The 66,934-nt window shown below is 55.6% G+C and overlaps 5 protein-coding genes across 6 annotated transcripts in view; all 5 read left to right on the forward strand.

Annotated features, from left to right (window-relative positions):
• The first annotated feature begins 2,221 nt into the window (after positions 1–2,221).
• JUND (JunD proto-oncogene, AP-1 transcription factor subunit) lies at positions 2,222–4,093 on the forward strand. Its single transcript, XM_057541743.1, has one exon. It carries the CDS (start codon positions 2,375–2,377, stop codon positions 3,416–3,418), a length of 1,044 nt encoding a protein of 347 aa, XP_057397726.1. The 5' UTR covers positions 2,222–2,374; the 3' UTR covers positions 3,419–4,093.
• A 12,110-nt stretch (positions 4,094–16,203) lies between these two features.
• Positions 16,204–26,234, forward strand: IQCN (IQ motif containing N). Its single transcript, XM_057540454.1, has 3 exons — positions 16,204–16,272; positions 16,363–19,773; positions 25,283–26,234. The coding sequence occupies exons 1-3, from the start codon at positions 16,204–16,206 to the stop codon at positions 26,198–26,200; spliced, it is 4,398 nt and encodes a 1,465-aa protein (XP_057396437.1). The 3' UTR covers positions 26,201–26,234.
• A 945-nt stretch (positions 26,235–27,179) lies between these two features.
• CIST1 (colon, intestine and stomach enriched 1) lies at positions 27,180–31,177 on the forward strand. The gene is made up of 4 exons (XM_007195618.1): positions 27,180–27,294; positions 29,381–29,782; positions 30,844–30,989; positions 31,107–31,177. Exons 1-4 carry the CDS (start codon positions 27,180–27,182, stop codon positions 31,152–31,154), a joined length of 711 nt encoding a protein of 236 aa, XP_007195680.1. The 3' UTR covers positions 31,155–31,177.
• Positions 31,178–46,714: 15,537 nt separating this feature from the next.
• PDE4C (phosphodiesterase 4C) lies at positions 46,715–58,524 on the forward strand. 2 transcript variants are annotated; one of them, XM_057541482.1, is made up of 15 exons: positions 46,715–46,883; positions 49,887–50,078; positions 50,777–50,813; positions 50,899–50,972; positions 51,204–51,256; positions 51,552–51,664; positions 51,745–51,838; positions 52,376–52,539; positions 52,739–52,837; positions 53,269–53,433; positions 53,520–53,619; positions 54,255–54,409; positions 56,412–56,534; positions 56,791–56,973; positions 57,500–58,524. In XM_057541482.1, exons 1-15 carry the CDS (start codon positions 46,738–46,740, stop codon positions 57,887–57,889), a joined length of 2,088 nt encoding a protein of 695 aa, XP_057397465.1. In that variant the 5' UTR covers positions 46,715–46,737; the 3' UTR covers positions 57,890–58,524. The 2 variants fall into 2 exon arrangements, with proteins under 2 accessions (XP_057397465.1, XP_057397464.1); XM_057541481.1 differs by having other exon boundaries at positions 46,735–46,883; positions 56,896–56,973.
• A 4,697-nt stretch (positions 58,525–63,221) lies between these two features.
• Positions 63,222–66,934, forward strand: part of RAB3A (RAB3A, member RAS oncogene family) — a 5,692-nt gene continuing 1,979 nt past the window's right edge. The window contains exons 1-4 of the mRNA XM_007195467.3: positions 63,222–63,381; positions 64,527–64,754; positions 65,901–66,019; positions 66,658–66,782. Coding sequence (XP_007195529.1) covers positions 64,527–64,754; positions 65,901–66,019; positions 66,658–66,782 — 472 coding nt within the window. The 5' untranslated portion in view covers positions 63,222–63,381. The remainder of the gene's footprint in view (positions 63,382–64,526; positions 64,755–65,900; positions 66,020–66,657; positions 66,783–66,934) is intronic.

Genomic DNA, 66,934 nt, shown 5'->3' on the forward strand with positions numbered 1-66,934 from the left:
ACTCAGAGAGGTAACATGCCTTGGCCTTCCTGTGCCTCCATTTCCCAAAGCCTGTCTGTTGGGTGACCTCTCAGCTCAAGCTGGCCCTGCCCACAGCTTACCAGACCATCCCTACCTATCAAAGTCAAGGCCCAAGGTCAGGGTGGAGCCTCCCTAGGCCACCCACTCACCCTCCTGCCTTGGGGAGAAGCATGATCCCATCTCCTTCAGTTTAGCCCCACTGCACAGGCCCAGAGAAGGGTCCTAGGGCAGGGCTGGTTACAGGCTGGGGGCTGCATTCGCTCCATTTAGGGGTCCCTTTGCCCAGGCTGGTACCCAAGAGGACAGGTCTGGAGGGCACAGAGACCCACATTCCTGGAAACACAGACACATACATCTACACACACACACACACAGGTACATAGATCCATATGCACGGATCCACACGGGCACAGACACCCACTCCCATGTGTGAACACATTTGGGTACACTGACCCACGCATGAACACACACAGGCACATGTGGGCACAAACAGACATTTGTGTGTATGTAGACACAAACCCATACCCCCAACCATCTGCCAGCCAGGCCAGGCTTCTTGCTCGTGATGACAACCTCCCTCATGGCCTTCTTGCTCCACAGCCCAGTTAGGGGCAAGGCCAGGTGAGGAAGGGACATAGAAGAACAGGTGCTCATGTCCATAGGCCAATCAGACAAACTGAGGCCAGAAACTGCCACAGCAACCCCACCAGCCAGTGTTCTTTAACGCTGGCTATTGGATGCTAGGCCCCATGCAGGAAGCTGGGGACCCATCAGGCTCAAGATAGACAAGGTCCCTGCCCTCCTGGGACTTATGGTCCATCCCATCATTCTGGATGGTTCTGAGAATATAACGGAAACAAGGTGAGTGGGAGGGGCCTCTCTGAGGACAAGTGTAAGCATGGGGGGGGGGGGTAGGGATCACCAGGCTGAGGGCATAGCACCTATCGATGAGGCAGCAATGAGTTGGGAAGACAAAGCTCAGAGAGGTTGAGGGTGATAGGTTAGAGGGGGTCACCCGAAGGAGCAAAGGAGCGTATGGGGCCTCCACCAACTGCTTATGGACTGGGCGCCATCCTGAGTGTGGTGAGAGCCATGGAGGGGTTCTGTGCAGGGGCTGTAGGTCAAGATCCAGATGTCCCGAGGATCTCTTGGGAGTGTGGGGAAGGATCCCTCCCACCTCCCTCATATCCCATCGCCAGCCAGCCTTTATGGAGGCCCATTAAGCCTGATCTGACAGTCATGATAATAGTAATAAACAGGTAATAATTACCAGCTGGAATTCCTGCCTTAACAACCCAGTCCGGGAGTCACTGGGGTACCCACAGGAGGCCCTGGCAGACGCAGAGATAAAACGTAGGCGGCTGCCCAGGGGCACGGACGCCTGGGTTCTACCAGATGGATAAGAGCTCAGACCTGGTCACAGCTCTGGCCCCGAGGGCAGGTCACTCCACCTCGCAGAGCCTTAATTTCCCGTCTGTAAAGTCAGGAAGTCGGACTCCCGCGCTTTAGACCCCACCCAGTGAAGAGTAGCAGGATCAAAGCATTTCCAGCAACTTCTGGCTGAAACCTCCTCTCCCCTCCCCCATCTTCCTGGGGCAAACACACCACCGGGGACTGGGGCGGGGGCGGGGGTGACGTGGAGACAGATCTGGCCCACACCTCCGGCGAGCCACCCGGCACAGCTCCCTCAGGCCCGCACAAAGCCTAGGCAGAGGTGCGCTAAGGAAGGCACAGTCGGCACAGTGCGAGCGGGCGGCGACAGGGAGTTATTTATCCATCCGGAGCCCCATCCCCCTCCGGTCTCCGGAGGTCGGCACCGCCCCGCCCGGCCGGGGCCCCACGCGCGGACGCGGGGCGGGGCCGGGCCGCGGGGCGGGCGGGCGCCGGGTGGCCGGGCCCATCACGCCACCCGGAACGTGCCTTGGCGGGAGGCGGCGCTGGGGGCATTGGTCGTACACAGCACTCCTGGGGCGGAGTGACCGGGCCGGGCGCGCTGCTCGCCCCCATGACGTCAACCCATAAGGCAACGCGCTGTTGTGCCGTTTACCGCGCGTCACCCGGACAACGGCAGTCGGTGGGGGTTGAGGGGGGCGTCAGTGACTTGGCCCCGCCCCACCATGCAAATGAGCGACGTCACTCGTGCCCAATGGCGAGCAGGGACAGTGAGCTCATCGCGCCCGGCCGAGGCTATAAGGGGGCGCGCGGGACGCGCGGCTCAGGAGCCGCCGCCAGCGGAGGGCCGGGCGCAGCGGCCGCGGCGGGAGTAGGGCCGAGCGGACGGGGGGGCGCGGGCCCCCCGGGCGGCCGCGGCCACTCCTCCCCCCCCGGACCAGCGCGGCGGGGGAGGCGGAGGATGGAAACACCCTTCTACGGCGATGAGGCGCTGAGCGGCCTGGGCGGCGGCGGCAGTGGTAGTGACGGCAGCTTCGCGTCCCCGGGTCGTCTGTTTCCCGGGGCGCCCCCGACGGCGGCGGCCGGCAGCATGATGAAGAAGGACGCGCTGACGCTGAGCTTGAGCGAGCAGGTGGCGGCAGCGCTCAAGCCCGCGGCCGCGCCGCCCCCAGCCCCCCTGCGCACCGACGGCGCCCCTGGCGCGGCGCCCCAAGACGGTCTGCTTGCCTCGCCCGACCTGGGGCTGCTCAAGCTCGCTTCGCCTGAGCTCGAGCGCCTTATCATCCAGTCCAATGGGCTGGTCACCACCACGCCGACAAGCACGCAGTTCCTCTACCCCAAGGTGGCGGCCAGCGAGGAGCAGGAGTTCGCCGAGGGCTTCGTCAAGGCCCTAGAGGACTTACACAAGCAAAACCAGCTGGGCGCGGGCGCGGCCTCCGCTGCCGCCGCCGCCGCCGCCGGGGGACCCTCTGGCATGGCTGCGGGCGCCGCGCCTCCCAGCGAGCTGGCCCCGGCAGCGGCCACGCCCGAGGCGCCCGTCTACGCGAACCTAAGCAGCTACGCGGGCGGTACCGGGGGTGCGGGGGGTGCTGCGACGGTCGCCTTCGCCGCGGAACCCGTGCCCTTCCCGCCGCCGCCACCCCCAGGCGCGCTGGGGCCTCCGCGCCTGGCCGCGCTCAAGGATGAGCCGCAGACGGTGCCCGACGTGCCGAGCTTCGGCGAGAGCCCGCCGCTGTCGCCCATCGACATGGACACGCAGGAGCGCATTAAGGCGGAGCGCAAGCGGCTGCGCAACCGCATCGCTGCCTCCAAGTGCCGCAAGCGCAAGCTGGAGCGCATCTCGCGCCTCGAGGAGAAAGTGAAGACGCTCAAGAGTCAAAACACGGAGCTGGCGTCCACGGCGAGCCTGCTGCGCGAGCAGGTGGCGCAGCTCAAGCAGAAGGTCCTCAGCCACGTCAACAGCGGCTGCCAGCTGCTGCCCCAGCACCAGGTGCCCGCGTACTGAGCTCGCGTGCGGTGCGCATGCGCGGCCTCCTCCCAGAGAGGCGGGCTCGCGTGGTTGGGGGGGGGCGTGGGCGCCCCGGACTCGCAGAGGGCGCGGCCCCGGGATCCCCCCCTTGAGGGTGCCAGGAGTCGGAGAGGGCGCCTCAGACTTGACAAGCTGGACCCCCTGCTGCCGGGGGGCGAGCGCATGACCCCCACCTCCCCCGCCCTCGCGCTGCCTCTGTCCCGGGCGCGCGGCCACCCAGTGTTGCACAAACCCGCGCGTCCTGGCCGCCCCTTTGTACACACCGCCGCCGAAGGAGGCTCCGAGGGGGCGCAGCCTCAAGCCCTGCGTTTTCTCTTATTTTACTTTTTTTTTTTTTTGACTTTGGAAGAGAGAAGAACAGAGTGTTCGATTCTGCCCTATTTATGTTTCTACTCGGGAACAAACGTTGGTTGTGTGTGTGTGTGTTTTCTTGTGTGGGTTTTTTAAAGAAATGGGAAGAAGAAAAAAAAAACTCCCTCCTTCCCTTTCCTCGCTCTCGCTTCCCTTCCCCTTCCATCCCTCCGACGCCCCCCTCCTCCCGCCCTTTTTCTTCTGTTTGTTTTTTTGTTTCGTTTTGCTACGAGTCCACATTCCTGTTTGTAATCCTTGGTTCGCCCGGTGTTCTGTTTTCAGTAAAGTCTCGTTACGCCAGCTCGGCTCTTCGCCTCCTTCTTCTCCGGCCGGGGCCTGACGAGGTGGGCGGGGCCTGGCCCGGTCCCCGTCCCCTCCTGCCTCCTTCGCCTCCTCCCTCGGCCCCTGCTCAGAGGAGGGAGTCGGCGTCCGGGAAGAACCTGCACATCTGGCGCTCAGCGAGCGCCATCTAGGAGCGCCTGGGCGCGGGGCCGACTCATCTCCGGGTTGGGCGGGGGACATTGGGGTTTCCAACCTGAGTTTGGAACTAGCCAGCCCGCGGGTGTCCCCTTTGTCTCCCCTTTGCGGAGGAGGGACTGCGGGAGGGAAGGGGGACAACTTCAGCCCGAGGCAGGGAGGAAAAGGCAGAAACTAACTTTCCAGGCTTCTGTTTGCCTGTCTGTAAAATAGGCAGAGCAATGGTAAACTTGTCCTATAAAGTTGTGAGGATTGACAGTTCGTTTACAGAGCAGTTCTTGGCTTACAGGTGGTGCTCAATGTAAGCTTGTATTATCGTTTGTCGGATGATACGTGAGTCTCAGGAACAGAAGGAAGGTTGGCACAGGTAGGATCTGACCCAGGCAGTCTGCCTCCGGGACTGGAGGTGTGGTTAGGTTCTGTGGGACCACTGACTTGGAATCCAGGATTTTTCAAGTACTGTCTGAAACACCCATCCCCCAACATCGTATTCTCCCATTTTGAAGAAACTAAGGTTCAGAGAGGTTGAGTGACAGGCTTCAGGTCACACAGCCTTTTTTAGGAGACCGTGCAGGGACATTTGCACCTTGGGTTTCTCACTTCCACAGCCTTGACTGCCAGGTTACCCTCTTCCCCTGCCTGCTTTGGCCTTTGCTACTGTGGGGGCAAAAGACCCTGGACCTTGGGCTTCTGCCTCACTTCGGGCCCGAGGGACCATGAGCATTGGTGGACAAGGACACAGGGAAAGAGGGCAAGTGAGCTTTGAACTCCAATTGTGTACCCAACCCTGATAGGGAAGGTGGGCAAATCATGCCTGTTTTACAGATGAGGAAACTGAGGTGCAGAGAGGTGCAGAGAAGAAACGCCTTGTGCCCACAGTCCCTCAGCCATCGAAAGAGTGGGGCTTCACCACATACAAGTTCCCTCTTCCTCCGGATCACCCTGGCTGCCCACCTTTCAAGGCTTCAAGGGCTGCTTTGGGGTTTGTTTTTTTTAACTATGTGACCTCTCTTTGGTACCACCTTCAGGCAGATGTTTCAGGAGAGGGGTTTGAAGTGAAAAGAGGGCTGATGCTGAGTTTGGGGTGTCCACACAGAGGAGACCAAGAACCATGCTTGGGGATCAGAGCTTCACTCTTCAGGAGACTTGAGTCCCAACTTGGGTGCCAATTTGCCCAATTTGCCTCTGTAACCTCAGCCAAGTTCCCTCCCCGTTCTGGCCTTTACCTACTGTGCTGTGAAAAGGATATGTTTCCCGTGTCCAGGTAACATATCTCAGGTCAGAAGTTGGAAGTGCTTGGGAGATGAAAAGCAGTGAAATAGAATTCAGGCGAGGCGTACACTGTGCAGCCCCCAACCTATAGAGAAGGGGAGGCCCAGGGAGGTTACGAGATCTACCGGATACCCCCTGAAATGTTTTTACTCACAGCACTTCCGACACCAAATGAGTGGGTTTTTTTTTTCCCCACACTAACCAGTTCTCCAACTGCAGACACCTGCTGGGTATCCTACAATTCAATTCTGACACTCTCTGCTTGGAGTTAGCACGGACCACACAGGTGAAGAGTTCAAGACTGCCCCACTTCAGACGCCAATCACAGGTCCCAGGTTGCCACCTGTGCTTCTTTTTATTAAAAAAATTATTTATTTTTGGCCCTGGGCGGCATGGGCATGCAGGGATTAGTTCCCCCAGCAGGGATCGAACCCGTGACTCCTGCAGTGAAAGTGCTGAGTCTTAACCACTCCGCGGGAATTCCCCCCCGCCACCTGTACTTCTTAAAGACCGGCTATAAACCCGAGGGTTCCCATCAACCCCTCCTTAGGTTCAATAATTTGCTAGAACCGCTCACAGAGACCAGGAAAGCACTTGACTCACTCTTTCCAGTTTATTTTAAAGAATACAACTTAGGGACAACCAGATGGAAGAGATGCTTAGGGCAAGGTATGGGGGAAGGGCAAATGGGGGAAGGGCGAGGAACTTCCATGACCTCTCTGGGCACCTCATCTTCCCAGCACCCCATGAGTTCACCAATGCTTATGCAGGATTGATGAAATCACTGGCGTTTGGTGATTAACTCAATATCCAGCCTGTCTCCCCTCCCAGGAGGTCTGGGAGGTGCGGCTGAAAGTTACAACCCTCTAATCATGCCTTGGTCTTTTTGGAGACCAGCCCCCATCTTGAAGCTATCTAAGCTTGGCCTGGCCACCGATTATCTCATTAGCATACAAAAGACACTTACCACTCCGGAGTTTACAAAAGTTTTAGGAGCTGTGTGCTAAGAACCAGGGACAAAGATCCTGCTAAATGGCAGCACAGGGGCTCAAACCCAAGCCTTTTACCTGCCTAAAAGGAGCCTTGGGGCTAGGTGGAGGCCCTGTCTTTTCATTAGCATGTGACCTGAAGGGCTTTTTGGAAACCATAGATCTGGCCCCTACTTGCCGCTTTTCTGGAAAAAAGGCCTTGACTGCACCTGGCCCTGGGCAGGTCAGTGTCTCTTTCCAGGCAGCTCCCCACCCGAACTATTTCCCTTCCTTCTGGCCTCGGGACCTTTGCACAGCTGCAAGCCTGATACACCTCTTCCCTCAGCCGCCCAGCTGAACTTCACCTCTCAAGCTCTGCTGCAGATGCCCTTATTGGGCTCCATCAGTGCTCTGTGCTTCCACTATTATTGCCCTGATCACCCTGGATTTGTGTTTGGCTCACTCAGGTCATGGATGGGAACTGTCCTGGTCACTGCTGAAATGAAGGACATAAGTCTTGTCCAACTCCCATATCCCTGGTTTTGCCCAAAGCCACACCCACAGTGTGGAGAAGACGGGATCTTTGCAGAGGGAGGCTGGGCGTCCCTGTTGGCCTCTTGTTCTGATGCCCCCCAGTGGCTCCCCAGGGAGGCCAGGCAGAGGCCTCTGGGCCAGGCTGTGTGGCTTTGGCACGACACTGCTGAGCTGAGGCCAAAGTGTGTGTCAGCCGTGGCCCAGCCAGCAGTGATTCACACCAGACCTTGGCCCAGCCCCAGGAGGTGACCGGGGATGGTGGCCTCACTTCCCCTTCCAGGCCTGTGGCTCAGGGTCAGTGCCCACTTTTGCCAGGCAGTGGGAAGATCCCAAGGGGCCCTGGGCCTGGCACTACCCTAAGGAGTCCCCATCCTCAAAGCCAGACACTCTAGGCCCTTTAGGATGTAAGTCAGAGCACAAGAGCCTGGCTTACCCCTCACCTTCTCAACAAAACCCAAACTCCTATAGTCCTCTCTGAAGCCCTACCTATACCGTCACCCTCCCTGCCCTCTTCTCCCTCCCTGCAATGACTTTAGCCTCCTCCATGTTCCCTAAACATGCCCAGCTTGTTCCCACCACAGGGCCTTTGCACATGCTCTGCTGGCCACCTGGGATGCCCTTCCCACAGCACACCCCCAGCCAACTCTTTTTCTCTCTCTGTGGGGCTCAGCCCATCCCACCCTCGCTTTGGTTCCCTCGTAACAGTTTCACACCCCTAGATTATCTGAGTTGTTTGTGTCCCCAGGTCCAGATCAGGTCCCAGCACAAAGTAAGTGCTCAGCAAAGACCCAAGGGATGAGACTGAGGCCATCTCCAGGCACATGGAGGGGGAGATTTTGGGGTCCCCTCTGTGCTCAGAGCCCTAACTTTCTACTCAGGATGGGCAGGCAAGATGTAGCAATCACCATGCCCTCAACCCTGACCCTGACCTGGGTCCTGCCCCTCCCCCACCCCACTGAGTCAGCCTTCTAATACCCCCTCCCCCCAGGAGATAGGATTGGCCAGAACCTGGCTGTGAGTCACAAAGCCACTGTGGCACCAGTGCCCCAAGGCCAGCCGTCGGGCTGGTGGGTTCAGCTTCAAGGGCAGGTGAGTGAGGCTGGTGGCAGGTTTGGTGGGGGGGTAGTACGTGGAGACCTGGTCATTCTCCCCTGGCCCCTAGTGCCTTCAGAGTCCTCCTGGGCCCTCCAGACTGCTTTGAGAGGTGGAACAGCTCCACAACCTCTCACAGCAGGGGTGCTAGGGGCCCCCAGAGGCCTGATGGTGGGTTTGTCTGCCTTGGGGGCCCAGCCTGGAGAGCCTATCATGTCTTCTTGGGAAGCTGGGAAAGTGGTCTTAGCTCATGTGACACATTTGGAAGGCTCAGAGGGGTTTACTCAAAATCGCCTAGCTGGTCACTGAGCTTATGTGTCCGCGGCTCCTATTCCTTCTTTTCATTTCCTGCCATCCTGTTTCTCTCGCTCTGTCCTTCCTTTGTCTCCTTATTCTGATTGAGTTTATCGAAAGGGCTGAGCCATGTGGTTGAGAAAACCTCAGAACCTGGGATGGACCAATTTGGAACCTGAAGCGGCCGTCACCAAGTTCTGAATCCTGGGCCACATTCATCCATCCATCCATCGATCCATCCATTTATTTATCCTTCCTTTCATCCTTCCATTTATCCATAAATATCTCTTGAGCACATACTATGTGTACTGTTCTAGACACTGGGACAAGGGTAAACAAAGGGTCCTCCCTGGTGGGCAGCTCAGAGTCTAACGGGGGAGGCAAATACGAAACGATATAAAGAAGTAAGACACAGTATGTTGGTACTTTCCTGGTGGTCCAGTGGTTAAGACTCCGCGCTCCCAATGCAGGGGGCCTGGGTTCGATCCCTGGTCAGGGAACTAGATCCTGCATGCCGCAAGTAAGAGCCTGCATGCCGCAACTAAGACCCGGCGCAGCCGAATAAATAAATAGATTTTTAAAAAAAGAAAAGAAAAAAAGACACGCTGTGTTGCCTCAGGTTCCTCCTCTGACATGGGGGCAGTGACTGCGCCCACCTCCGGAGAGCCAGCTTCAGGCCAGTTTGCTGCTACGATTCAGTTCACATTGATGCCCATTGCGCCTGGGGCCTGGCCCATCTTGGGGCCAGATATTCTTTTTTTTAAATAAATTTATTTATTTATTTATATTTATTTTTGGCTGTGTTGGGTCTTCGTTTCTGTGCGAGGGCTTTCTCCAGTTGCGGTGAGCGGGGGCCACTCTTCATCGCGCCGCGCGGGCCTCTCACCGTCGCGGCCTCTCCCGTTGCGGAGCACAGGCTCCAGACGCGCAGGCTCAGTAGTTGTGGCTCACGGGCTTAGTCGCTCCGTGGCATGTGGGATCTTCCCAGACCAGGGCTTGAACCTGTGTCTCCTGCATTGGCAGGGAGATTCTTAACCACTGCGCCACCAGGGAAGCCCTGGGGCCAGATACTCTTGAAAACAAATCGACTGTGATCATCTCTGCCTTGAGATGTTTAGTCCATTATCATATCAATGATTAATATGATTGAATTTAAATCTACCATTTTACGAGTTTTCTTTCTGTGGTCTCCGAATTTTATTCCTCTGTTCCCCCACTTCTGCCTTCTTTTGGATTATTTGAATCTTTTTCAGAATTCTATTTTAAATTACTGCCTTTTTTTTTTTTTTCCTTTTTAGGGGCTGCTCAAGGAACTGTGATCCTTAACATATATCCTTAAGTCACAATTGACTTAGACTTACTATTGTTCTACTTCACCTAAAATGTAAAAATCTTCCAACTGTATAGGTCCTTTTACCCTCACCACTGTCCTTTATTCTCTTTGTCATATGAATGACATCTACCTAGATTATAAATGCCACAAGACAATGTTTTAATTTTTGCTTATACAGTTATATGTGTTCTTTAAAAGAGGAAAATAATAGTCTTTCCTATTTATGAGGTATTTATCATCTCTTATGTGTTCTTCATTTCTCCCCAAAGATCTGTTTCCCTCAAGTGTAAATCTCCTTCAGCTTGAAGAACTTTCTTAGTAGCATTTATTGTAATGCAGGTGTGCAGGTGACAAATTCTTTTAGTTTTCTTTTACCTGAGAATGTCTTTATTTATTTATTTTTTTTCAAAAAAAATTTTTTATTGAAGTATAGTTGATGTACAATATTAAATAAGTTATAGGTATACAGTATAGTGATTCACAATTTTTAAAAGTTATGCTTCATGTATAGTTATTATAAAATATTGGCTATGTTCCCTGTGCTATATAATACATCCTTGTAGATTATTTTATACATAATAGTTTGTACCTCTTAATCCCCTACCCCTAGATTCTTAGGAAGCTAAAGGGACACATCTGAGAAGGTATGGTGGCATCAGACCCTCTAACTGATTAATAACAAGACACATCAACAAGCACTTACTCAACAAGCAATCTGTGTTGGTTGATTATGTGCCAAGCTGGCAATAGAACTGGGGACACAGCAGTACAGCCCTTGCTCTCCAGTTAGCATGGTAATCATGGAGGTAATCACCCATGACTGCTGTCTGGGCACAAAGCATCTCTCAGGGCATAGGAGCTACACAAGCCACATAAACCAGGTTCTTTGCACATTTTGGACCAAGCAGAGATGACCAGTCAGGTATCATCTTGCTTCTCTTTCTTTCTTTCTCTTTTTCTCTCCCTTTCTTTCTTTCTTTCTTTCTTTCTTTCTTTCTTTCTTTCTTTCTTTCTTTCTTTCTTATCAAAGTATAGTTGACTTATAATGTGTTAATTTCAGCAAAGTGATTCAGAGAGATATATATATATATATTCTTTTTTAGTTTCTTTCCCATTAGAGTTTATCACAAGATATTGATCATCTTGCTTCTTTTACTTCCTCTCTGAGGCAGAATTGATTCTCATTCTTTGCATACTACTTACAGAAACACTTTTGTTTCTGAGGAGTTTAAAACCTTTTTATGCAGCTTGAAATCTCTGAGTATCTCCGTTGGCGGCTATTATTTCATAGAGTCTACAGAGAAAGGTGTGCATGAGATTTCTTTGAGTGCCTAGCCCACCAACCCCACTTTGAGGGGGGGAATTCCACAAAGCCTATCCATTTTGAAAAATTTCAGTGATGCTTTGTGTCATACAGTCATCTCTATTCTGGCTTGCAGGACTTCCCAGGGGGTAAATTGACCAAAAAAGGGCAGCAATTCAAGATGCAAGTCAAGGATTTCCCTGGTGGTGCAGTGGTTAAGAATCCACCTGCCTATGCAGGGGACGCGGGTTCGAGCCCTGGTCCAGGAAGATCCCACATGCCACGGAGCAACTAAGCCTGTGTGCTACAACTACTGAGCCTGAGCTCTAAGAGCCTGCGAGCCACAACTGCTGAGCCCGTGTGCCACAGCTACTGAAGCCTGTGCGCCTAGAGCCTGTGCTCAGCAACGAGAGAAGCCACTGCAGTGAGAAGCCCGTGCACCGCAACGAAGAGTAGCCCCCACTCGCCGCAACTAGAGAAAGCCCGCACGCAGCAATGAAGACCCAATGCAGCCAAAAAAAAAAAAAAAATGATGCCACTCAAGGAGGACCAGCTTCTGTTTTCTGTAAAATGTCTTTAACTTTACTCTCAAAGGACATTTTCACTAGATATATAATTATCAGTTGGCAGGTTTTTTGTTCTTTCATCACTTAAGGTGCACGTCAGTTCTCAATTTATTACATCTTGCCTCCAAATGTACCTTTCAATATGTCCATTACTCTGTAATATACCAAGGAGTTCCTTTCATTGTCTCCTTTCAAGTGAGTGTAATGTTAATCTTTCTCAGTAGAGGGTACTGGTGAAACATTGCAGGAAGTGTCAGTGGTAGAGGTGTGAAGATTCCTGGTGAACCTGCCCCACTCATGGGTCTACAACGTCATCCCTTTGCGACTTTGCAGACATGACCTGGTGAAAATCTTTCTGTAGCCTTCTTGACTCAAAACCCAAAGCCCCCACGGTAGCCCACACACTCTGCAGGCCTTCTGTCCCCACCAGCAACTGGACTCCTGATGTGTGCTCATATCACCAGTTACTGATCACCTGTTCCTCCACGTGCACTTCAGGGGGTGGCCTTTTGCTTGCCTGGCAACTCCAGCTCTGCTTCGGTCTGGCCAAACCAGCAAATATCTCTGCCATCTGGTGGGTCAAACCACATCTTCTCCAAGGGGGTTTAACCTCTTCCAAATTTGCCCTTCCTTTGGGATACTCCCTCAGCCCTAGGAAACCACATTAGAGTTTCCTTTTGGCTGCGCTGGGTCTTCGTTGCTGTGCGTGCGCTTTCTCTAGTTGCAGTGAGCAGGGGCTACTCTTCGTTGCGGTGCGTGGGCTTCTCATTGCGGTGGCCTCTTGCTGTGGAGCATGGGCTCTAGGTGCGCAGGCTTCAGTAGTTGTGGCACGCTGGCTCAGTAGTTGTGGCTCGCAGGCTCTAGAGTGCAGGCTCAGTAGTTGTGGCTCACAGGCTTAGTTGCTCCGTGGCATGTGGGATCTTCCTGGACCAGGGATTGAACCCATGTCCCCTGCATTGGCAGGCAGATTCTTAACCACTGTGCCACCAGGGAAGTCCTGGGCTATTTTTTATTATTATTTTAAAAATTAATTAATTAATTAATTAATTTAGGCTGCGTTGGGTCTTTGTTGCCGTGTGGAGGCTTTCTCTAGTTGTGGCGAGCAGGAGCTACTCTTTGTTGTAGTGTGCGGGCTTCTTGTTGCCGTGCCTTCTCTTGTTGCGGAGCATGGGCTCTAGGTGCGTGGGCTTCAGTAGTTGTGGCACGTGGGCTCAGTAGTTGTGGCTCATGGGCTTAGTTGCTCCGCGGCATGTGGTATCTTCCCAGAGCAGGGCTCGAACCTGTGTCCCCTGTATTGGCAGGCAGATTCTTAACCACTGTGCCACCAGGGAAGTCCCCTGGGCTGTTTTTTAAAAAGTCAAGTCCTATGGTGCCTGTGGTTTGCAACTTGCATTTTTCATTTAAGATTATGCTCTGATTATTTGCTTACCTCATTACATATTCCTCAACATCACTTAAGAGTATTTTGGCCTCTATATGAAGGTGATGCAGAGAGAAAAGACCCCAGGTCAGATTTTCACAATCCGAAGAAACCCACGTGACTGGTCTCCCAAGCCCCCTCATGTCCCCTCCCAGTCACCCCACCACAAGGGCAATCCCACTGTCCAGACTTTTAATAGCAGACCTTAATTTCTTCTGTTCCCTTTTAAATGTCCTATAATTGGAATAACCAATCTGTCCTCTTTTATGTTCAGCTTCTTTCACTCAAAACAATGTATGTGCGATTTCTCTATAGTGTTGACCTCATTCTCATTGATGTGTTGAACGGGTATAAATAAGTCAGTATTTCTATTTCTATTCGTTCATATTAATATATTGATGAATATACACTTGATATTCATTATTCTGTTGATGGGCATTTGGATGGTTTCTGGTTTGGGGTGAGTATAAACACTTGGACCTCTTGAGTATATTTGTCAGGGTGGAATTGTTGAGTTCCCTTCAAGATATGGATCGTTTCTGCATATTCACCTTTTAAATTTTAGCCATTCTTGTGGGTCTGGACACCATTTCTAATGGCTGGATAGCATACCACTGTATGAATGTTCAATTGATTAATTTAAACCACCATTTGGGTTGTTTTCAGTTTTGACTCTTCTAAAAAATATAGTGATGAACATCCTTGAGTACTTTTCTTTATGTGCTTGTAACTGCCCCCTAGCAATCACCTTTTTGGTTATTTCCAGTTTTGTTTTTAGGTACAAAATAGCACTGGATGTATGTAAAATAGATAACCAACAAGGGCCTACAGTATAGCACAGGGAACTATACTGAATACCTTGTAATAACCTATAATGGAAGAGAATGTAAAAAAAGAATATATATGTATATATGTATATACATTTATGTATATATAACTGAATCACTTCTCTATACACCTGAAACTAAGACAGCATTGTAAATCAACTATATTTCAGGGCTTCCCTGGTGGCGCAGTGGTTGAGAATCTGCCTGCCAATGCAGGGGACGCGGGTTCGAGCCCTGGTCTGGGAAGATCCCACATGCCACGGAGCAACTGGGCCCGTGAGCCACAACTACTGAGCCTGCGCGTCTGGAGCCTGTGCTCTGCAACAAGAGAGGCCGCGATAGTGAAAGGCCCGCGCACCGCGATGAAGAGTGGCCCCCGCTCGACGCGACTAGAGAAAGCCCTCACATAGAAACGAAGACCCCACACAGCTAAAAATAATAAATAAATAAATTTATAAATCAACTATATTTCAATAAAAATTAAAAAAAAAACCCACTGGAATAGACTTCCTTGCACATTCATCTTTTTGGTTTTTTTTTTTAAATCCAAAAACATGTGTGTGGAGGAGATTCACTGACAATTGTAGCAGAAGTGCCAATTTTTAAAAAAATTAATTAAGTTATTTATTTTTGGCTGCATTGGGTCTTAGTTACTGCACGCGGGCTTTTCTCTAGTTGCAGTGAGCAGCGGGCAACTCTTCATTGTGGTGTGCAGGCTTCTCACTGCGATGGCTTCTCTTGTTGCGGAGCACGGGCTCTAGGCACACGGGCTTCAGTAGCTGTGGCACACGGGCTCAGTAGTTGTGGCTCGCAGGCTCTAGAGTGCAGACTCAGTAGTTGTGGTGTACGGGCTTAGTTGCTCCGCGGCATGTGGGATCTTCCCGGACCAGGGCTCGAACCTGTGTCCCCTGCATTGGCAGGCAGATTCTTAACCACTGCACCACCAGGGAAGCCCAGGAGTGCCAATTTTTGATGGTGGCTTTATCCTACCCTTTGGCCTAACTGGTATTTCTCTAGTTTTACCTCTGAATGAGAGAGATTTGCAAAGAGAAAAAAAAAAAAAGTTTTTTTTTTTTTTAAGAGAATTTAGTTTTTTTGCTTTTAACATCTCTTTTCGTTTTGGTCTCGGGGACAGAGCCAGCCCAGGGCAGTATTGCTGCACAATGCATGGGATGAAGTGCTGAAGGCTGCTTCCTCTTGCAAGCTGGCTTCTCAGATTGCACCTTCTCTTCCTGCTTTTCCTCCAGCTCTATGACCCTCCAAGGTATGAAGTCTGGCTGGTCCAGCCAGAAGGGGGTACTTCTGCAAAGTAAGTGTCTTATGCTCCAGGTTATACATCAGGGCTGCTTGACAGTGTCTGAACTCTCTCTGCATCAAGGTACTTCTGAAAGCCAGTCATCCCCTCATTCTTCCCTCTACCACCCTTCCATATGTCATTGATCTATCCATCATCTATGTTATCCCCCATTCATTCACTGATCCATCCAGCCATTCATCAATCCACCTTCTATTCATTGATCTCTTTGCCAATTCCTTCAGCTTTCTTCATTCACACACACATTTATCTACTCAGATTTCATCCATCCTTCTGCCCACTCATCTATCTTCCCTCCCTCCATCTATCCATATATCCTGCAACCCACCCACCCACCCATCCACACATTTATCCATCCACCCACCTACTCATCTATCCATCCATCCATTCCTCCAACCATCCATTCCTCCATCCACCCACACATCCATTCATTTATCTGTTTACTCACACATCCATCCGTTCATCCATCCATCCATGTGTCCATTTCCTTATTTACTTATCTGTTCATCAATTCATTCATCAACTTCATTTACTCATCCATTTGCAACCCTACCCTTCATCCATTCCTCCAACCCATCCAGCATTCATTCGTCCACTAATTTATCCATTCAGTATCTAGCCATGCGACCATCTATCCATTCAACTTTCAATCCACTCACCCACTCACTTACTGGTCAAGCTAGCCACCCAGCCAATACCTGTTCAAAACGTGGAGCCAAGCCCTGTGACTGAGATAGGGCCACAGAAGTGACTCAGACTTGGTTCCCGCCCTCTAGGAATTCACAGTCGATGGAGAAAAGCAAATAATAACACCAGGCTCACGCACACACAAACAGGATATTTCCAAAATACTGTGATCAGTGCTGAACTCACAGTATGTTCCAGATACAGAAGAAGGTCAAAAAGCAGATAGGTGGTCAGACATTCAGGTGAGAACGTGCCCTGTGTGCTGATGTTGAAGTAGCCACAGGATGATGAGGGAGACACGGGTACCAAAGGCCACCTGGGCATGTGGCTGGGAGAGAGAGGGCCTGCAAAGGAGAGGAGGAAGATTGCAAGGTGCCAGGAGCAAGAAGATGTAGGTTCTGGGGTGAGTACCCGCCCCAGCCAGGAGGCCTCGTGTGTACATTATGCCGCTCCCTGACCACCTTCCTATAACCCCCCACAGGCAGAGCTGAGCCACCTAGGAGCCAAGACAATGCAGCAAGCAACACAGCTACAGGTGTCACCCAGTGGGCAGAGCCCCTATCAGCCCGTCCGCAATCTCCAAGGCAAAGCAGGGACACTGCGTCCACAGCTACAGGTGTCACTCAGTGGACAGAGCTCCTATCGGCCCGTCCCCAATCTCCAAGACAAAGTGGGGACACCGCATCCACAGCTACAGGTGTCACTCAGTGGACAGAGCTCCTATCGGCCCGTCCGCAATCTCCAAGGCAAAGCAGGGACACTGCGTCCACAACCCCAGCATGAGCCACCTGCATCCAAGGAGACCCTTCTGCAACAACCGGGCAAGGACAAGATGGTGACTCATCGTATCCCACGCCTCCGGGCTGTGGTGGAGAGCCAGGCCTTCAAGAATGTCCTGGTGGACGAAATGGACATGATGCTGTCCCACGCAGCCACCCTCATCCAAGCCAAATGGAGGGGCTACCAGCTCCGGCAGAAGCTAATCTCTCAGATGATGGCGGCCAAGGCCATCCAGGAGGCCTGGCGACGCTTCAACACCAGATGCCTCCTCCAGTCTGGCAAGACGGTGGAGAAAAAAGCGAAGGTGGAGGAGGGGGACATCCCTTACCACCCGCCCCAGCAGGTGCGGTTCCAGCATCCGGAAGAGGGCAAGTCCCTTCTGGCCCAGCCCACCATGGTGAGCAAGGAGACCCAGTTTCCTTCCTCCAACAGCCTGGCCGCTTATACTCACCAGCTGGACCTGCTGCAGTCCCAGGGCATGTCACAGCCGGGTACGTGCTCTGTTGGAGGCCCTGGCGTTGCCTTCCTTCCACACCAGACCGTTGCCATCAGACTTCCGTGTCCTGTGAGTCTAGAGGCGAAGTGCCGCCCATGCCTGCTGACAAGAACCGTCAGAAATGCCTGCCTTGTCCACGTAGAGGGGGACACGATGAAGACCAAGCAAGTAACTGCCAGAGCCAACAAGGCAGGAGCCCCAGGGCCACCACCACCCGGAAGGTGTGCCCAGGCAGTTCAAGGACAACTCAAGATCCAGACCCAGGCCCACATGGAAGCAGCGGTCCTCGAAGGGCCACCACAGACAGGCCCAGCACCTGTGATAACCAAGACCCCACCCCAGCCGGTGCCCACAATGACAACGACCAAGACCGCACTCCAGATGTACCCAGCCGCCCCGATGACCAAGAGCCCAGCCCAGACGTGCCCGGCAGCCACAATGACCAAGACCCCACTCCAGCCGTGCCCAGCGACAACAGTGACAATAACCAAGACCCCACGCCAGGTGCACCCTGCATCCCCAGTGACCAAGACCCCACCCCAGACGTGCCCACAAGCCACGGGGACCAAGACTCCACTCCAGTCGTGCCTGGCGGCCATGATGAGCAGGATCCAATCCCAGCCGTGCCCAGTGCCCGTGGTAACAATAACCAAAACCCCACCCCAGCCCTGCCCAGCGACCCCAGTGACCAAGACCTCAGCTCAAATGAGACCATCAGCCTCGATGACCAACACTTCACCCCAGACACGACCAGCAGCCACGATGGCCAAGATCCCACCCCAGTTATGCCTGTTGCCCTCGATGAGTAAGTCTCCAACGCAGACACGCCCTGCAGCCACAATGACCAAGGCCCCGCCCCAGACGTGTGCAGTGCCCGTGACGGCCAAGACCCCGCCCCAGGTGCGCCTGGCAGCCACGATGGCCAAGACCCCATCTCATCAGACACTCCGAGGCGTCTCGGTGACCAAAGCTCCTCCTGCCCAGACACGCCTGGCGGCCATGGTAACCAAGACCCCAGCTCAGTTACGCTCGGTAGCCAGCATCCTCAGGACCCTGTGCCTGCCCCCTCCAGCAGCTGGAAATCTCAAACCTTCATCTTCAGCAGCGGCGGCAGCTGGAATTCCCGACACCTCATCCCACACGTGTCTAAGTGGACCGAAGGCCAAGGCTGTGGTGAATGCGAGGCAGGCAGCAGGGGTGACCAAGGTCTCATCCCACTCATACTTGACTGAGGGAAAAGTGAAATGCTTTCCGCCATCACATCTGGGGGCTGGAGATCCCAAGGCTCCAGCCAGGCCTCCTTCGGAAGGAGAGAAAATCAAGGCCTTCTCCCAGAAACGGGTGAAAACGGAAACAGCATCTAGCATCAGTGTGGCCATGGAAGTGCCCGTGGTTTCGTCCTGGGCAAAAGTGGCTGAGGACGGGAACAAGCAGGCACACCTGAGGACGGACGTCGTGAAGGCCCTACCCCAGGTATGTGAGCCTGTAGAGACAGCTGTAGCACATCTGGGTACATGTCTGCCTCGGGCACAGCCGGCCCCGTGTTCAACCACAGGCTCGCCCCAGGCACGTCTGCTGGCCGAGCTGACCAAGCCCCTGTCCCAGGCACGTGTTTCTACCAAGCTGACCAAGGGCCCGTCCCAAGGACATCCACCCCCTGAGCTGACCACAGCCCTAGCCCAATCACATCTGGGCACGTGTCTAACAGCCAAGAGCCTCCACGCAGCCCGCCAGGCCGCTGAGCTCAGCAGCAAGACCCAGTCCCAACCGCTCCTAGTCGAGTTCAAGGCCTCCACCCAGCCCTGCCAGCACATCGGCGCTCTGCCCCGAGCCAAGCCAGAGGACAGACTGACCCAGCTCCTGTCCCACAGCTACGTGCAGGGCCAGGCCACCCAGGGCCCACGCCAGGGGGCCTCTGAGACCCAGAACGTGCTGGTGCCTCTGCTGGCCTCTGCTGGACACACCACGTGCCATGTCGAATCCTGGGGGGACAGGGGGGCCGCCTGGGCCCAGCCGTCAACAACCAGCCCAGCCCCGCCCTGCCAGGAGGAGCTGGCAGCCTCCCAGCTCGCTTCCCTATGTGCCGAGCTGGCTGGCCTGCTGGGCTCCCAGGAGAACCTCCGCGCCCTGCTGGCAAAAGCCCTCTCCCGGGGGGAAGTGAGGGCGGCCCTGAACCAGGCCCTGTCCAAAGAGGTCTCGGGAGCCACGATGGCCAAGGCCCTGCCCCAGGGCATCCTGGGCACGGCGCTGGTGAAGGCGCTGTCCTGGGGCAAGCTGGCCACCAGCCTGTCCTGCGCCCTGTCCCGGGGCGAGCTGCGGGCGGAGCTCACTAAGGCCATTCAAGGCAGACTGGCGGACGTGCTCAGCAAGGCCCTGACGGAGGAGGAGCGGACCACCTTGAACCAGGCCCTGTGTCAGGGTGAGCTGGGCGCAGTCCTCAGCCAGTCTTTTTCTCAGGCGGCCCTGAGGTCTGGAGTCGTCCTCCCCAAGGCTGCCGCGAAAACGGCGGGAAGCAGGGTGACCGCGATGCCGACCCCAGTGGAGGTGGACTGCAGGGGGAGCCCGTCGGCTGCATGGGGGCCCACCCTGGGCCCCATGAGGCTACAGCCCAGCAAGGTCAGGGTTCCCTGGGGTGGGGCCTGGGAGGGTTTCATCACAGGCTGGCCCTCCAGGCTCTTGGAAGAGGTGGGGGATGGGGCCATGCTCGGGGGGGTCACCCTGCTCATCGGTGGTCTCTGTGGGCGCCTCCTTGACTGCTGGACTCCTTGACCCCTTGACCATTCATCAGTATCCCCTGATTGCTGCCCTGGACCCCACTCTGTCACAGGAGATGGGACCCAGCAGAGACACCCTAAATCTGTACTTGACCCCCAAGGTCCGTGAGGCAGATGTGTGCCTGCACCCAAGGGCTAGTGAACTGGCATCAGATCTCAGTCCCATGGTGAGTGATGTGGACCCCAATTTGCCCAACTCGCCCCACCAGCAGTCGCCCCCCAGTCTATGGCAGCCACTCATTGCCAATGGCGTGGGCCCAAGCATGAGCCGGCCATCACTGGCCAGTGGCAGCACGACCCCAAGCGCCCACAATCCACACGAGGTCAGCAGGGTGGCCCCACGTCCATGGGTGTTGTCGGGGGAGGGCAGGGTGGTGGCACTGGGCAAGCTTCCCGGCACTACAGGTCGTGGGAGGGGCACCCACTCCCACCAGTGTGCCGCCGCCTATGGGGGGTCGGCTTGCGGGTGTCAACCCTCCGGGGTCAGCAGGGTACCTCCTGGTGTGTGTCGACCCTCAATGGCCAGAGGTCCGCAACAGCCATCTATGGTCCCTGAGGAGACCATGCAGAGAACTCGGTCCCCAAGTCATAAACGAGCCTCCATGGGCACTAGGGAGATGACCAACAAGGTGACCCCAAGTCCACCACATGCCTCCACGGTGAACAAAGCACAACCACAGGCCCCCAAGGCCTGTGTCATAACCCCAGATCTCCGGCCCGGCTCCATGGCTCCTGGTCATCGCTGGGCACTCAAGACTCAGGTTGATCCCAGTCTGTTCCAAGCCTCCCCAGGCAATAGGCTGGCACCCACCCTTCCCCGTACCGTCATCCCTGGGCAGGAGAAAAATGAAACACGGGGTACCATTTCCAGTGTTCACTGCCCACAGGAGCTGATGACTAGCCATATACTTAATGAACTGGTGTCCACTTTGCCACAGGGTCCAGACAGTGACCTGGCCAGAAGCTTCTCCCAGGGTTCCACAGACTATGGCCCCAATATGAGCAATTCCCAGAGCTCACTGCGCAGCTGCGGTTCACTCAGCCTCTCCACCAAGTCTGTGGCCAGCATGACCGCTGTTGACCTGGTGGAGGAGGAGTCCTGGGAAGCCAGCTTGGACAGGGACCTTCATCTAGATCCTCTCCTCTCTGGGGCGCCTGTGGAGAGGTCCCAGGGACCTGGGAATATGGAAGAGACTGAGAGAGCAGGCCATAGGCACATGACCCCAAACCTCCAAGACCAGTCTTCTGCAGCCTCAGAACTGATCCCCATTCTGCATCACAGTTCAGTGGCCAGTCGCATGACCTTGAGTGTCCACTGGGGCTCAGATGATGAGGGAGATATGTCCTCAGGCCAAAGCTCCATGAATCTGAAGGAGAGCTTGTCCCAGAAACCCTATAGGACTGGGTTGACCAGAAGTCTGTCTTTGAGTAATGTGGTCCCTACGGTCTATTGGTGACCATCTGTGGCCAGTAGGTTGACCCCATGCCTATCCCAGCCTACAGTAGCCAGTAAGGTCGCCCCAAACCCAGACCAGCTCTCTATGGCCAGTAAAGTGATCACCAGCCTATCTGAGCCATCTGTGGCCAGTAAGATGACTCCCACCCTAAGCTTGCCATCTAAGGCCAATAAGATAACCCCCAGCCTAAGCCAGACATCCGGGACCAATAGGGTTGCCTCTAGCCTAGCTCAGCCATTGGTGACTGATGGGGTGGTCCCCAGCTTTGCACAGCCATTGATGGTCTGTAGGGTGGCCCTCAGCCTAGCCCAGCCATCCATGGCCGGTGTGGTGGCCCCCAGCTTAACCCAACCACCTGTGACCGGTGGGGTGGCCCTGGGCTAGCCCAGCCATCTATGACCACTGGGGTGGCCCCCAGCCTTGCCCAGCCACCTGTGAACAGTGGAGTGGCCCCTAGCTTAGCCCAGCCGCCTGTGACTTGTGGGGGGACCTCCAGCCTAGCCCAGCCACGTGTGACCAGTGGGATGGCCCTGAGCCTAGCCCAGCCACCTGTGACCAGTGGGGTAGCCCCCAGCTTAGCCCAGCTGCCTGTGACTGGGGGCAGGGCCCTTAGCCCAAGCCAGCCACCTATGACTGATGGGATGACCCCCAGCCTAGGCCAGACATGTAGGGTTGGTGGGGTGGCCCCAGTCTAGGCCAACCATCTTTGACCATTGGGGTGGCCCCTAGCCTAGGCCAGCCATCTTTGACCATTGGAGTAAACCCCTGCCTAGCCCAGCCATCCTTCACCAATGGGATGGCTCCTAGCTTAGGCCAACCTCCTATGGCTTATGTGGTGGCCCCCAGCCTAGGCCAGCCATCTATGGCTGGTGCGGTGTTCTCCAGCCTAGCCCAGCCATCTGTGGCCAGTAGGGGGACGCCCAGCCTGGCCCAGCCATCTGTGATCAGTGGTATAGGTTGTGCACTCTGTCAGCCAAGTTGGGCCCGTAGGGTGGGTTCAAATCTACTGTCATCAAGGGTGAATGCAGTGGCTCCCAGTCAGTGTCATTCATCTTTTGCCATTGAAGTCACCTCATGTGCACCATATCCATCAGTGGCTAACAGCATGGGCCGGGGTCTGAGCCAGCCAACTGTGTCTACTAGGGTGGACCCATGTCAAGATCCTGTGATGGTTAGTGGGGTGACCCCAAATCCCCAGGCCCCTGAGTTCAGCAAGGTGGCCCTTGGGTTTCATCAGCCATCCAGTATCAGTGGGAGGCACCCAAGCATAACTGAACAATCTGCTGTCACTGTTTCGGCTCCAAGTCTCTACCAGACATCTGTGGCCAGTGGAGAGGACTCTTGTCTGGGCCAGGGAACCAGTATATCTCAGGGGATTCTGTTCAGGGGCATGGCTACAAGCATGTCCCAGGGCACCATGGCTGCTGGCATGTTTCCAAATGTGCCTCAGGGGACTTTGGCTGCTGGCATGTTCCTAAGTATGTCTCGGGTACCTATGTCCCCTGGCATGTCAGGGAGTATGGGGTGGAGAAGTGTGGTGACTGGTATGGGCCCAAGCCAATCTCAGGTGACCAGGGGCATGGCCCCCATTACATCCTGGGCCTCTGTGGCTGGTGCCCCCTTGATTCATGAACCAGTCTCCGAGGCGGGACCTGGCTTCTCTCCGGCTTCAGTGCCCGGTGGATTGGATGTGAGTTCATCCAAGTTTTCCCTCACCAATGTGGGCCCCGGCATATCTCAGGTCAATGTCAATCTCCCAATATCTTTGGACCAACAGTGTCCTTCTGTGTTCACAATCTCCAAATCCAGTTACCAACAAGCAGATGCTGTCAGCCAGGAGCCTGGGATGGGCATGGCCAGTGGTGTGGTGCCAGGTTCTGTAGCCAGTAGGATGACCACAACTGTGGCCCTAGGTACTATGGCCGGTGGCATGACCCCTAGTCTTTCCCCAGGGTCCGTGATCAGGGGTGTGGGCCAGAGCCTTCCTCAAGGGTCCACGATGAGTTGTGTGGCTCCCAGCCTTCCACCAGGTTATATGGTCAGTGGGGTGGTTCAGACCCTTCCCCCAGGGTCCGTGATCAGTGGCATGGGCCAGGGCCTTTCCCCAGGGTCCATGATCAGTGGCATGGGCCAAGGCCTTCCTCCAGGTTCTGGGGCCAGTGGCAAGGCCAGAACCCTGCCTCTGAGTTCTGTCACGACTGCAGTGTCCCCCAGTCTGATTGCAGCATCCCTTGCTGGTGGGAAGAGGCAAGGTCTCTCTGTAAGACCCTCAGCTAGTCTAACTGCTCCAAGCCTGCTCCTAGGTTCAGCGGCAAGTGGGGTGGGCTCAAGTATCCCTCCTTGTCCTGTGGCCTCTAGTGTGGACCCAGCATCTATGCCTGGGGGACTGGATCAGAACCTAGTTCTGGAGTCCATGGCTAGTACAGCTGGTCCACCCTCCACAGTTGGAGGCGTGGCCCAGAGCCTTCCCCAGGGGTCCATGCTGACTGGGATCTCTCCTCGCCCATATCACGGAGCCCTGGCAGGAGAAGCGTCCACAGCCTCCTTCCAGGCATCCCGTACCCCTGGCCTGGCGCAAGCTCATCTCCAGGAAGCTAATGGCACAGCCAAGGGAGTGTACCAAGTGCCTACGGTTCTGCAAAGAGCCTCACAGTTGAGCCAAGCTCTTGGGATGATGCCATTTGAGACCACGGGCCACCAGACTGTGATGAAGCCAGAGGACCTGGACAAGGCTTTGCCCCAGGGGTCCATATCCAAATGGGAGTCTGAGGTCCTTGAGGCAACCCCGTGGATGTCCCATAGTCCCCTGGCAACTGACATCGACCACAGTCAAGAATTCCCTGCAGAGGATGAGACTCTTCCCAAAGACCAAATGCCGCTCTTGGAGGAGGTGGCTCCCAGCCAAGCTATGTCTATGACCAGTGGCATGGCCTCTGTCCCTCCCCGGTCCCCGAGTTTTGCCAGGCACTCCATGGCCAGTGGTGGCACCCCAACTCTGCATCAGAGGTCAGCCAGCAATTGGGGGGCCCCCAGTTCCCACCTTGTGGCTGCTAGTGGGGTCCCCGGTGTGCAGACAGGGTCTGTCCAGGGCACTTTTGCTCATCAACAGACGTCAGTGTCTCACACTGTACCCCAGAGCCCCTCCGTGGTTTATGTTGTGCCCCGGAGCCCCTCGGCTTATCAAAAGGCTTTGGAGGCTCACATTATGCCCCAGAGCCCCTCGGTGGCTCACATGTCCCGGAGCCATTCCCATGGGATGATGGCTTCTACTGTCACCTCAGGGTCCCCCAAGCTGGCCCATGGCAGTACTATGGCAACCGGTTTACGCCCAGGGTCTGTGGCTGGGATGGGGACCCCAAGCACTTCCCGGAAGTCAGGGGCCACCAGCGTGGCCTCACATGTGCCACTTCATCCACCCCTGGTTAGAGGGGTGGCATCCAAAGGGCTCCAGAAGGCAGCCATCCCCCGCGCGCTCCAGAAGCCAGTGTCTGGGGGTCTGATTCAGGATGCCCATGAGTCCCTTGGCCCTAGAAAATCCTTCAGGGCCATGCATGATGTCCCTTTCCCACAAATGCCAGACAATTCTGTGGCTGGGACTGTGCCCGCCCATCAGGAGCAGGACGCCCCCAGGTCCTCACAGGAAGTTCCTAAACATTCCACAGGTGCACCGCTGGCCATAACGCCAATAATCCACACTGGTGAGGTGGCACAAGGGACGGTCATCCCTAGGCTGAATCCGGGGGTTTGGAGGGTGTCTCTGGGCTATGAGTCTTCACCGAGTGGTTCCCGGCGGCCCCTTTTTAACCAGGAGTCGCCGCTGGTGTCTCGGAATTCCCTTAGCTCCGGGCTCCTGCAGACAGTCACGGGGCATCCCTGACTCCCGCTGTACTCCAGGGTCCTGAGGACGCTGGCGTGTCTGGCGGCCAAGCGTGGAACTCTGCCGTCCCCAGTGTAGCGGTCGGGCCCAGGAACAGCACTGCGGTCCCTGGCGGCGCGTGGGAGCCAGCCAGGGGCACTGTGCCGTGGGATGTCATGGCGGCGGTGGATCCCAGACAGCCGGGGGAGCTGGTGGCGTCGGTGCAGGCTGCGGAGAAGATAATCATCCATGCGGTGGGCATTATCCAGGCGTGTACACGTGGCTTCCTGGTGCGCCGTACCATCAAGGTGTGGCATCAGTGGGCCATCACCATCCAGGCTGCCTGGCGTGGCTACTGTGTACGGCGGGACCTGGCCCGGCTCTGCAGAGCTGCCACAATCATCCAGGCTGCGTGGCGAGGCTTCTGCACCCGCCGAAGCTGCACCCAGGAAATGCTGCTCCCAGGCATGTGGGCTGAGATGGGCAGCGGGGCCAGGACAACGTCTGATCACCGCTGCTTTCAGTCCTGCCGGCCACATGTCTGTAGTCTCTGCCAGTCACTGAGCTCTGGGCTGGGGAGCCCACCCAGCGCGGTGATGCTTGTGGGTTCCAGCTCCCGCACATGCCACATGTGCGGCCATACCCAGCCCACCCGGGTGGTGCATGGCACGGGTCAGGGTGCTGCAGGCCAGGCCGGCATGCCACGGGGCTGCACCACCCGGTCAAACCCCCGGAGCCCCCGGCAACCCCATCACCAGAACAAGGCAGCCACGGCCATCCAGTCAGCCTGGAGGGGCTTCACTGTACGCTGCCGGCTGAAGCAGCAGCAGTTAGCAGCCAAGATGCTTCAAGCCACCTGGCGTGGCCATTGCACCCGGGCCTCTCTCACCACGGATGCGCTCTTGGGAACAGCGGCGTGGGACAACTCACAGCACACGCAGTGGCCAGGTGTCTAGGACCTTGGCTTACCAGTGGGGGAACACCAGGGGAGGAGCCATGTGGCTCTCTGAGTCTAATGAATAAAGCCCTCCACAGTCTGGGTCTTGGTCTACCTGTACTTACGGGGGTGTCTCGGGCATGGTGCGAGGGAAAATGAGAGGGATCTGGAACATCCTGGACAGGAGGGGCCCCAAACTTCCAACCATGCAGTTGGCACCTAGGGTCTGTGGCTGGGATGGGGACCCCAAGCCTTTCCCGGAGGTCAGGGCTGCCAGCGTGGCCTCATATGTACCATCATATTCATCCACGGCTAGCAGGGCAGCATCCAGTCGGTTCCAGATGGAAGTACTCCAGAAGCCAGTGTCTGGGGACCTGGCCTAGAATGGCCACCGTGAGTCCCTTGGCCCTGGAAAATCCTACAGGTGCATGCATGGGTGCCTCATTCAGGAAATACTAGAGGGTTCCAGCTACATCCAGATTTGGGGGGATGCTAGGCCCACCCCCAAGGGGCCCCGATCTGGGTGAGAGAGAGCCGTACACAGACATCCCCAGCTGGTGGGATCAGGGACAGGGCAGAGAGGGAGAGAGGGGGCTCGGAGCCCCCAGAGGGGGCAGCCTGGCCAAGAGGAGGGGTAGAGGGGGGTGACAGCGTGGGTTTGGGGCAACCATAGAGGGGGCACAGAGAGATGGGGGTTCCAGGGGGAACTAGAAGGGGCAGCGGGTGTCCTGAGGGGATAGGCAGAGTGTAAAGACTTCAGGGTCATGAATCAGGAGGGTTTGTTAGGAAAGGTGGAGGGGTCCAAGTGGAGAGGGGTGTCAGGAATGTCGCCCCTGGTGAACCGTAGCGCCCCCCAGAGGCCCTGCGTCCGGAAGCCCTGCCTCCGCCTCGCCCCTGAGCAGCTCCGCGCGCCGCCAGCAGGGGGCGCACAGGTGTAAAGAACAGGCACCTGGCCACACACCTGTGCGGAGCCCGCCGTCCCCCCTCCCCACGCAGGAATGGCGGGCTCCCAGCTGCCGCAGCCGCTTCTGCGGCTCTGGTGCTGCTTGCTGGCTCTGGCGCTGCTGCTGAAATCTGGTGGGTGTTCCGGAACTACCAGTGTCACCTCTACAGGTAAGAACAAGTAAGAAGGAGATCCAGCTTCCAGGAAGCTGGAGGGGGCATATGGCCTAGCCACACACCTGGCAACTGGACTCCTCCCTTAGACCACGCTGCTCTGCCACTCCATCCCTCCCCCCAAAAGGGCTGCTCCTTCTCCCAGAAGCAAGGTGGGGAGGTCGTGAGAACTGTGGGAGCACCACCACCCTTCCACCCCCCGCCCCAGCCCTGAGGCTGCCAGTTCCGCCACCCCAGCATAACCTGAACCAGCGAGAGGCTGGTGAATGCCTCATACCCAGTTTGGGGTTCCGTTTCAAATCTCAGTTTTTCTTAGCCAGACCCCAAAGGGAGAAGTGTGAGGTCCCCAGGACCATGGGGGTGCGGGCGGGAGAAGGGCTCACTTCCTGGTCACTGAGCATCTATGGCTCCCAGGAGAAGTTCCTGGCGCCTGACTTAATTTCTTTTTACTTCCCTATAAGACAGTTCCCAGGGTGGAGAAGTCATCGCTCTCTCTGACCCATGTCCCAGCCCCAAACCTGGAATATCAGAGTGGAGGCCACCACACGTGAGACTCTTATAGCAGACAGGGGCTTCACTCAGAAGTCACCACATTTATCCCCATTTCATAGCTCTGGAAACTGAGGCTCAGGCAAGCTGAGTCTCCCAGCATGTGCCAGACCCAGATTAGAACCAGTTGACTTGGCTCATGCCAGTCTCCTGGTCTAGGAGTCTCTGGGCAAAGCAAACTCCTGGCACAGTGCATAGAAACAGCCCCATTTTACCTTCTGGTCAACTCTCCAGCAGCTCGTGAGTGCCTGCTCTGTGCCAGGCACTCAGTAGAGTTTATGTCCTCAACAACCTCCTCCTTGCAGGCCCACTAGTTTTCCTCAGTTTGCTTTAGAAGTTCAACTCCTCAGAGGTCTAGCTTGGCTTGGGATCCACTGTGGCCCCTGAGTCATCTTCATTTCAGCAGAAACCTCTTGTCATCTGTATTCCTCCTCAAATAATGGTGGGAGGCATTTTGGGGAGGCTGAACTCTTAGTCCTTGACTCCTTGGAGGTCTTTGAGGGGCCTTCTTCCCATTTTCCAGTCACCTGGGGCCAGACTCTCTACCATTCTGAGCCTCAGTTCCCCACCAGTAAAATGGGGATGAAGTCAGGCCAGTGCACCATGCCTCTTCTAGACTCATCTGTCATCCCCGCAGGGCCTGGGAAACTGGACAGAGAAACAGGGTCTGCATGTGGACCTTGCCCCCTGCTGGGGCCAGTGCCAGATATTATTTCCGCATTTCTGCTGCTTGGGGTGAGGCAGGGGAGGAAGCACAAAGATTGGTCCAGGGCAGAGTGGATGGGGTGGGGCAGGGAGTGGTTGATGAATGAACTTGCAAGCAGTTAAGGTGCCCAGCAGCCTGGAACTGGGAAGGAAGTAATTGTGGGGGGCAGCGCATGAAATCTTTACCCACCCTCAGCCTGGCCCCTGGGCTCCGTGTCTAGGATGGGGTAGTAGCTAGGGAGCAGCTGGAGCAAGGTAGTGGGGGTTCCAGAGTCTTAGAGCCCAGGCCTCTGTGCCCCCAATAAAACTCTGAGTTTAGCCATGGGGACCTTCCAGGTACCTGGGGAAGGAGATTAGGGCTGATCCTCCTTGGGAGCTCTGAGGTGGATCTCTGCCGTCAAACATCACCTTGTACCAGACCTGCGTGAGCTCTCAGAGACTCTGACTTCCTGTGATGTCCATTTTACAGACAAGGAATCTGAGTCCCAGAAGGTTTAAAAGAGTTGCTCAGCATGCTGCTTGGGTTGCAACCATTCCCTATATCCAGAGATTTCTAGACCCCTGAAGCAAGAGTAGGGGGCAGGGAGGGTCCACCCTGAACTGGAACCCTGGCTGTGGGAGTTCAGATAAGGAAATTCAGACAAGGGCACCTCAGTTTCCCACTGAGCACTCACGTGGTGCACTAAATCCTCCAAGTCTCCCTAAGTGCTGGGCGTCGTCTCTCTGACATAATAGGGAAAGAGGCATCCAGAGGGGAGTCTGGGCCAGGGTCACAAGCCCTTGTTCCTAATCATCTCCTCCCTGCACCCCAATGGTGTTTTCTTTTCAGGTGTTGCAGTCTCAGAGATGGAGGACTTGGCTTCCAGTCCTCTGACTTCTCCCTCCAGCCACCCCTCCCCTACTTCAGTGGAAAACCTCAACAGCCAAGAGAGCACAGAGAGAGGCTCCATCCCCCACCCTAGCACCCCTAGTTCAGAGGCAGATTCCATAACCCCCTCAAATTCAGAGGCAACCTCCACCATGCAGCCCACCTCCTCACAAGCAGAGACAGTCACCCACTCCAGCTCTGGCTCTCCCAGTTCAGAGCACACCCTCACCTCCCACTCTAGTCCCCTGAGTTCCATCTCCTTGACCACCCTGCATCGGAGCCCCACTCACCCCAATCCCAGCACGGTGCCTTCCTCCGTGTCCTCGGCCACCACTGACGGGACATCCGTGGCCTCTGACCTTGGTGAGTATTGGGACATTTGGGCAGATGGGGGATGGTTGTGGATACCAGGGTGCAGTTCTAAGATTGACCACCAGAGGGAGACACAGTCCTAAGAATATGCTGGGAAGGGCCTCGTCCCCCAACCCCAGCATCACCTAAACCTCTTCAGACCTTCTTCATTCCAAGCACGTTTTATTAAGCACCTATCCTGTGTCGGGCCCTGTGAGACACAGTTATGTTGGGAGACAGGTTATAAGCAAATTACATATTCGTTTCTAAAAGAACAAAGTAGAGCAGGATAAGGGGTTGGAATGTGAGTGCAAAGGATTTGAAAATTTTTAAAGACTATTCAGCCAAGGTCTTGGTTTGAAGGAGGCGAAGGAGGGAGCCACGCAGGTAGCTAGGGGGAGAACAGTCCAGGCAGTGAGCACAGCAAGTGCAAAAGCCCTGAGGTAGGACTACGCCTGGTGCATCTGAGGAAGAGTGAGATGGCTGGAATGGGGCTAGTGGGGGGCAGTGAGGGTGGGGAAGTTGCAGGGTGTGATCATACAGGGCCCCAGGGGTCCAATAGAGGCCAAGCATTTTCAGAGGGTCTAGAAAAATCTGTCATTCAAAATAATACATTGTCTCCAAAACATGCAAAGAAGAGTGCAAACACGAAGCCTAATAACATTTTGCTTAAAGTCACAGGATATAAACCATCTTCACGAAGTGTGAAATTTTGCACGTATCCTCAGAAAGTCCCTGCATTTGGGAACAGAGTTCTAGGTTGGATCATTTTTTTCACTTTGCAAGAACTCCCAGAAGTGGCCAACAATAGCTGTGGAAACACAGTGAACAAAATTGATTGCTTGTACACAAATATATTCAAAAGAAAATGAAAAAAGAAAAGAAAAGAAAAGAAAAACAAGAAAAACAAAAGTAAAAGGATAAAAATGTGCTTGAAAAAATGGTTACAGCAGAGACTGGAGAGGGAATTAAGCACAGCTTCCTGAGAGGGGACTTAAAAGGCACTGGGCCCTGGTGGGTGTCTCAGCCTTAGAAGGGATGGGGTCTAGGGCTGACTCAGAGCTCCCCTCCAGGTGACACTGGGGCCCCCGAGTTGCACAGGAACCCAGGGGTGGTGGTGGCCGTGTGTCTGCTGGTGTCTGTTTTGCTCATCGGATGTGTGATAATGGCCGTGAGGTACTGCCACACAGGCGTGTCTGAGTTCCAGAAGCTGGATGAGGTATCCATGGGGGTGGGGGGAGGCTAGGCTGGGGGGATTGCCCTCCCAAGCAGGGCAGGCCCCTGCTGCAAAGCCCACTGGTGCCTGAATAACCTCTTGTGTGTGTTCCTCCTTCAGGGGCTTGTGAGCCAAAGGTCATCCTCTGCCTATCACACACTGGAGTGATCCTCAAGAGGCTGGGATGGGGGACTTGGATGGGGCTGGGGTGTCTGGAGAGGGGCAAGGCTTGTGGGAATAAAGCCCCTGCTGTTCCTCTGAGGCATCCTGAATCATGGATTCATTTGACAAACATTCTTGAGTACGTACTATGTGCTGGGGTCACAGTGGGGACCATTTCTCCACCCTTATGGAGCCAACAGTCTCAAGGGGAAAGACTGACAACAGCCAGGGGATCAAGTGACATAATTTCAGATGGCTGAGGGCCAGAAAGTCACAGATTGGGGTTGTGGCTGGATCCCAGGGTCCCATGTGTCCAGGTTTGAGAGGGTAGGGAGGTCTCTCTGGAAGGTGCACCACGTGGCTTGTGGGATCTTAGTTCCCTGACCAGGGATTGAACCCGGGGCCTTCGGCAGTGAGAGCGCAGAGTCCTAACCACTGGACCGCCCAGCGAAGTCCCTGGAAGGTGATATTTGTGCCAAGACCTGAAAGGGCGAAGGAGCCACCCTGGGGGAAACCAGGGAAGGTGTCCCAGGAAGCAGGCACGGCAAGTACAAAGGCCCTGTGGTAGGAAAAACTAGGGGTGTTTGGGAAACAACAAAGAGATGAGCAGGGTCAGAGCTGGGTGAGGGAGGGATCTGTGGGGCACAAGGTGGGCTATGGGAAGAAGTGTGAGTTTTAGCCAGAACACCATGGGGGAGTCTCCAGCCAGCAAGTTCCAGAATCCGACCGGTCTTCTTTCAAGCCTTTAGGAGGGCAGATCGGCAGGGACAGCCTGTGCAAAGGCTTAGACGCTGGAAAGGGCCAGAAGCATGCAGAGAACAGGGAGTCAAAATGCCCTCTCTCCTCGACTCCCATTGCCTCAGTCCTGTTTCCCAGGGTCTTAGCATGGGCGTCCACTCTCTTCCCTCCCATTGTACAGGAGGGAAAACTGAGTTTGGGGAGGGGCAGGCCTGGGACTGGGGACCCTGGTGGGTCTGTGGGTTCTTCCTTCTACCCACTCCACCCCCAGGGACTTTCCAGGCTTCTCTAGCAGATTGGGACACGGAGGCTCCAGGCTGGGTCTCGACCGTGTGCCTTGGCCATGACTCAGGCCTGGAGCTGCCCCGTCAAGGCTGAGTTTAACCCACAGTGAGATGGGTGGTCAGAGAGGCTGGGGGTCAAAGTCACCCAGCACATCGAGGTGAAGCCCGCCCAGGGGAGGGTCATGCTCTGATGATTCTTGGGACAGAGGGGACAGCAGGGCCTCCCAGGCAGGCAGGCAGCAGGTCTGGTGAAACATTAACTCATGGCAGCTTGGGAGGTGGCAATGCACATGAACCCTTTTCCCCTGGCCACAGCCCTCCTCACCCCACAGCCCCTCCTGGGGGCCCCAGGTTCCTGCTGCAGCTCCAGCCCCCACTGTTTGTAGAGAGGGTGTTGACCAGAGGACCAGAGAGGGTCATCAATCTGCCTGGGGCAGCAGAGCATGGTGGGCAACTTTCCCGGAGCCTCCAGGGACCTCCCGAAGGCCATCTTCAAACTCCTGAAGACATACCTCATGGGCTCTGGCTGTGAAGCCCATGTCCCAGACCCCAAGCTGGTAAAATCCTCCTATTCTGACCTCAAAACTGCACCTCTCTCTGCCTCTCTGTCTCTCTGCTCTCTTTCTCTGTCTCTGTCTCCATCTTTCTGTCTCTCTCCATCTCTCTCCCCGTCTCTCTCTCCTCTTCTCTCTCTGGCTCCCTCCCTCTCTCATAAGCAAACACAAGAACAATTCAACTTAACACCTGCCCACTCTGGGCCCGTCCCTCCCCCTCCCCCCCTCCCCCCACAAACACACGTGGTCACGCGCTCCTGGCCACTCTCTCACACCTTCTTGGTGACACCCTCACACCCTCACAGTCGCTCTGCCCCTCACCTCCCGGCTGGGTCCTGAGGGTAGTATGTGGGTGTGTCCTGCTCAGACCTGGCGCTCAGACAGTTAAGGGGCTCCACTTGGGCGGGGACCCTGGGCCGCCTCTTGGGCAGGCTAAGTCCTCCCCTCCCCCGCTCCCTGCGAGGTCACAGGACTCAGGCAGGACTCAGTGGTGGCAGTGAGCGTCAGGCCTACCCAGGCCTCGCAGAGCTGGTGTGAGTTTGGGGGGTTCTCAAGCAGTGGGCTGGGGTCCCTGCACCCTCCAGAGCTTGGCTGGGAGCTAAATGGATCTCCCATGGGGCCAGGGGACTTCTTCCTGAGGGTCCTGATGTTCCAAAGCTGCTGACTTGGGCAGGGAGTTGGGAGGGGGCTTGGGGAGTATGTCTGGGCACCGAGCCCACTGCCCTTAGACGGAGGCCCCTGCAGAGGGCCGGGTGGTTGCCCCACACTGGTGCCTGTGGTCTGGCCCAGGTTACCTTGATTGAGTATCTGCGGGCTCCAAGAGAGGATGCGGGGTATGGGAGTGGGCCACCTGTCTGGGGGGGGGGGCTCTCACAGGAGTATAGCAGGGCCCTCAGAGCCCAGAGGTCTCATGTCCGTCTCCCCAGGTTCAGAGACACCTCGTGCTGCCATGCGGTGCAGCGGAACAGCTCTCTCCTTCCCGCTAAACGAGGTGAGCCGTGGGGAGCGGGCTGTGGCTGACGTGGGGTGCCCTTGTCCAGGCCATGGGGGAGGGGGGGTCCCAGTACTTGGAAACACCCAGAGCTGCCTGGAAACCCACTTACAGATGGGGGAACTGAGGCCCATAAAGGCCACTAAGACTCGATCCAAGTATCCAGCCCAGGGCTGCAGCCATTGCTTTTGGGAGCAGGGGACCGGGGTGGGGGGCATGGGGGAGGGAGGGCACTAGGGACCCCTTGGGTCTGGATGCAAGGTTTTTGATTGCCCAAGGGAAGGGGGCCTGGATGCCCTCAGTCCAGGGTGTGGAGGGTGTGAGGCCAGACATTCGGGGCAGGGAAACCGAGGCAGGAGAAAAAGACAGTAGTGAGTGGGAAACTGAGGCAGGAGAAAAAGACAGTAGTGAGTGCGGAACTGGGCAGAAGCTGGATTTGAATCCCAGGCTGATGCCTGAGTGGCTGGTAATTTCTCTGGGACTCTATATGCTTGTGTAAAAAAAGGGGGGTCTAAAATTTTGTGGCCGGAGAGAAGTCAGGATGAGGTGGTCCCCGGCAACAGGCAAGGTCCCACACGCTTTAACTCATTTAGCCACGCCCCAGCTGTCTGCGGGAGGAGGAGAAAGATAAGGGTAGCCCCAGTTTACAGATGAGGAAACTGAGGCCCAGAGAGGCTACCTCTCCCTTAAGGTGAATGGTTGAGCAAGATTTGAACCTGGGTCTTTGGGACCCTTGTCTGTGCTCTGAACCCCTGCCATCGAGCTGAGCCCCCAACTGCTCCAGCCGCCCAGGACAATCCCTGGCCCTCCTCTTTCATGTGGTGTGTGACCAGGCAGCCCCAGTGAACCCTGGCAGCTGGCTCCGTCTCCAAGTCGCACCTTCCTCCTCTGCAAAGTGGGGACCACATTATGCTCCCCCAAACACTCCGTTTACAGCATCAGTCATTCCACTTGCACGTGGAGTGCCTACTGTGCTGGGCCTGGGAACATGGAGGCTCACAGGCTGGGCAGACAGAAATTAAACCAAGAAAAAGGATAACCTCTGGAGGTGGGAGAATGTGAGTGAGGCTGCCCAGGCTGGGCAGGGAGGGCTTCTCTGAGGAGGTGACTTTTGAGCTGAAGAATGGATGAAAACAAGCAGCCAGCCACGGGGAGAGCTGGGGGAAGGGAATTTCCTACAGAAGGCACAGCCTGTGCAAAGGCCCTGGGGCAGGTTTAAGGAGCAGCTACGACAAGGCTGGTGAGGCTGAGGCAGGTTGAGTGAGGGGAGAAGAGGAAGGTGAGAGGTGGTGGAGGGCAGGGACTAGGGCACGTGGGGTCTTGGGGGCTGCGGTGAGGGGTGTGGATTGTGATCTAGGGGTGCTGGAGGCCACAGGAGGGTTAGGATCAGTCAAGGGACAGATTTACGGTTTGTCTTAGAGGCAGGACTTGGGGTCGCAGCCAGAGCTAGCTCATATCAGGATTTCAGAGACAGGAGAGATGGACAAATCAAGACGGCTTCTCAGCCTCCCCGCAATCCCTTCCCCACCCAGGGCCTCCTGCCAGGCCCTCTGTCCCCACTCCAGACTCTCAAGGAGGAAAGCAATCAGTCTGGAGTGGCAGGTTTATTAACGCTGCAGCTGAGAGGCCTGGAGGACCCTCCCCTCCCCCACCTGCAGCTCTGAGAGCCCCCATCCTTACCTTACACCACCCCGGGGGAGAAGCAGCTGGGCTAGGTCCTGGGAGTCGGGGCTTGCTGAAGAACCCACCACCCAACCCCCTGCAGATGCTGTCGACTGCTCCCCACAGGGCCTGTCTTGTCTGTTTCACCCCAAAACCAGCCAGGCCCCCCACAAGCCCAGACCCAAACATCAAGCTGCCTCCTCTGGCTCCCCCTGGGGGCCATGTGGAACCTGGATTCACCAGATTGTGGTGCTTCCTCCCAAATCTTCCCCATCTAGGTCATGGTGGCCCCACTCATCCAGAGAACTGTGTGACAAGTCACCCATCATAATCACGAGTTACCCTTGAATCTCCTTGAACACCCTATGGCCATGGCCCATCTCTCAGCCACCAAAACATGTCCCGCATCCACTCATGGGCCCCACCCTGGTCCATGTCCCACCCAGTTGCTGCCCCAGCCTCTATCCTCCCCCAATGATCCCTGATGCAGACACAGGAGACTTCTTAAAATCATAAAGCAAGTGGTATCTCTCTTTTTTTTAATTTTTAAAAACTCATCGGGGGCTTCCCTGGTGGCTCAGTGGTTAAGAATCCGCCTGCCAATGTAAGGCACACGGGTTCGAGCCCTGGTCTGGGAAGATCCCACATGCCACAGAGCAACTAAGCCCGTGCGCCACAACTACTGAGCCTGCGCTCTAGAGCCCACAAGCCGCAACTGCTGAGCCCACATGCCACAACTACTGAAGCCTGTGTGCCTAGACCTCGTGCTCTGCAACAAGAGAAGAGAAGCCACCGCAATGAGAAGCCCGTGCACCGCAACAAAGAGTAGCCCCCGCTTGCCACAACTACAGAAAGCCCACGCGCAGCAATGAAGACCCAACACAGCCAAAAACTAAATAAATAAAATAAATAAATTTATTTAAAAAAACTCATTGGTGTTTATTTATTTACTTACTTATTTTTGGCTGCGTTGGGTCTTCGTTGCTGCGTGCAAGCTTTCTCTAGTTGCAGTGACTGGGGGCTACTCTTCGTTATGGTGCGCGGGCTTCTCACTGCGGTGACTTCTCTTGTTCTCTTGTTGAGCACGGGCTCTAGGCGCGTGGGCTTCAGTAGTTGTGGCACACGGGCTCAGTAGTAGTGGCTCGCGGGCTCTAGAGCGGAGGCTCAGTAGTTGTGGCTCATGGGCTTAGTTGCTCCACGGCATGTGGGATCTTCCCAGACCAGGGATCGAACCTGTGTCCCCTGCATTGGCAGGCAGATTCTTAACCACTGCGCCACCAAGAAAGTCCCGCAAGTGGCATCTCTTGAAAGCTCTCAATCCACTCCCAGAACCACCCCCGAGGCCCCACATCAATTCCCCACCAACCCACCTCCTCGCACTCCACTCCAGCCTCCCCTCGCTGTTCATCAAACCACACCAGCTTGTTCCCACTTCGGGGCCTTTGCACATTCTGTTCCCTCTGCCAGGTATGCTATTTTCCTAGTTCTCTCCTGGCCAGCTCCTTCTCCTCTTTCCAGTCTCAGCTCAAAGTCATGTCCTCAGAAGGGCCCCTAACTACACCTGAGCAATATTACTGGCCCCTCCCCCAATCACTCTCCAGGCCCTAACATGGTTTAATTTTCTTTCTAGCACCATACAAACTATCTTTTTGTACTGAATGAATAAATGAATGAATATAAATGTGGGCAAGTGGTTTTCCCATCTGGAACTCAGTTTCCTCAAGAAGAAAACAGACATCTGACATCTCAGTGGGCCTCCTGTTCTGAGAGGGGCCCACTGTCTCCACACACGCCACCCTCAGCTTTCCCTGCACACCCTCCCAGCTGCCAGGAATCCTCCCCGGGGAGGCCTAGGATGGAACACTTCGATTCTGCATTAGAATTCAGGCGCCCCTGGGAGAGGGTGGTGACGGTAGTGCTCAAATTGGGTGTGTGTCAGCAAAGAGTCAGGTATCCTAGGTCCTAGGAGGAGCAGATTCGTGCAAAGATCTGAAGGGAGAGGGGGGGGAAATGAGCCACCCCCAGCTGTGTGACCCTCAGCAGGTCATTTCCTCTCTGAGCTTTAACATCCTCCTGTGTGATATGGGAATAAGAAGATCCACCTCATAAGGAAGGAAATAAACATAGTAGACGTTCAACTGATGTCCCCTTCTCTCATCTTCTTCCCCACCCCCCTTACCCTGGCTCTTCCCTGATCAGCCTTGTGGTCTTGGACCTCAGTTTCCCCATCTGAATGTTGAGTCTGATGGTGGAGACGGGCTCACTTGTGAGGTGCAGGGGCAGAGCAGGAGAAGGCTGACTCTGAGCTCTGCCTCTCCCATGTTTGTTCCTTTGGCTCCCACTCCTACCCCCACGGCTGTGGGTTCCAGTTTTGGTGCCACTTCCTGGGGTCAGCACTGCGGACAGCTCCCAGCCTACGACTGGCCCGTGCCGGACGAATCCTTTTATTATCAACAACCCCAAGGAATCTGTTTGGATTTCATCACTGGTTCACAGATGGGGAAACTGAGGCATTCTTGGCCTAGACCACATGGCATGGATTGAATCCAGATCTGTTGGGCTGGAGAGCGCACGCTCCCGACTCATCAACTCATCCCGATTCTGTTTGATTTTTAAATGTCCCAAGTGTTTACCCAGCATATGCTTGCAAACACTATCTCATTTAATTTGTCCTGTAAAGGCCTTCCTTCAAGAAATGAGTCACCAAAGCTCAGAATCCGGAATCCCATCTCCACCATTTACTTGCCAACTGCAACCTTGGGCAAGTTACTTAACTTCTGAGCCTTGGTTTTCTTGTTTGCACAATGAGGATAATTGTATAAAATGGCCTCATTGTGTTCTTGTGAGCTAACCCATGAGGGATCCTTAGAACACCACCTATGTGGAGTGAGTGTACAAGAAAGATTAGCTATTGGTACTGTCATTATTCACTTGTTTACTTATTGCATACCTTATTTTTATATTTTAATAAATAATATACTATGCTAGAATACCATTACAGTGCATATTATTATAATAAATAGCAATGTATTATATAATGTTATAAACAATGAATATACTGTGTATTAATTGATTGATCAATAAATATTTTTGCAAAGCCTACTGTGGGCCGGGCGCTATTCATATCTTGCAAAGTTGAGATCCACATCCCCATTTCATAGATGAGGAAACTGTGGCTCAGAGAAGGAAATTCACTCAGGGAATAAGTAGGACTGAGATACAACTCTCCAGGTCAGTCCAGGAATCTAGGTGAGGGCGTCTCAGAGTCTCATGGTCCCCGGGGTCCCAGAGAGGCCCCAGGCCTGGGAACTTGCTCATATTTTGTCACTCTCTCCCCAGTCAGTCTGGGAGTCGGCGGATTCTGGCTTGGCCCCCATGAACCCCCTTGGCAGTGGTGTCATCCGGAGGTGCTTCTCAGGGACCCCATTGCTGCCACCACTGTCGAGCCGTCTCGGGACCACTGGAGACGTGGAGCTCAGTGCCTGTGTGGTGTTCAACATCGAGGCTGGAGGGAATGAGCAAAGCCACAGCCTGGCCCCAGGCAGGTGAGGAGGCATGTGGGGATCAAGAGGGCCTGTCCCAGGAGAGGGAGAGTACTTTGTCTAGCTGAACCTTTCTTTAACTTGTTCAGCAAGCATTTATTAAGCACGTACTGTGAGCCAGGCCCTGTACTGGGAACACAGCCATGGGCAAGTAGGTGTTCACAGGGGGATGGTGGAGATAGACTCATACTAGCTGGAGAGATCAGGGCAATATGGAAACCCAGAGGAGGCTTCTGACCCAGCGCTGGGGGGTGGAGGGGGTGGAGGGGGGGAGGAAGGGCTGGTTGGAAGAAGTGACATCTAGGCTTAGCCTAAAGGATGAAGAGAAGTCAGCCAGGAGGAGCACAGGGAAGTGTGTGCCAATTAGAAGAAACAGAATGTGCAAAGTCTTGGACTCAAGAGTATCAGACGCATGAGGAGTTGAACATGGGTCACTGTGGCTGGAGGGTAGGAGGGGAGCCTGGGGAGGTGGGCAGGGGCTTGACCACCCAAGACTTCATGGGGTGTAATGGGGAGACATGGGTGGGTTTTCAGGGGATCGAGATTGGCATTTTAAAAAATTCCCTGCGACTGCTGTAGGCAGAACGGTCAGGAGCAGTAGTGGAAATAGCTGGAGCCCAACGAAGAGGCCTGGGTAGTTCTGGGCAGGAGAAAGTGGTGCCTGGACCAGGACAGGAGCCATGGGCTAGAGAGAAGTAGGTTATTTATGAAGTAGACACATCAGGCATTGGTGGACACCAGCAGGGGGTAAGAGAGAGGGGGCACTGGTATGGGCAGCTCCTGGTCTTTGACCCTTCACATGTGACATTTCTTTTCATCCTTGCAACAATGCCAAGAGGTGGGAATACCATCATTACTCCCATTTTCTGGAATAGAAAACAGGTTTGTGGAGGGAAAGTGACAGCCAGCCAGTGACAGAGCCCACATCTCCCACCACTGGACCAAGTTGTCTCCCACTGTCAGCTTTGGAGGGCAGGGGACTGAGCCATATGTAATGGACAGAGAGAAGCAATTTGTTTTGCATCACCCAGCAAGGTGTGGTAGTACTGGGGCTGGAGCTCGGTCTGCTTGACTCCCTGGCCCAAGCATTTCCCATTCCTCCAACTTGGGGACATAACTGGGGCAGAGGGTAGACAGTCTTCATGGGAAATATCCTTGAGATGTCCTTGTGAGCTCTCTGAAAAGATCGGGGCTCTTCCTCTCCCAAATCTGCTGCACCAAATGGCTGCAAATGCTTGCCTTCCCCAGCCACACCCACCTTCTCAGCCCTGCTCTTGTCCATGTCTACTTCTGTTAACCATGATGATAGAAAATATTCTCGCCCTCCCTTTGCCACTTCCCAGGAAATTACCCCTGAGATTAGAATGTCTTGTGGTCAGGGCCTTGAGTTTCTAGCACTGTGGAAGGGAGGGGCAGGCCTGGGATTTGAGGGCAGCAATTGTGACTGTGAGGTGGGACCCAGGGCGTCACAGGGCGAATGAGATCCTGCCATTTCTGCTGAGGATCTGGGTGTCGGTGTGGCTATAAAAGAGTGCCCCTCTCTACCCACCCCCACTGTTGGCAATCCCAACCAGAGGCAGCTTCTGTGTGCCCATCCCAGGCATTGGAGAGCCCTGCCACAGCCCTCCCCCATCTCTCTTTACTTCCCGGATTCCTGCCCTGCGTGTATGGGGGTTTTAAGGTCCCAAAGAGACCCCATCTGGGGCTGAACCGCTAAGCCTACCTTCCTGAGCAGAGAGACTGCCATCTGTGCCTACCACTGAAGACCAGAGCCCTTGACTCTGCTTCCAGACTCGTCTTTGCTACAGTCATGGGGGAGGGTTGAGGACCCACCACTGCTTTCAGCACCTCCTGGGCAGTCGGCACCCTGGTCTGAAGGTTCTCCTGAACCCCTGTCTGTCTTCCTGCCCTGCCTTTCAGAACCGACAGGTTGCGGACAGCTCCTTTCTGTCTCAGCCACCCGGAGCTCCTGCATCTACTACCTTCTTTCCTTTCGGCATCAGGAGTCGGGGCAGTGCCTTGGTGTTGGCGGTCTCCAGAGCCCCTGTTTTCCCGCTCTCCATTCAGCAGCAACCGGGAGGATAATTTCTGTCTTCACTCCAAGTCCGTGTCTTGCCCCTATTTCGTTCAGCACTAGAGGGGACGTCAGGCCATTCTTGGCGCTGGGGATCTCCCCACACCCTGTCTTCAACCCTCACCCGCAAGTTCTTCTTCCCCTGCTATCTATCCTTCAGCACCATCTCAACGAGGACAGCTCCTTGATGTCAGCCCCACCTTGAGCCCCTGTTTCTACCTTCTCCCGCCTCAGCACCGCCGGCGCGGACAGCTCCTCCACCCCCGGCTCTGGCCGGACCCGGGCTCAGACACTTCGCTCCCGGGGACCGCTCCCGCGCCCTGCTCTCTGCCTGCTCCCCGGCTCGGTCGCATGGAGACCCCGGGGGTCCAAGAAGGGGTAGAGGCACCCCGCGAGCTGAACCGCGCTCGCAGCTGCCAAGGCATAGCCAGGGCTCCGAAGCACCTGTGGCGGCAGCCCCGGCACCCCATCCGCATCCAGCGGCGCTTCCACTCAGACCCGGACAAGTCTGTGGGCCGCAGGGAGCGGGACCTGAGCCCGCGGCCGGCGCTCGAGAAGTCGCGGCGCTCCTGGCCCTCCTCCTTCCACAGGCGGTAGGTGGGCGGGGGCAGGGCCCTCCCGCGGAGTGGGGGAGGGGCGCGCAGGGCCTGGCGGGAGTAGGGGAGGGTCTTTGCTTTTCCAGGGGCGGGGGTCTCTACCTCTTGGCTGAGGCTGGCGCTTTAGAGGAGGGTGGAGGTGGGAGGTGGTAGTGCCATGATTGCTTATGGGTCTGTGTGACCTGGTGTGCCCAAGTGCCGTTGCATCCGAATGCGTGTGAGTCTGAGCAGTTGCGACCTCGTGTGTGCTATCTGTTGTGTGAGTGTCCACAGCTGGCTGTGTCTCTGTGGGTGATGGGATGTGTTCAGGTGTGTGTGTACCAGTTACCTACGTGCTTGGGTGTTTCCCCTTGTGGTGCCCCTGTGTGTGTGGCTGGGCACGACTGTCCTCGCTCTGATCCAGTTGGGTGTCCAAGGGCCCTCCAGACCCTGGAGTGTCCTCGGGTGTTTGTGGGTTTGTGGCCACGGCAAGCATTTCAGGGGAGCTTGGGTTGGGTATATGAGAGGGCCAGGGCAGGCTGTCTGCTGTGCTGGGGGAGGAGCCTCCTCTGCGGCGTGTCCACACACACACACACACACACACACACACACACACACACACACACACGTGTCCGCTGATGTCAGAGGGAAGCCTCTTGGGGAGCCTGAGCACAGGATGTTTCTTCCACACAAGAATGAGGTGGAGAAGAGGGGAGCAGAGGTGGGGGAGGGGCTGCTCCCGTTTCATATAAACTGAGGGAAGGGGGCAGAATAAGACAAAGACAGAATAGAAACACAGAAAAACAGGGGCCTTAGTGGGGTCAGAGGGGCCTCAGTGCCACCAAAGAGCAGGGTCCAGGAGTCCCAGGCCCTCCTTGGATGGGAAGGGGAGCTAAATCAGGCCAGACCTAGAGCCCTGGGTTTGAGGCCAGGCTGAGTGACCTTGGGTGAGTCGCTTTCCTCTCTGGACTTTTCTCTTGCCTTGGTCCCTGGACCTCCTGGGGCCACAGGCTTCTTGATCAACAAGCCTGGCCTAACACCCCAGCCTGGCCCTCCAGCGGCCCTGGCTGGTGTCTGGGGCAGAAGGGCCCCACGGCCCAGAAGGGTTGGAGCTTTCCCAGGTGACCCAGCAGGCCCCTTGCCTCCACCCTCCAGCCCTCAGCTCCTCCTCCCCTCTCTCCCAGTGACTCATGATTTTCCATCTTCAAGAAAGAACAAACAGAGACTAGGTTTGGGCCCATCTTGGGGGAGAGCCACGTGACTCTGGAAGGCAGGAGTGGTGGGTTGTGTGCCTGTGAGTGTGTGTGTGTGTCCCGCCCATGCATATACGTGCTGATGTGCTGGGAGAGGCTCAGCCTTCAGGGAAGCTGGGTTCAAGGCCAATGTTCTGTGCACTGCCAAGCAAGCGGTGGTGCTTCCCTGAGCCTCAGTGTCATCAGTGAGATGCAAACACAAACTCATAACTTCTGCATTCTGTCATGAGCGTCCTGTGTCAGAGCATAGTCCTCAGCTGTGGCCCTCCTCCCCACTACCCCAGGTGGATCACGTGGGTCTGGGAGCGTCTGAGCATCTTGTTCAGCAAGCATTTATTTAGCAGCTACCATGTGCCAGGCCCTGTACTGGGGCCACAGTCCAAGGGCAAGCAGGTGCTCATAGGCTAAAGGTAGAGACAGACTCATACCAGCTGGAGACAACACAGAGTGATCTGTGCTGTGATGGAGAGAGATCAGGGTGCCGTGGGGCCCAGAGGAGGCTTCTGACCCAGCTCTTGGAGGTAGGGGGTGAGGAAGGACTGCTCGGAAGAAGTGACATCTAAGCTTAGCCTGAAGGGTAAAGAGAAGTCAGCCGGGAGGAGTGCAGGGAAGGATATGCCAAGCAGAAGGAACAGAATGTGCAAAGCGTCAGACTCAAGAGGAGCAGATATATGGGGATATGAACACAGATCAGTGTGGCTGGAGGGTGGGAGGGGAGGCTCTTATTCATCTCACAAACATTTACTGAGCACCTACTGAGTGCTGGGCACTGAGGGCACAACTGGGAGCAAGGCAGACCTGGTCCTGCCCTCAAGGGGCTGGCAGGTGAGGCAGACACAGATCAAATAATCAGGACAGTAAATGTGAAATTGTACCAATGAGAGGAGGGTGCTCTGAGAATATTTATTTACTTGGCTGGTCACGGAGGGCTTCCTGCAGGGGGTGATGCTTCAACTGTGACCTGAAAGACAAAAAAGTTAGCAGGGGGGACTTCCCTGGAGGCGCAGTGGTTAAGACTCCGCACTCCCAGTGCAGGGGGCCTGGGTTCGATCCCTGGTCAGGGAACTAGATCCCACATGCATGCCACAACTCAGAGTTCGCATGCCACAACTAAGGAGCCCGTGAGCCACAACTAAGGACCCGGTGCAACCAAATAAATAAATTTTTAAAAAAAGTTAGCAGGGGAAGAGCCTTCAGGCAAGGGCATGGGATAAGAATGAGCCTGGATGCTTTGAAAAACAGCAAGCGGGGAGGGGATGATGAAGCTGAAGCAGAGTGAGCCAAGAGGAGTGTGCGGGGGAGGCAGGCAGGAGTGAGGCCACACAGGTGTCCTGGGAGGTGTGGATTCAGAAGTGAGGGCAATGGGGAGCCACAGGAGGATCTGGAGCAGAGAAGGGTGAGATCTGACCCATGTGATCATCTGCACATGTGACTCAGCCTCCACCCTCCTCTCTCTATCTAGATTCTTCAGAGGGAGACTTTCCTGGTTGTCCAGTGGTTAAGACTCCGCGCTTCCAATGCAGGGGGTGCGGGTTTGATACATGGTCAGGAAAGTAAGATCCTGCATGCCCTGGAGTGTGGCCATAACTTTTTTTTTTTAATTAGAAAAAAAAAAAGATAACTAGATTCTTCAGGCGGACTTGGGCAAGTCATCTCTCCTCTCCAGACCCCGGTATACTTGTCCATAAAATGGGTGTAACAGCACCCACCTCCTGTCTCACAGGGGCCACCTGGTGGCAGAGGAGACAAGTGCTTGCCCAGGGAAGAGGCTCAAATAGGGGAAATTGAGACACCAAAGTGTTAAGGGCACTAGAGACTGCTGGGCACCTCCTCAGGTCACATAGCATGCAGGGACAAAGTTAGGGTGAGACAAAGTCATGTCAACCCCTCCTTTGGCCTCTGCCCCTTCCTGGGCAAAGCTTGGGGTCATCTCTCAGGGTCAGGCAGGCCAGGTTTTGAATGCTGAATCTTGGCTCTGTGGCTCAGTTGCTCCATCCAAAAAGCTACTGATAATGCATTACCGTTAAAACTGGTTATAAAGTATTTAAAGTTGAATCTATTAATGAAACATTAATTTTAAAACTACTGATAAAGCATTAATGTCAGAGTAGCACCTGGGACTGCAGAGGAGATGGAGCCATTTAAGCATTAAGTGGGAGAGGCTGGGGAGACTGCCAGCCTAGGCTTGAATGACCTCAGGCAAGGAGCACACCTCTCTGTGCCTCGGTTTCCCCATCCACAAAATGGGAATAATAGTCCCCACTTTATAGAGTTGCTCCAAAAATAAAATGACTTTTACATGCACAGCCCTTGGCTCAGCACCGGGAGAGCAAGGAGTGCTCAGTTCGTACCCATGTGTTTAGCCTTAACCTTCCATTTTATGTTTGTGAATTCAGGAGAAGGACTGCACCTCTCTGTGTCTCAGTCTCTCCTTGGGGATATGAGAACACTGTGAGTCTCCCCCATGGGGCTGAGGTGGTGTCAAGGCTCCTTGGACCCAGCCCCAGTCTCTCCACTGATCCTGGCGGCCTCTATCCCCTGGGGACCAGCTATAATTAGGTCTAGCCGCAGCAGCTACAGATGGTATTTTTGTCTTGGGGACAGAGAGTCTGATTCCCACCAGGTGTCCGGTTGCAGGGCCACGGGGACAGAAGGGGGTTCCCAGCCAAACCCTTGAGACTCTTTGTCCTCCTGGGCCCCAGTGTGACTCCTCTGTGAGCCTCCATTTTCTCATCTATACAACGGGGACCATAGTATGATTGACATGTCAGGGGAGGGTCAGGGTCTCACCACTGAAGCCCTGATCTCCCGAAATAGTATCTCGCATCCCCCCAAGATTGCCAGAAACCTGGGTGGCATTTGTCTGGGGCTCCCAAAACTAGTGCAGTCCCCTGGGCCAAGGCCCAGGCAGGGGGCTTGTTATCCCACAGCAGGACACAGTCAGGCCCATAGCTTCTGTGTGGCCTCAGCTGGGAGGCCCAGCCTCCCTGGGCCTTGGTGGCTTCTGCCTGAGAGGTGGGTGTTCTGGGTCTTGTCTCCAAGTGTGACATTCTCCGAGACTTGGTTTCCTTTTCTGAAGAATGGGGCAAGACCACCCAACCCCAGCATTCTGAGGGTAGGCCAGCTGGTACAGACCCCTGAATAGCCCCCCTGATACCAGGGGCAAGGCTTCCCTTTCCAAGGGTCCTTCCTGGGGTGGGCGGTGGCAGCTGAAGCTTCACAGGACCGGAAGGCCTGGCAGGAGTAGAGTGCGGATGTTTGTCCAGTAGAGACAGCAGGAGAGGGGAAACGATCCAGAGACAGGGCCTGGGGAATGTCAGAGCAGGTGGAGGTCATGTGGGGACTTGTGGAGGGGGACAGGAAGAGGGGGAGCTGCCTTGCAGTGAAGACTTGCGACTGTTACCACTTTTCTCCAAGCCTCAGCTCCCCACCTGACAAAGGATTAAGGGTTTGTAGTTTCTGAGCAGCCCCTTGGTGGCTCAGTCCTCAGTTTCTCCATCTGGAAAATGGGTAGAGGGGTATTGCAAACACTGTGTGGGATCTGGGCAGCCCCTCAGCAAACTCTGTGTCTCGGTGACTCCCTGATAATGGAGAGCACTTCCTTTTTTGACTTCTGTATCTCTTTTCAGCCGAGTTATCAGCTGAGCAAGCTGCACTACTGGGGGACATGGTGGCAGAGGGAAGTGGTATAAGGTGCGGTTTCTGGGCTCCCCCAAAGGGGAAGCAGAGAGTGTCCCGTCTAGCTAAGGGCCTCGGTTTCTCCATTTGTCCCGGTGAGGGCGTCCCTGAGCGGTCCTGCGGCGAAGGCGGGGCGGGTGCGTCTCCTGCCCTCTCTCTGCCGGGCCCCGCCCCCGTGGTTGTCCAGAAAAGGTCCCGCGCAGCCTGCACTCCGTCCAGCCTCCACGCGGTCTTGGCGATGCAGGGCCCCCCTGCGCCCGCCCCGGCCCCTGTGCCCAGCTCCCCACGGGGCTCCCCGCGCGGCTCCCCCGGGCTCTTCAGGAAGCTCCTGGTGAACCAGAGCATCCGCCTGCAGCGGCGCTTCACCGTGGCCCATCCGCTGTGGTGAGGCGAGACAGTGGGCCTCGCAGGGGTCATGGGAACCGTCGGGCTGGAGGTGGGAAGGGCAGAGTCAAGGACAGCTGGGGCCAGGTTGGGGGTCAGGGCATAAAGGCTCTGCCCCTTTGCCCTTTCTCGGTATCTCTCTCCCTCTGTCTTATCTCTGTCTCTTTTAGTTGATGACTGTCTCTCTCCATCTCTGTTTCCCTCCACCCACCGCCTGGACACACGCCCAGGGGACCAGCCGTCTGTCCCTCTCCAGCTGTGCGGCCTGGAGCAGGACGGGCTGAGGCTCACGTCTCCTTCTGACCCTCGCCAACCCAGGGCAGGCGGGCTGAGAGTCCTGGAGGTGGAGGGAGGAGGGTCACTCCTCCCCTCGGTCTGCCCCCGCCATCCGTTCTGGCGCCAGCAACGGGATGGCCTGGTGGCCTCACACTAAGCCCTCGATGTTCGCGGAGGAAGACGTGATTTGATGGAGGCCTTTGAGGCAGGGTGTTCGCGGTGTAAGAGAGCTTGTTGCGCACCCGCGCAGAGCGCCGCCTCTGCGCAGCCCCACTGGGTTGCGTTCTCCAAGGACTGGTTCCACCGCTTTAGGTTTGAATTCCGGCCCTTCAGGAAGCGACTGTCACATCGTGGGTCGCAGGACAGAGGCTGGGGTTGGAGGTGGGGCTGATGGGCGCCGACTGGGTCTCGTACCTTGCGCTTGGCTTGTGCGGTTTTCGCACTTAGTAATTTGGTATCTTGCGGCTCAGAGACTAAAGGTCCCTTCTCCAGGGTCACACGGCCAGTGGCAGCTGGTGGAGAGGGGGGCAGTCGTGACCGTGGTCCCTGATGGCGCCATTTCAGGCCGAGACTGGGGTCCCGGGTCCGGGAGAGCGCCCCCAGGGCACCAGAAGCTTGCGAAGAGGGGTCCCCGCCGAGGGCTCCGGAGTGAGCACAGGGGCGTCAAGGACGTCAAGGGCGTGAGGCTGGGCGAGGGCAGGTCTCTCCGAGGCCCCTGTGCTTCAGTTTACCTGTCTAACCGATGGACTGACGCGCCGTTCCCACAGTCGGTGCGAGCTCCTCCCCGCTGCCCGCGTCATGGAACCACGGCCTGACCCCGCAGCTCTCGGCTAAGTTTAGAGCAGAAAGAAAAACAGCTTCCCCCGCAGCGACAAAACCCCGGCTCAGCCCTTAAATCTCCGTGCTCGCTACTTGGATTCGAACCCAGCACGCTGTGGCCTCTCCCGGCCTCAGTTTCCCTATTCATCCATAGGTGTGCTTTTCCCAGAACTTTTGGGGAGATGAGAGGGAGGGGTAGGTGGTAGCCACTCCCAGGCCTCCCCCTCTGAGCACAGGTTTAGGGTATCCACCGCCACTAGTCCGCACCCAAGAGTCTCTCTCCTCCAGTCACCCGGCACACTCGGAGGCCGGGTAAGCGCTAAGAAGTCCCGCCCCTCCGGGTGACGTCACGAAGCGGGAACTCAGAAACGCTGGACTTTAGGGGCTTCTCCAGGAGCCCCAGAACCCGAACAGACCGAGAGCGGTCGGACATAGCCGAACACCCGAGTGAGGCCGGACTAAGCCGAATATGCCCGACCTAGCCCGAGCGCCATCCGGACTTTCTCGAAAACCTGGCGCTACCGAACACGCCCGAACGCATCCGAACCTACCCGAATGCGGTCGGTTGTAGCCGAATTCTACCGAACTCACCCGACAGAACTCAGGGGAAGAGGTCCAATCCTGTATGATCAGACCCAGCTTAGTCAAACCTGGCCGTACTTGACGGAGCCGGACCGAATCCAGCTGAACCGGACAGAATCCTGACGAATTCCCCACCCCCAACCCGGTCTGAGCCGAATTCCCTGTTCGAAGTCTTCCGGCAGGCGCCGATCCCATCCGTGGACGGGGATGGGGTGACCTGGAGGGGTACCAGGTGGACACTGGCCCTCGGCCAGGAGAGGCGTGTCTAGGGGCGGCCCCTGGGGTCTTCCTGTCTCCTTTCCTGCCCGCTCCCTTCTCAGAAACCTGTGACCCACTTGCAGCCCCTCTCCCTGGTTGCTAACTCCCCCTCCCACACTTCTGTTCTAGCCCCCTGCCCCCTGCCACTCTTTCTCTGACCTCTGACTCCAAGGGGGAGAGTCGTAGATCCCCCTTATTCCGTCAGGGTGTGGCTGGAGGGAGAGACGGGGCTGAGAGATGGGAGGGGCGATTGGGGATTGCCTGGAACTGGAGGAGGACGGTGCTCTGGGGGAGAGGACACATTCTGTGCAAAGGGCCAGAGGTGGAAGAGAACAGGCAGAGCGTTCAGGCCAAAAATAAAGCAGAAGAACTGGGGAGCTAAGGATAGGGCCAGAGCGAGCTGGAGGCGTGGTTGGTGAGATTGGGGCAGGGCCATATGGGCTGAGGTGGGGACCTGGAGCTGGGGTAAGGGGACAGGTGGTCCAGGGCGTAGCCAAAGCTGGCTGGGGATGGGGGCCTCTCCTGGCTGTGAGGAGCCTTCGCGTGTGCCCCGTCTAGGCGGGACCCAGGTCCCCTCCAGAGAGGAAAGCCCAGGAAGTCGTTTTCAATCTCCATGAACTTACCCTGAGACCTGGATCTCAGTTTACTCCTTAGTAATACGGGAGCCCTGTCACTCTCCACAGGTGCTCGGTTGTAACTCCCTAAAAGCACCCTGGGGATGAAGTCTACCACACCCATATTAGAAACAAAGTTGTTGATGTCCATAGAAAAGCTGAGACCTACCTATGGTCACAACAGCCACTTGGAGACAGATCCGAAACTCATGTCCTGGAGTCCAGATTAGTCCCAGTGGAAAAGACTCTGGGGTACAGAGGTGGAGATGGAGGCATGAGGGGCGCGGTGTCCCTGAGTGGGGGTGTGACCGTGGGACAGATGGACAAGCTGCAGGCCACTCCTGCCCAGCCCACCGCATGGCCCCAGGGAGGATGTGACAAAACTGATATAGGCCATGACCCAGCATCCATATGCCAGGACCCTCGGCTCTGACTATGACTCCTTTTCCTTCAGCTTGGACCTGGAAAATGGGCTCTCATGCAGAAGAAGCGCCCTGGACCCTCAGGCCGGGTCTGGCCTTGGCCGGGTCATCCAAGCCTCTGCCCAGCACAGCCAGAGGCGGGAGTCCTTCCTGTACCGCTCAGACAGTGACTACGAACTCTCGTCCAAGACCATGTCCCGGAACTCCTCTGTGGCTAGCGACCTGTGAGTCTGAGGCTGGGGGATAATACCGCTTTCTACTTCCTTCCTTCCTTTATTCCTCCATTCAGCACACCTCCTTCAAATGACCGTTTGAGGTGGGCTTTAAAGTTTATGTAGGAGTTTGCCAATTTGCTTGTTCAGTCGGACATGCCGAGAATGATATCCAGTGATCCTCTGTGCCTCACTTTAGGCTGGGGTTGGGTGGCAATCCAGTGGCATTAAGGCCAATTAACAGCAACCGAACATACACTTTGATTTGAGCTTCCTGGTAGCCATAATTTCCTGCCTCTACTAAGACCCCTATTGCCCCTGGGACTCAGATTCTCCATTTGTGAGATGGGGATAAAGTGAGTGATTGGTCAGAGGGGCTGTGGCTGCTTTCAGAGAAGAGTCAGGTGAGGGGAGTCCAGGAACTACTAGGAAGACACCCAAAGGAGGGAGTCGGGGCAGGAGGATGCACTCAGCTGAGGGCACAGTGGGGGTAAAAGCTGAAAGATGCGGGACTTCCCTGGCGGTCCAGTGCTTAAGACTCCGCGCTTCCACTGCAGGGGGCACGGGTTCAATAACTAAGATCCCGCATGCCACGTGGCGCAAAAAGGAAGAAAAAACAACAACAAAAAAAACCCCCACAAAAAACTGGAAGATGGGAACGTGTGGGAGGGCTCCTTCTGACCGCCCTTCTACGTCTGGTCTCCCCGCAGACACGGAGAAGACGTGATTGTGACACCCTTTGCCCAGGTGGGTGCCCACCTCTTCCTTCTCCCGTGTGCCGGGCAGGTAGAGCCGACCCCTCCTTCTCAACGCTGACCGCTCCCCCTCGCAGGTCCTGGCCAGTCTGAGGACGGTTCGGAGCAACGTTGCGTCCCTTGCCCACCTGCAAGGCCGCGGGGCAGCCAAGTACGTAGGGGGCGGGGCGGGGGCGGGGCCTTGCGGAGAGAAGGGCAGGGCCTGGCGGAGAGGGGCGGGATCAGAAGACAAGGTGGGCGAAGCAGAGGCGGGGCACGGGCGGAAAGGGCGCGGCTGGCAATTCGGGGATGGGGGGAAAGGGAGGAGGGGCCGGGGCCACGAGGTCTTGGGGGCGGGGCCCTATGGGTGGGGCAGGCCGCTCCTGAGCCGATTGTACTGCAGGCAGGCATGCGTCGGGAACACCCCATCTGGCAGTCAGCCCCCTCCACCAACAGGTAATGCGCCTGCTCCTATCCCCTCCTTCCACTGTGGGACAGCTGTGAACTTCCTCTCTATGGGGACCTCCCCAGCCCATGAATCCTTAGGCTGTGCTAATTGTAAACCTACCCCCCAACCCCACCCCGCCATCCCCCCGCCCAAACACCCTTGGGGTTGCGGAGATGCTGGGGTCCTGAGTGGCCCCATTCTCATTGGGAAGGGATCCAGGGTCCAGATGCAGAGATGGGAGCAGGAGGGGCACAGGGTTCCCAAGTGGGGGTGGGGCAGGCCCCTGACCAGCTTGGCCCCCAGAGGACACTGGGCAGACGCTGGCTTTGGAGACACTGGACGAGCTGGATTGGTGTTTGGATCAGCTGGAGACACTGCAGGCGCGGCACTCGGTGGGGGAGATGGCCTCCAACAAGGTTAGTAGGGCCAGATAACTGAGATCACTTGCCTATGTCCACAGTGCCCCCATCATCACTGACATCACCTTCCCCTGCAGTTCAAGTGGATGCTGAACCGGGAGTTGACTCACCTGTCTGAAGCCAGCCGCTCTGGGAACCAAGTGTCTGAGTACATATCCCAAACCTTCCTGGGTGAGCTATGGTGGGTCACTGACTAGGCCACATTACAGAGATAAGAAGAGGGAAGGGAAAGAAAGACTTCTGCTACAGACCTCAACTGAGGAAGATAGAAGCAGACACGGACACCCCCAGCCCCATGAGGCAGGGCTGGACCAGAGGGAGGGACAGGAGGATCTTCCAGGAGGAAGGGGACATTAAAGTTAGGGTTTTGAAGCATGAGTAGAAGTTTGCCAAGGAGGAGATAGAGGGAACCACAGAGCTGGGTCTCCAGCTTGGGAGACGGAAAGGACAGTTGACTGTTTTGGGAAAAATACTAAGCTCCAGGTGCCCAGGGGCCATGTCCAGCAGAAGAGGTCACTGAGATCAACCTTGAACAGAGGAGAAGGGTATCTACAGGCCAGAAAAGACTTTACTCTGAGATTACTTTGGTCCAGGTAAAAAGGAAATAGGTTGATTTTGAGGCTTGGCAAGGTCCAGTACTTAAGGCCAAGCAGGCCAACCTTAGCAGGTGAATTGACTTCTCTGAGCCCTACCCTGCCCCATCTACAGACCAGCAGACTGAGGTGGAGTTGCCCAGGGTGACCCCCACGGAGCCCCCAAGTCCCATGTCCCAGATCAGCGGCCTGCGTGGACTCCCCCACAGTACCAGCCTTTCTGCAGCCACTGTCCCACGCTTTGGGGTCCAGACTGATCAGGAGGGGCAACTGGCCAAGGTGGGTTTACAATAGGAATGCTGAGACCCAGGTTTGAAACCTGGCTCTGTGTGGCTACCCTATTTTGGGCCTCAGTTTGCCCACCTATATACTGACCAGGTGGGGCTCAATGTAGGACCTGAGGCCTGGGGATGGGGGTTGAGGCTCCAGAGTCTGGGGAAGTTGGGCTGCAGTTAAGCTCCAGTCCTTCACATTTTAGGAGCTGGAAGACACCAAGAAGTGGGGGCTTGATGTGTTCAAGGTGGCAGAGCTAAGTGAGAACCGGCCCCTCACAGCTATCATGTTCAGCATCTTTCAGGTACCTCCCCTGCCCTTGGCTTCTAATACCCTTGTGTTTCCTTCACTCCTTCCTACCTCAGGACCTCATGGGACACACATTCTTCAAATCCTCCCTAACATCCCTGAATGGGGTCATTTGAGCAGGGGCATTGAAGGATGGATAGGCATTTGTAAGGTTTAAAAGTTCACTGCTGATTGGCAACAAGACTCAAGCCTCAGCCTTGGGCCAGGCCTGAAGGGACCCAGTCTTTAGGGAACAACTGTGGGGTCAGAGATGAGCCAGAGGGGAAGGACAGAGACCAAGGGAGTTCAGATGGAGAGCAGGGAGGGCATCCTGGAAGAGAGGGCACTTGAGAGTTGGATAGGGATTCAGAAGGGGAGAAGGCATAGGAATAGTGTGTGCTGCCACCCAGAGGCCGAGGCCCTGACTGGGGCCCTGTGATGGACCAGGAACGGGACCTGCTCAAGACATTTCGGATCCCAGCCGACACACTTGCCACCTACCTACTGACACTGGAGGGTCACTACCACAACGATGTGGCCTACCACAATAGCCTACACGCCGCTGACGTGGCCCAGTCTACACATGTGCTGCTGGCCACACCTGCGCTCGAGGTAGGGCCCTACAGCTGCAGGCAGCCCTGGTGCGTGCAGGGCACAGAGAGCCTACCCCTCACCTCTTATGCTCCGTGCCCACTCAGGCCGTGTTCACAGACCTGGAAGTCCTGGCTGCCATCTTCGCAAGCGCCATCCATGATGTGGATCATCCTGGGGTCTCCAATCAGTTTCTCATTAACACCAGTGAGTTAGGGGGCTGGGCCCTGCCACCGCCTGTCAATCAAGTCATGTTAGTTGGTCCCATTCCTGCTCTGAGTCTCCCTGTTTGTGAAATGACTGCCACAATCTTCCCTCCCTTAGGTGCTGAGAGCAGACCCAGATATATAGTAGACACTCAATAAATGAGAGAATAACAAATGTGGCACAGCTGATTTGGGCCCACTGAGATTTTAAAGTTTAGGATCCTTTGTGGTGTCAGAAAAACTCAGTCAACAAGCAATTATTGGGTACCTCTTATATACATCCCTGGAGAGCTGGAGATAAGAGTGGAGCCCTCTCACTTGAGGATCCCAGGGTCTAATAAGACAAATACTTGGTAGTTCATTCAACCAGCACTCAGCACTGTCTCCTGCCATGCCAAGTCCCCAAGGAGTCACCAGTCTCGAGGAGGTAGAGCTGAACACAGATGCCGCCCCCACCCCGCAGAGTCAGGGCAGGGCCATGGGGAGAGACAGGGTCCTAGAAGGCTTCCTGGAGGAGGGGGCATTGGAGTTGGGGCTTCAATGCATGAGTAGGAGTTTACCGAGAATTTACAGAACCAGCCTTTGGGTGGAGTAGGTTGGGCAGGCAGGTCTTGAGGTGCTCCACCTCCCCTACAGACTCAGAGCTTGCACTTATGTACAATGATACCTCCATGCTGGAGAACCACCACCTGGCTGTGGGCTTCAAGCTGCTGCAGGCAGAGAACTGTGACATCTTCCAGAACCTCACCATCAAGCAGCGGCTGAGTCTGCGCAGGATGGTCATCGACATGGTGAGACAACAACGATGGATGGGGTGGGGCGATCTTGGTATGGCTGGGGGTTCAGTTGGACCAGGGCATGTCCCCATTCTGAGTCCAAGCTTCCTGGTCTGTAAAATGGGGTGATGACTGTCCAAGCCTTGGGTAGGGGTGACTAGGCCCTTGGTCAGGCTAATCAGGTCTTGGATGTGATTCACGTGCAAATGATGTGGAAACTTTCTGGGGTTTCAGGTGCAACTTTTCTGACCCTTAAGTCTGTGCGTTTGATATTTTTCAAGCTGGGAGACACCAGTATGTTTTGGGTTCTTATGCATCAATTCACTTATTTAACAAGCATTTATTGAGCATCTATTGTGCTTGTCCTGTGACAATGACCATTAGAATTCTGGCCTTTATGAAACTCACAGTCTGTGGGGGAGATGGGCACATAGGTGGGAGCCATGATGGGGGACCCACAGCAGAGCCATGATGGGGGACCTGTAGACAGAACTGTGATGGAGAGATGCTCAAGGTTGAGGAGGGCTTCCCCAGGAGGGAACACTGAAGTCAGGGCCGGAAGAGTGTAGAGGACCATGGGGTGGGGAGGAGTGTTCCCAGCAGAGGGAACAGCATGTGGGGAGGGCTCAGAGGAAACCGGGCTCCAAGTGAAGAGGAACTAAAAGTTTGCTGAGGCAGAGTGGGGGCTCTGGGCAGTGGGCACTCCCAGTGGAAGCATCATTTGGGCCAGATGGGAGGTTTGGGGAGAAGTATTTTTTTAAAAATATTTATTTATTTATTTTTATTTATTTGGCTGTGCCGGGTCTTAGTTGCCGCACGAGGGATCTTCATTGCAGCGTGCAGGATCTTCGTTGCAGCGTGCAGGATCTTTAGTTGTGGCGTATGGGATCTTTAGCTGTGGCATGCGGGCTCTTAGTTGCGGCATGAGGGATCTAGTTCCCTGACCAGGGATCGAACCCGGGCCCCCTGCATTGGGAACATGGAGTCTTAACTGCTGGACCACCAGGGAAGTCCCCTGGGGAGAAGTTTTGAGACTTCTGTCTGATTGTCAAAGAAGCCCGTGGGTCATCCCTGGGCTGGGTCCGCATGGGTCCAGCTAAATGAGTTTTTTTTTTTTTTAAAGAAATTCACGTTCTTTTATTTATTTATTTATTTATTTATTTATGACTGTGTTGAGTCTTCGTTTCTGTGCGAGGGCTTTCTCTAGTTGCGGCAAGTGGGGACCACTCTTCATCGCGGTGCGCGGGCCTCTCACCATCGCAGCCTCTCTTGTTGCGGAGCACAGGCTCCAGACGCGCAGGCTCAGCAATTGTGGCTCACGGGCCCAGTTGCTCCGCGGCATGTGGGATCCTCCCAGACCAGGGCTCGAACCCGTGTCCCCTGCATTGGCAGGCAGATTCTCAACCACTGCGCCACCAGGGAAGCCCCAGCTAAATGAGTTTTAAGCAGCCGTGCTCAGAGCTGAACTTCCCTTCCGGTGGCTGAAAACAGCCCTCCCGGGCACGCAGCAGCCACAGGAAGGTTTGGGGAGCACTGAGTCCACCTGTGGCTCCCACGGCCCTCTGGATAAATCCCCCACTCCTCCCTGAGGCCCTCCCCACTCTTGTCACCCTCACTTGCTCCCATGTTGCTCCTGCACTCGTTTGCTCTAGCCACAACTCTCTCCTCTATGTTCCTCAGCTTATTCAGCCTCAGGGCCTTTGCACTGGCCAAGTCATCTGCTGGGCTTCAGGCATGTTTCATGTCAACCCCCAGGTCTAATCTCCCTCCCCCATGCCCTGTCCCACATGTGGGATGCACCCCACAAGCCCAGCAACCTTGGAGAAGAGACTATTGACTCAGCTTCTCTTGTGAGCTGGGTTTACAGCAAATCTTGATACACGCCCCCATTTGACAGATGAGGACACTGAGGCTCAGAGGGCTGAGGATCCAAGTGGGTGTGGCGTCTGGGAGGTGGGGAGTGGGGGTGGGGCAGGCGCTATCCTCATACCTGCCATCCTCCTTCACCTTCCCCCAGGTGCTGGCCACAGACATGTCCAAACACATGAACATCCTGGCTGACCTCAAGACCATGGTGGAGACCAAGAAGGTGACAAGCCTTGGAGTCTTGCTGCTAGACAACTACTCCGACCACATCCAGGTGTGTGGCTGGGCCGGCCCTAAGGTCTTGGTTTCCACACTCTCATTCAGCTGCATTTATGAAGTGCCAACTGCGTGCCCAACTTGAAGAAATGGAGGCACATACGGTCGCGTGGCTGTGCCTTAGCCACCCTTTCCCCTGCCCAGCCTCAGTTTCCCCACCTGTAAGATGGGTATGTCCATGGCGCCAGCCTCTGGGGTGGGTACCAGGCCTGGGGTGGCCTGGCCTGAGCCCTCCCAAGCCTCGGTCTCACCAGGTCTTGCAGAGCCTGGTGCACTGTGCCGACCTCAGCAACCCCACCAAGCCGCTGCCGCTCTACCGCCAGTGGACAGACCGCATCATGGCTGAGTTCTTCCAGCAGGGCGACCGTGAGCGCGAATCAGGCCTGGACATCAGCCCCATGTGCGATAAGCACACGGCCTCGGTGGAGAAGTCCCAGGTCTGAGGGTGACTGAGCCGAGCTGGTGGGCACTGGGGAGGTGGGAGGGAAAGGAGTGGCTGAGCTGACCCCACGAGTCCTGGCTTGACCCCTGGCTGGCAAATGAGGGGATGTGGGCTAAGGGTCTGCACTGGGCTGTGCAGGGTCAGGCCTGGGATGTATTCCCTCTGGGCTGCCGGAAGAGAGATCTTCACTCACTTGTGGAGTTTGGAAGTATCTGTTCTGAGTGACATAGGAGATTCTTGAGGTGCTCCCAGTCTGGGGGACACATTCATCCAGCTCTGAGGAGTCAGGGCTGAGGTAGAGGGAAAGACTTAGGGGTTGGGGGAGCCCAAAAGGGGCAGAGGAGTCTTCCAAGAGGAGGGGTTATTTGAAGAGGGTTTCGAAGGATGTGTAGGAGTTGGGAAATGGCATTGCAGGCAGAGGGAACAACCTGGGCAAAGGTCTGGGGGCTGGACTGGGTCTAGGTTCCATGGTAACTCACCACCCAGCAACCTCTATCCCCCAACTCTGTATCACCCCACAGGTGGGTTTCATTGACTACATTGCCCACCCACTGTGGGAGACGTGGGCTGACCTGGTACACCCAGATGCACAGGACCTGCTGGACACTCTGGAGGACAACCGCGAGTGGTACCAGAGCAAGATCCCCCGCAGCCCTGTGGACCCCACCAGCCCCAAGCAGGGTGATCCCGACAGATTCCAGTTTCAGCTGACTCTGCAGGAGGCAGAAGAGGAGGAGGGAGAGGAGGAGGGAGCATTGGGTGGGAAGGCCTCAGAGTCACCTGACACTGAGCTCCTGTCCCCTGAGGCCAGCCCAGACCCTGGGGCCCTATACCTGGACAACCAGAGGACCATGGGCAAGCCCTGTGTGGACCATGAGGGCAATGTGATGGCTGAGCCTTTGGGCACCTAGTGGCCCCTGATGGGTGGGTGGACTTTCCAGGAAGAGGTCCCAAGTGGCCCCTGCTTTGCCTTCCGCACCCACTGAGGGAGACAATCAGGCTTTTAGCTACAGACAGTTCTCAGGGTTGAATTGGAGGCACCTGGCGGGGTCCACGCTGACCCTGAGCTCAGCTGAGAGAGCTCTCCAAGGAGCTGGGCTGGGAGCAGCCTCTTCCAGGGCCCTTGAGTTCTCCCTCCTGGACTTCAACCCCTGGTGTAGAAAGGGAGTATCTGCCAGGCCCCTTGTCTATCTTCTCCAGTGGTCACTCTTCAGCCATGTCCATCACTTTATTCTTTCATTCTTTATCCAATATTTACTGGGCACCTACTGTGTGCCAGGCCTGTGCCTGTTATGTGCCTGTGGGGTAGCCCTGCACAAGGAGGTGGGGAGTCAGCCTCAAGGAGATGCCCCCTCCCCTAGACACCTCCCCTTCATCTGCAAGGCAGCTCATTACAAGAGAACAAGAACTTGAATGGGAGAATTCTCAGCACCAAAGCTTCATCCAGACCCAATTCTGGCTCTGGAGCTCTGGTGGGGGGTGATAGGGGCCATGAAAGAGAGGGCTGTGTGTCAGGAACTGTCTCTGAAGACTGATTTAACCTTCATTGCTTGTGCACTGGCTGTTGCTTTAAGTTGCTGGGGTTTCTGTCTTCAGGTCTAAGGATCCTAGTTCTCCCTGGTCCCAGGACCCCCTGCTGGCTCCCTTATACTTTCTCCCTCTCGAGAACAGCAACAAAAGCACAGACTTCTCCCCCATGGAAGTTCTCTCCATCTTCTGATTCTGAGGCTGTCTCAGATTCCCCGTAGGGAAAAGGAGGCCTCTGATGCTTTCTTGCGAGTCACAGCCCCTTCTGGGCCTCAGTTTCCCCTCCATGGCCTAATCCTTAGTACTTGGGTAAACTTTGGTTGGAGGGTGGTGTTTGTGACCTCCCTGAAATATCTTAGAAATATGGGGCATTCTCTGGGGTTAAATAAACTCTATCACCCATAATTAGTACCGTGCCCATTTCACGGATGGGGAAACAGGAGTGGAGAGGTCCTGTGGCCTGAGGGCTCAAGGCCCTGTAGGTGGGGGGCACACGTTAGCCAGCGGCGCCCTCTGGTGGCTGGAGGCGCAGCGGGGAGGCGGGGCGAATTCGGGGCCCTTCCTCGCTTTGCCAGAAGTCTCTCCCGCGCCCAGCTTGGTTGAGTTCACCCTGAGGGTGCGGGCCTGGCGCAGAGCAGGTGAGGCGGCTCTGTGCTCAAGTCTCAGATTCAATTCCCGCTTCCGGAGGCCTCAGTATCCCCCCATCCCACCACATCCCCCACCCCCTAGCCTCCCTCCCCGCGTGTCTGATGACTTATACATGGCACAGGTCATCACAGCAGCCCCTGGCTTCAAGAACAGCAGGCTTCATTCCTAAATAATTTCATTAATAATTTCATTCCATTGATGAGTCATCGTCATCACAATTAATGATCAAATTCCACAGAGGGAGAATTAAAGGGCAGCTGGATCATGAACTTGGTGCATTTCCTTCCACACTTTTAAAAGGCAGAGACTTATGGGATTTTTAAAAGGCAGAGATTTATGGGATTTTTATTTATATATATTTTTTATCATTTTCCCCTTGCAAGTAATACATGTCGCTGTAGAGAATCCGAAAATAATGGAAACATGTAAAGACGAAAATAAAATTCTGCTGTAACCTCACCCACAGATCATCTGCCTTCAGCATTTCACCTTATTTCCCTCTGTTTTTTTCTCTACCCATTCATAAGAACACTCATATGTCCCCCTTCATTTTGGGCCACAGGTATTCCTCCCTCTTACTGACTGCACACTACCCACACTGGTTTTTTAACACCCCAAGCACAGTCCCACCTCAGGCCCTTGGCACATGCTGTGCCCCCTACCTGGAATACTTCTCTCCCTCATCCTCACCCTTTGGGTCTCAGCTCAGCATCCCCTTCTCCAGGAAGTCCTTCCTGACCCTCCCCCTCCCACCCCAGGCTGGCACTGGTGGAAGCTCTCTGGGAGTCTTTGCTTCGTGTCTACCACCCTCTCCAGACTGTGATCTTCAGAGTTCTCCAGAGATGGACTTTGAGAACGTCAACAAATCTCTTAACCTCCCCGAGCCTTTGTCATTTCGCGGGTAAAATGTGTTCTTTGTGAGGCTCACAGAATTGTAACAACAGGTATTGTTTGAGGAAAGCATGTCCTGAGCTCTTTCTTCACATGTATAGAAACTGAGGCCCACAGAGGGTATGAGGAAGAAGTCACTCACATGCTCCAGGTCTCCCATTTTCTCCTGTTTAGGGTCCTTCCTGAGGGACATAGTCCTTGCCTTTGTGGCCCACTCTAGACCCAAAGAGGAGGGTGGGAGAAGATCTTTAGGGCCCCTGGGAACTTTCAGCCCTTGTGAACTCCTAGGGTGACTCGTAGGGCCTCACTTTGCCCTCTGTTGAGGGGGAAAATGTTGCCTGGCCCCCTTCCTCACAGAGCTGGAGAGGGGTTGTCCCTCGAGCTTGTTTAGTGAGTTCCAGCCTCAGGGCCTTTGCACTCGCTGTTCCTGCTGTCTGGAGCACTGTTCCCCCACTTCTCCCAGTGGCCAGCTCATTCTCCTCCTTCAGATTCCTGCTCAAATGTCACTTCCTCAGAGAGGTCGTCCCTAACCTCAGTGGCCAAAGTCACGCTCCTTCTAATCATTCATTTGTTCATTCATTCATGTCATACAATCACAGGGCACCTACTGTGTCCAAAGGTGTAGGTGCTGGGGACACTGATCACCGACTTTCAAAGCTCACAGCTGGCTATTGGATAAATAAGTCAACATGATCATTTCTAATGGGGATGTGTCAGGAAGGAGAACTATGGTGACATGATAGGAGGTGACATGGTGAAATCAGAACTTCTGGAGGGAGGTGGGTGTTGATTGGAGATCTGAAGGGGATGAGAGAGCCAGGCACAGAAAGAGCTGGGGAAATACCTGGGGAAGAGGACACAGCAGGTGCAAAGGCCCTGAGGCAAGGTTGCACCTGGAACCTCGAAGAGGGAATGACTCACCGGAGGAGAAAGATGAGGTAGTGGGATGGGATCTGAGAGGGTTTGGGGCCCTTCTGCTACCCAGCTCTGTTGCTCGGACCACACAGGACACCTCCCCTCAAGTCTGTAGTCCCCACCTCCAATTCAACCATCCTAATTCCAGAGCCTTATGCTGATTCTTAACAATAAATCCTTCCATTATTTTTATTTTAAAATACAAAATCCTGGGACTTCCCTGGTGGCGCAGTGGTTAAGAATCCGCCTGCCAATGCAGGGGACACGGGTTCGAGCCCTGGTCCGGGAAGATCCCACATGCCGCGGAGCAACTAAGCCCGTGCGCCACAACTACTGAGCCCGTGTGCCACAACTACTGAAGCCCGCGCGCCTAGAGCCCGTGCTCCGCAACAAGAGAAGCCACCGCAATGAGAAGCTCGCGCACCGCAACGAAGAGTAGCCCCTGCTCGCCGGAACTAGAGAAAGTACGTGTGCAGCAACGAAGACCCAACGCAGCCGAATAAATAAATGAATAAATACATAAATAAAATAAAATACAAAATCCTTTGTGCAGAAGCTGGTATACATTGGTGTGGGCTTTTACCCTTTGGGAAAAAAATAAGTGCGTGTTTCCGATCGACACCCACGTACAAAGCCGGAAGCATGCATTTGGGAGGTCAGGGAGCCTAGCTGCCTCGCACGCCCTCCCCTCCACCTGGGCAGCTCCTGGAGCTCCGCCCCCCCCAATCCCCCACCCCAAAGCGGGAACTCGACTGCTGGTCTTCCCGTGGGGAGAGATTGGAGGTGGATTTATATTTATTCATTATCTTTTTCTGAATCTTCCCAGTTCTCCGCAGTGGGTTTGTGATACTTTTATAGTCTGAGTGAAGAGGAGGGACAGAAATGTTATCCTTAGAAAAAAATAGATTTCCCAACTGCAAGGAGAGCTGGAGGGACGTCTCCGCACTTCCGGGGCGCTGGGGGCGGGGGTAGGGGGCGTGGGCGGCCTCCAGGCGCTAAGTTATTCTGGTTTCTAGGCGCCTCTGCAGCTGGCGAGCTTTTTATAAAAAAGACAAGCCCCGCCCCTCGTCTCCTGAGGAGGAATCAGGGAGATGAGAATTTTCCTGGGGCCACACGCCCCCTGCCGGGTGTGGGGACCGGAGTTGGGGCGGAGGGCAGAGACCTGGAATGGAGGCCAAGGTCTCGTTCTTCCTCCCCTCTCCCAATTCTGACTTTTTCACATGAAGATGGATGTGACGGGTCACCTTGGACCCCAAAGTCTCCATCTCTGAGTCATTTTGCCAGGATGAAGGAGGGAGGACTCTCTGTCCCTGTCTTTTTAAACTCAGGAACCAGGGAGGAGTAAAGCATCTCCCACCCCTTGTCTTTATTGTTGGGTCTTTGAACCTCGCTCGTATACTCCCTGTTTCCCAGGTTTTTTACCGCATACTTTGCGAGTTTAGGGGACAGGCCGTCTTTCTGCCCTACTTCCGCCATTTCGTTGAATTTTTCTCTGGAAAATGGGGAGCAGGAAGGAAAGGAGTTCCTGGAGCGTTCGTTAGCCCCTTCCTTTTTTCTGGAAATTGGTGGGGAAGGGTGACTCTCTTGATCCCAATTTCTTCTTTCTTCATCTCAGAAACAGGGTGGAGCATCTACTAGCCCAGCCTCTTTTGGGGGTCTTACAGCTGAAATTAGACGGAGTCTATCTTGACCCCTATTTCCGCTTTTTCTTCTTTTCTACTTATGTTGAACCCAATAAATAGGAGACGTGGAGCATCTTCTCGAACCTCTGTTCCTCTTTTCTGAAATTGGGAATAGGGAGCGTTTAAGGAGAGGTCACAGCACCCTGGACTGAAAGGGGACCTGCTGAGTCTCCGACCTGGGTGCATGTGGGCGGGGAAGTGAAACACCCCAAGAAGACCCAGGCTCAGCCCAGGCCTCAACCTCTCGCCCCTTCAACCGCTCGGGAACCGTCATTGGACAGGAGGAGGGAGTGACAATTGGCTACTTTGCCCGTCGCTCGAGGACTTAAGCCAATGAGAAGGCGCCGCGCAGCCCCGCCTCCCTAACGCTGAAGAGAGGCGGAGCCGGCAGGCGATTCCTCCCCTCCCGCACCGCTTCTGCTAGCTACTGGATGCGCTCTCTGGGCCCCGCCCCATTCTCGCGTCAATCTGCGTGAGAGCCCCGCCCCGCCCGGCTCTGTGTGCGACCGTGGACCACATCCCCATCTGTGGCTCCTCCCCAGAATGGCGTCACGACCGCATCTGCATGTGAAGCCCCGCCCCTCTCTTTGCAGGACGTCACCGCGGACTGCAGGGGCCTGAGCCGGTACCGTCGCCTCCGCTGCCACGCAGCCCCACATCAGCGCCCTGGGGGCCCTGTCACCGCCGCTGCCAAAAAAGTCGCTGCCACTAGGGTCGCCGCCGCATCAGTGCAGGGCAAGGTGAGCTCCCGGACGGTCCGGTGCGCTCCCTCTCGGAGCACCTACATAACCTTCATTTGACTGATGGGCTGGGGTAGGGGGACGAAGTTGGCCGGCGTTAAGTGAGGGGAAGGATGCGGCGGTCGTGAGCCTGGGGAGGGGGAGGGCCCCGGCTCCCTCTACCTGCCCTCTCCTCACCCCCACCCCCATCCCTCCACCCCCGGCTCTGCGGCGGAGGGGGAGGGGAGACGAGACGAGTGCCTTGCGGGAAGCTGTGCGCGCGGGAGGCTCCGTGCGTGCGCGTGCGCGTGGTGTGCACACGCGTGTGCTTGCCCGCCTGTGCGGGCGGATCTGTGTGTACCCTTGCTTGTGTACCAGGGTATTCTCGTGTGACCCCTTGGAGGTCCCGATCCAAGTTTGTGCGTGTTGCAGGCCAGTGGAGGGAGACGCGTGGACTGTGCGTGTGCGTGCACAGCAATGTGCATATGTGCGCGAAGATGCGTGCCCGTGTGGGTGACGTGTACTCGGCTGCATGGGTGGAGGACGCAGTGCGCACGGGTGGGTTTGCACATTTGTATATGCATGTCGGTGTGCAGACAGGCTCTGTCCCGTGCACCGAGTGTGTTCGACGCTCAGATATGCACGAGCGTGTCTGAGTGTGTGCCCTGCTGTGTGCACGTGAGCGTGTGCATGCCCCGCTCCTATCACGTGATGTAGCTGTCTCAGCCCAAGCTCTCCCAGCCTGGGAGTCTGGGAGGAGGACTGCGGACACGCGTCCCCGCGGTACCATACACGCGTGTGCACGTGTGCCCGCGTGGCTCAGTTCTGAGGAACATGAATGATTGATGGGGGGCGGGGCCGGCCGTAGTCACCCCTCCAGGCGCAGCTGTAGTGCTTAGATTACAGCCGGACCTGGGGAGCAGGCCTGCTGGAGGGGCCTGCAGGGGTGTCTCCATCCCCTTCGCTCTGAGGTTCTCCCCTGAAACCTCGGGCCTTTCAAGGTCATGGCCCGCCCTCTGCCGTGGGCCGCACCGTTAGTACTGGGGCTCCTGATGGGATAAGGGTAATCTCCATCCCTCTCTGGGAGCTCTCCATCCTGAGCCTGGGCTTGGGTGTTTGGGGATGGAGGGAGACCCCTCACGCTTGCCTACGCCCCGCACCCCCAGATGGCATCCGCCACAGACTCTCGCTATGGGCAGAAGGAGTCCTCGGACCAGAACTTCGACTACATGTTCAAGATCCTCATCATTGGAAATAGCAGCGTGGGCAAGACGTCTTTCCTCTTCCGCTACGCAGACGACTCCTTCACGCCTGCCTTTGTCAGCACTGTAGGCATTGACTTCAAGGTCAAGACCATCTACCGAAACGATAAGAGGATCAAGCTTCAGATCTGGGTGGGTCCAGCTGGGGGGATTCTGGCTTCATCACTCTCCCTACCGAGAATAGCAGCCCCAGCTTTGCCTATTTCTTTCCTGTCTAGATTCATTCATTACACACTGGGCATTTATCAAGCACTTACTGTGTACAAGGGGCTGGAGGCACTGAAGAGAGTGCCCCTGTTCTTCCATCAGTGCCTAATCAGTGCTCTTCAGGGGTGGGGAAGGAGCAAATGCTGGGTCCTCTCCTGAGCCTGACATCATCAGACGCATCATTTGCTTGGTGCCTCAGTTTCCCCATGTTCAAGTTCCTCCATGTGTGTCTGTATCAGGTTTCAGAGGGATCTTGACCCCCAACCTCATTCCCTGGGACAGGAGCAGGCTTCTCCGTCAGGGTCTTTTGGCCACTTCCCTGAACGCCTCCGAGGCCTGAGGAAGCCTGCTACATCCCAAGTCAGAACTGTTCGTTCCCTGCTCCCAGTCCTTCCACGGCTCCCACCTCACTCCGGGTAAAACCTGCACCCCTCCCCGCAGCCAGACCCTGCCTGGTCTGCCCCCGTTGATACCCCATCTCATCTGTCTCCTTCCATCTCTGTCTCAGCCTCTTCATTGTTCCTCAAACGTACCAAATGCAGTCCCACTTCAGGGCATTTGCCCGGGCTGTGCCTTCTGCCTGGACTGTCCTTCCTCTGATCCCCACACGGCTCCCTCCCTCATCCTTCAAGTTTTAAAATTGAAGGCAGCCCACGCTGCCCATCCTTGTCGGGCTTTTTTCTCCTCAGTCCTCGCCACCCTCTGATGATACATTTTCTACCTTTTCACGGGTTTATTGTCTGTTTCCTGCACTGGATTGTCAGTTTCACAGGGGCAGTGATTTTGGTCCATTTTGTTTACAGCTGTGTCCCCAGTGCCCAGCACAGGGTGTGGCACAGGTACACGTGTGTTGAATGAATGAGGGAACGATCCTGTAGGTACCTTAGGATGACTGGGTACCACATTCCCAGTGCAGGCAGCCAGCTCACTCTCCCTGACCCACTGTGCCCCTGGGCAAGCCCCTGCTCCTCTGGGCCTCGAGGGGGCTGGACTTGACCATCTCAGAGTTCATACCTACTCTGAAGAGTTTCCATGTGTGTCCTCTCTGACACCCTGTCTCTTCTTCCCCAGGACACGGCGGGGCAAGAGCGGTACCGGACCATCACGACAGCCTACTACCGGGGCGCCATGGGCTTCATCCTCATGTACGACATCACCAACGAGGAGTCCTTCAATGCGGTGCAGGACTGGTGAGCGTGCCCCCACCTGCTCGCAGATGGTCTTCTGAGCTAGGCTTGGTGTAAAGCCTGGGGTACAGGCAGAGATCAGGGAGCCCCAGCCGCTTGGCAGAAATGTAAATAACAATATTGGGGTCCCAGCCCTGCTATCAATCTATAATCATTAAAACAGTGTGGCATCAGCTCAAAATAATGGGAAACAAGGTTTCAGGTGGAAAAATGAAACTGTAAACATATAGGAAAAAAAAAAATCTGGGACAGAAAATATGAAGACAGTTTGCATAGGTTAGAGGATATAAACATTTACATTTTCTGACTAGAGTAATGATAAATTTTGAGAAAATGTCTGAATTTGTTTTAAGAGCGAGAATTCTTCTCTGGGGGTGGGGGGATCTGGGAAGGATGGGAAAGGCTGCTTGAAAGAGGACCTCCCAAGAGCAGTGAACTGTGGGAGCAGACACCTGCAGAGAGTGTTCCTGGCAGGACAAAGACGGGGAGGAGGACCGAGCCTGCCTCCCTCAAGAATTAATGGGAGGTGCGGGCTGGAGTGGGGTGGGGCTGGAGTGGGGTGAGGACGGGGAGAAGGGGGAGAGGGGGGCGGAGCTCAGATTCTCCAAGCCCTAACCCTCCTCTGTCACCACCTCCTCCAGGTCAACCCAGATCAAGACCTACTCATGGGACAATGCCCAGGTGCTGCTGGTGGGGAACAAGTGTGACATGGAGGATGAGCGGGTGGTGTCATCGGAACGCGGTCGGCAGCTGGCTGACCACCTGGGTGAGTACCCAGCGAGGCTGGACACCCACAGGCTAGGAAAGGGACACTGAGGCCCCGAAAGGGGAGGAGACACACCCAAAGTCTCACAGCAAAGCCAGGATGGGGCGTGGATTCAAATCCAGATGATTCATACTTTCTGCAAGCTGGCCTTG

This window comes from Balaenoptera acutorostrata, chromosome 2 (genome assembly GCF_949987535.1).
Source record: "Balaenoptera acutorostrata chromosome 2, mBalAcu1.1, whole genome shotgun sequence".
NCBI lineage: Eukaryota > Metazoa > Chordata > Mammalia > Artiodactyla > Balaenopteridae > Balaenoptera > Balaenoptera acutorostrata.

What these genes read in the sequence shown, in the direction of transcription:
- PDE4C (XM_057541482.1), top strand. Translation starts at nt 46,738, where the DNA reads ATGCAGGGCCCCCCTGCGCCCGCCCCGGCCCCTGTGCCCAGCTCCCCA. An exon ending in TTGTGACACCCTTTGCCCAG is followed by an intron (nt 50,814 to 50,898) that starts GTGGGTGCCCAC and finishes TCCCCCTCGCAG; the next exon opens with GTCCTGGCCAGTCTGAGGAC. An exon ending in TCAGTTTCTCATTAACACCA is followed by an intron (nt 53,620 to 54,254) that starts GTGAGTTAGGGG and finishes CCTCCCCTACAG; the next exon opens with ACTCAGAGCTTGCACTTATG.
- JUND (XM_057541743.1), top strand. Translation starts at nt 2,375, where the DNA reads ATGGAAACACCCTTCTACGGCGATGAGGCGCTGAGCGGCCTGGGCGGC.
- CIST1 (XM_007195618.1), top strand. Translation starts at nt 27,180, where the DNA reads ATGGCGGGCTCCCAGCTGCCGCAGCCGCTTCTGCGGCTCTGGTGCTGC. An exon ending in TACCAGTGTCACCTCTACAG is followed by an intron (nt 27,295 to 29,380) that starts GTAAGAACAAGT and finishes TTTTCTTTTCAG; the next exon opens with GTGTTGCAGTCTCAGAGATG. An exon ending in AGTTCCAGAAGCTGGATGAG is followed by an intron (nt 30,990 to 31,106) that starts GTATCCATGGGG and finishes TTCCTCCTTCAG; the next exon opens with GGGCTTGTGAGCCAAAGGTC.
- IQCN (XM_057540454.1), top strand. Translation starts at nt 16,204, where the DNA reads ATGTGGCTGGGAGAGAGAGGGCCTGCAAAGGAGAGGAGGAAGATTGCA. An exon ending in GGTGCCAGGAGCAAGAAGAT is followed by an intron (nt 16,273 to 16,362) that starts GTAGGTTCTGGG and finishes AACCCCCCACAG; the next exon opens with GCAGAGCTGAGCCACCTAGG. An exon ending in TGAGGCTACAGCCCAGCAAG is followed by an intron (nt 19,774 to 25,282) that starts GTCAGGGTTCCC and finishes GCTGTACTCCAG; the next exon opens with GGTCCTGAGGACGCTGGCGT.